Consider the following 72,089-nt stretch of genomic DNA (forward strand, 5'->3'; position numbering starts at 1 on the left):
GCAACTCTGCACGTGTAAGTTTGCCACTGTCATTTTGTAAGAAAAACTTACATTTTCTTTCCCTTCCTTATCTGATCACCTCTGTTGAAGCCATTAAAGGACAGATATGTTGCACATTATAAAAAAATAAAAATGCTGGAATGTGTTAAACCTCTGCAAAGGGTACACAGGTAAATCGCATGCATGGAAAGAGAAAGATATGGAGCGCAAGGAAGAAAGCATAAAAAGGGGAATACAAGGAGGAGTGGGCATAAGCCTCTGACGAAGCGGGAGGAGTCCCGTGAAACGCGTAAGGCCACGCACACGTTGCAGCTACGTTGTAAACCCTCTAGGCTAGGAGAATCTGTTGCCGGCTACACAGGTTCACTACCGCAGGAGGGAAGCTTTTTGTTCTGAAGGACTACAAACGATATATCCTGACTTCCCACTAATAACTCTGAGTCTGGACGGATATAGCCAGGTTAACCAGGAGGGAGAAACTGGATATTGGGAATACGTATAGTAACATCTATACAACACGCTGCCACATACCTCATATTGTTTGAGGGTTTGTTTGTGAGTCTGTTTTTTGCTATTAATAAATTGTTATTTTAAGATTGATATACTGCACAATGATCTTTTTTCTGCTTTCTTCCTTGCGCTCCATATCTTTCTCTTTCTAGTTTCTATCTCATCGCTATCACACCAGTGATCTAAAAGGAGCTGCATAAGGGGGAAAAAAGAGAACTGCTTCTGCTTCCACTTTTGGACATTTCCACACAAGCATTTAAAGAGACATACACTGCAATAAAGTAGGAAGCTTTATTTTCATTACTATCAATTTTTTACTGTATGTTTTAATTCCTTTGGTATTTATATGCAATCTTTTGGGAAATATTCCTAGTTTTTGCTTATTTAGCAGCTTTTTAAGTTTATATGTGTTTGGCGCTTTTCAAAGTGTTTGTTTGTCTAAATCGCATGCATGGGCATCCAATAATCCCGGAGTGCAATGAAGATACAAAATGGTGCCTCCGGACTGGCCTGGAAACCCCAAACCAATAATTTTGCCAGCTTTTAATGATTCATAGGTAACAACTATTGATATGTAACAATGAACAAACATTGTGTTTAATGTATTATTTTCATTATCATTTAATTTAATAGTTTTAGTTTTTACTTTGCTAATATAATATAAAGAGTCAACACAAAAATAGTTATTGGTTAAAAAGTTAGATAACTCCTTTACTAACCATTCCCCAGCTGTGCACAACCAACATTGTTATATTAATATACTTTCTAACCTTTAAACCTCTAAGTTTCTGTTTCTAAGCCACTAAATACAGCCTCTTATCACATACTTTTTTATTAGCTTTTCACAACAGGAGAGTGCTAGTTCTTGTGGGCCATATAGATAACATTGTGCTCACTCCTGTGGAGTTGTGCATGGCTAAAATGCAAGTCAATAGACTATAAATAAAAAGTCATGTGATCAGGGGGCTGTCAGAAGTTGCTTAGATACAAGGTAATCACAGAGGTAAAATGTATATTAATATAACTGTGTTGGGTATATTTCTACTGTACACTACTACTCTAAACTGAGCTATCTAAGCATAAAACAATGTAATCACTCTTGTAACCCTTAGACAAACTATAGAATGTGCTGAGTTTTAACTGACAGCTTCATAATGGTTGCCAGGTAACCACATAAGCCAAAAGCTTTCTAACTGCCCCTTGTTCATGGTAATCTAGTTGAGTTAGAGTGAGGCATTAGACCATCATGAATAGAAGCCAAAATATTACCCTAATGAGCCTTGAGCCATATTACCTCCCAGGGTGAGTGCAAGATATTTAAGTCATATTTTTGGGTGAGGGTGAACTAAAAGAATCACATAGTAGCAGTCAACATAGCATCAGGATAGCTCATTATAAGCTTATGATGCTGAACAATATAGTGCAGAATTTGGCAAACCCACTACACTTGGTAGCTACAGCAACTAAAATTCTTATTCTTGTTTCAAGCTTGTTGAATGCTGCTAAATACACTCCTATATAAAATATATCAAGTCATTACCTTCATATACTGATTTCATTTAAACATTATAATAATTGTATTCTTTTTTAAATACATTTTCAGAAATACATTTTAATATGTATTCCAGATTTTGTCAAATGGCCTGAATAATAGATCCTGAATAAAATTACTTTTTAGGTATTTCTGCATATGGGGCATGTCACTGACCAGCAATATATCTTGATGTATTCTCCCTATCATTCATTAGGCAAACTGCCCTTAAAGAGACATAAAACCCTTTTTTTTTTCTTTCACGATTCAGATACTGTATACCATTTTAAACAACTTTCCGATTTATTTATTTTACCTAATTTGCTTTGTTCTCTTGATATCCTTTGCTGAAAATCATATCTAGGTAGGCTCAGGAGCTTTTGCAAAGTAAATGGTAGCACAATTGTGTTTTTGCAAATTTATAGGGGGAAAATTTGTGTTTTAAAGGTCAGCTGTGTTTGGATGAGATCTGATCCAGAAAGATACACTAACTGTAACTTTAGACTCAGGAGCTAGCAGCTTATTGGTGGCTGCACATATATGCCTCTTATCATTGGCTTACCAATGTGTTCTGCTAGCTCCCAGTAAGTAGTACTTTGCTGCTCCTTCAATAAAGGTTACCAAAAGAATGAAGCATAATAGATGATAGACGTAAGTTGGAAAGTTGTTTTAAAAATGAATGCTCTATCTGAAATATGAAATTTTTTTTTTTGAGGCTGATGTCCCTTTAAAAATCAAGTTGTATACAAACATTTACTCCTTATTTGTTTCTAAGTCAATTTAAACAAGAGACATAAAATAACTTGTTATTTAATGACTTTGTTGAAGGCTTGCAATAAACTAACACTGACCAAGTGGTAACAATTTCTTAATATATTAACACTGATTAATGGAATTGTATTTCAATAGCCAAATTCCTCCAACCACTTACCTTATTTGGAGGAGCCAGTCTGGTCTTTTTAATGGAGAAGATATGATTTGCCATCATTATTTTATTATTGTAATTTGCATTGTTTTGCAGTGGATTATCTTATTCCCTCTGCTAAGGCCAATTAGGGACAAATATATAGCAGGGTTATGCTTCTAAAGTGATGTGGTTGCTAGGAGACACATGCACTAGCGCCAGTCAGTTTCTTGCCCATGCTCAGTAGAGGACCATTGCTTCAAAAATCAATTGAAGGTAGAATTCAAGTTCTATAACGGTAGCTGCTTTATCACATTAGAGCCAGTGGCTACAATGAGAAGTGCTCATTTTGCAACAAAACAAAAAGTTGATAGCATTTTTTTCTTTTTCTTTTTAATTAACTTTATTCATCGTTATAAATGTGCAATACAGAAAAAGAAGTCACAACTCTATTCAATGAACAATAGAATCCAATTCCGTATGTAAGAGAGATCAAAGTATAGAAACATTTAATACCAGACAAAGAAAGGAAGAAAAAATGAAAAATTAACATCCTTACTAAAAGATTGGGTAACATCATCCACTGTTGCCCACATACTACTATAGCCATTGCGCAAGAAAAACCTAATGGTATGAGGCTATTGAGAAAAATATCTAAAAATAATCCTAAAACCTCATTTTCTTTTCGTGTCTGACCGTACATTAACAAAGTTTTCTGACATGACTAGGGCTGCAACTAACTATTATTTTCATAATCGATTAATCGACCGATTATTTTTTCGATTAATCGGATAAAAAATTAATACATTTTTTCCTAGATTTAAAATAAAATCCACATACTGAGTGTTATAAATATGAACCTCCGACTAAAACTTTACAGTAACACAACTGTTGGTCCAATTTTTTAAGCAGCAGAACAAATTTTTATAATTAAGCTGTCAGGGTTTTTTCCCTGTTGTGTTTGCCATGTGCTGCTTGCAGCCATTTTACTCACCTCTCTTCCTGACTATGTTGCATTGTGGGGGATGCTGCTCATTTCCTGCACTTCCTTTTATGGCCAGACTGGTGTGCATCATCCGTGTGAGACAGGATGCAGTCTCAGAATTGTGATATCATCACTTATTATTTAAAGGGCCTCTGTTCAGTATGCTTTGCCTTTGCGTTGTCTCAGACCTGTTTGTGAGAGTTCCTGTGTATTACCTGGCTGCCTGACGTCCTTCCTGGTTCCTGATCCCTGGCTTGTTCCTGATTCTGGCTCGTCTGACTATTCGCTTTGGCTCCTGACTCAGCTCGTCTGACTACCAGCTCTGGTTTTGACTCCTGGCTTGTTATTTGACTTGTGGACTTTTTAATTATTTTTTGCTATTAATAAAGGGGTGATTATTTTTGCACTTCTCGTCTCAGTCTGATTCCTGGCACCCTGACATAAGCAAAACAAACCACAAACTGTTTATTTGAAAGGAGGTAGAACTAGTAATAGGCAGACTATCACTGTTTATAACATTCTGTTATTCACTCTTTCAGAAACTTTTCATTGAAATGCAAAAATGTTAACATGACCACATGCTCTTAGCTGAGGCTGGCTCGCTATTTTGCGTGCCACATAGAAGAGGCGCTCAGATGGTGTTGAGGTGCCTGAGATGCATAAGTAGTGTTTTGTCAATTTAACCAAGGTGGGCTATTTATCTTTGTTAGCTCTCCACCATGGCAAGGGGCCTCTTAAAGTAAGCTTGGACTTCATTCTGACATAAAAATATATTGAATATCTATATGCAATGTAAACAACCAGCTAAAAGGTTAGGGGGAAAAATATCTAGTCCACTCTTAAAATAACAGATATATACTTACAGAGGTTGAATTTGGTACATATTCCAATTAGTTAAAAATATTTTTTTTAAAAACTAAATATTGAGTATATATAATCAGCAATAGCAAGCGATCCGCTAAAAATTGTGCAAACAGCTAATAGTGACATCAAGTCATATCAATCTAGGGCTAGGTGTAAATAACAAGCTTGGCACTATATCATGCAAAGCATAGTCCCAAATCACCTGATTTAATATAAACAATACAAATTATGACTCCTATTTTATTTTTGGGTTGCACATAAGACAGGAGTAGTTGTAAACTTATAGTGTCCTGAAAAAGTGAAAAGTAAAATGTCTGTAGACGTCCTTTAGACTAAGGGCATAACCATAAAACACAATACCATGTGCAGGAGCTCATTGGAGTAAAGCAGCTGTTGCTGTGCACAGAACAACCAATTGCAAACCAACTAATCGATTATGAGATTCGTTGACAACTATTTTCATAATCGATTATTATCGATTATGCCGATTAGTTGTTGCAGCTCTAGACATGACCATCATTTCTGAATAAATTGCCATTTTCTCGTTTTTGGTAAAGTAGTGTTCCTCAAATTCTACAAATTCAGAAACCATCTTTATCTACATTAATAAATGAGGGGCATCTCTACACTTCCATCCAGGGTGCTGAACCTAAAATTGGCTTTAAATTCCTGCCTTTTAAATAAAGATAGCAAGAGAACAAATAAAAATTGATAGTAAGAGTCAATTAGAAAGTTGCTTAAATTCTCATGCTCTGTCTGAATCATTAAAGAAAAAAATTTGGGTTCAATTAAGGGCTTTCTTTTTGGCCACCTCGTTATAAGGGTTCTTTGAATGAAACATCCTTTGGAAGAAGAGACAACTTGTGGACTCTAGAATCTGGGATATATTACTCAGAGACTATTCATATTAGATTTTTATTTTCATTTATTTTATTTCTAATTTAAATTTAAATTGTTCATTTATAACCTTGTGTATCACATTATTTGTGTGAATCAATACACATTTGTATTCTATAGGATATATATATATATATTTTTATATATACTATTTTTCACATTATTATCATATATACCTTACATTATTTATTTTTATTTCATTCACTTCTTAATTTAGCGCCCTCTTCAATACTTTCCTCTTCTTTGAAGAGTGAATCTAGTTTTCACCTTGTTATAAGGACCCGTAGGTTACAAGCTGGTCTGCGAGGATCAATAGTGTGTTTGTAAAGACAGCTTTGGGAACTGGTGGAGGTGAATTAATATTTGTTCAGAAGGTGGTATAGGCAGAGGGAATGATATCTGCTGGGGAGGTGACACTGCCCAATGAGACTAGCCTAGCTGGGTGAGATGAAGCTGCTAGCTTGAACCCGGTCTTACTAAGCAATAATCTCTATGGGGGGGCAGACCCATTATTTTGGTGCTGTCCTGGGGAATGAACGGAGAAGAAAGTATGGCCAATAGCGGAACAGGTCTGGATCCCAATTTGAGGACCAATCACCCTTGTTACCCTTACAAAAGCCATGAAGATTTTATACCACACTTGATATCTTTTCTTTAATTATTAGATTTGGGGTTTTAAAAACCCTTTTAATTTTTTTCAATAACCAGCATAATCTACTAATATCGGAAATTTGCAATGTATTATGTTCTAAAGAAACCCAATGTTTATATTCTTTATGTATACATAATGCATTGAAGGAAAATGCATATTGGTAAAGGTGGAAATTAGGTATTAGTAACACCCCTTGTAGCTATGTGATTTGCATAATAGTTTTGTTAATTCTAGGGTGTTTTTGTGCCAAGTGAGATCACTAAAAGCCTGCTGTAATGTAAAGAGATATTTCTCATGGAGGGGGTAAGGTTTGGAGAAGATACAACAATCAGGGGAATACGTTCATTTTAAGTTAATTCTTCCAAGACAGGATAACGTTTAGGATCTCCAGCTCCATAAATCTCTAATTATAACCGCCTTCAATGGTGCATAGTTAAATGCATACATTGGGGTAGATTTACCAAGTGCCGGGCAGACATGATTCGCTGTATATGTGCAGCCACCAATCAGCAGCTATCTCCCAGTAGTGCATTGCTGCTCCTAAGCCTAACTTGGTATATTTTTCAACAAAGGATATCAAGTGAAGGGAAGGAAGTGGGTGGGACTGCTGCACTGCAGGGAACAAAAATGTTGAAAGCAGCAGGGAAGGAGAAGGAGGGAGGGAGAGGGGATCTAAGTGGATGGGGATTTAGGACTAGTATTTAACCCTTTGAGTGCTAAGCACTTTCCCACCTGGGTGCTAAGCTGATTTAAAGGGACAGTCTACACCAAAGTTTTTCTTATTTAAAAAGATAGATAATCCCTTTATTACCCATTCCCCGTTTTTGCATAACCAACACAGCTATATTAATATACTTTTTACCTCTGTGATTACCTTGTATCTAAGCCTTTGCAGACAGCCTCCTTTTATCTAAGTGCTTTTGACAGACATGCAGTGTAGTCAATCAGTGAAGACTCCTAAATAACTTCACGGGAGTGAGCACAATGTTATCTATATGACACATGTGAACTAGCACAGTCTAACTGTGAAAAACTTTCAAAATGCTTTGAGCTAGGAGGAGGTTTTCAACTGTTTAGAAATCAGTTTGAGCCTAGCTAGGTTTAGCTTTTCAAAAATACCACCAAGGGAACAAAGCAAATTTGATGATAAAAGTAAATTGGAAAGTTGTTTAAAATTGCATTTCCTATCTGAATCATGAAAGTTTAGTTTTGACTTTACTGTCCCTTTAAGGGATTTTTTATTTTTTTTAAATATAATTTTTTTTACTTTTTTTTTTTCCAGATCCCCAAGACTTACACCGTTGGAAAGGTTAGGCGATTACCTTTCCAACAGTGGGTCTTGGGAGTCTGTTGCTGCTTAGATGCTTGACATACAGGCTTCTAAGCAGCATGCCCCCTTTCCCTATATTTGTTATTGTCCTTTTTAAATAAGGTTGCACAGTGACGTCATCACGTCATTGGGCGTGACGTCACAGCGCAAAATGTGAAGCCCCGGCGATGCCTGTCACTATACAGGCCCGATCGCCGGGGTAGGAGCTGGTTAATAAAGTGTTTAACTATGTATTTACTGTAAATATTTCACATTGCAATGTTCTGCACATAAGGGAATATGTTCTCTGTATGTTTAAATAGATATTGCTATATATATATATATATATATATATATATATATATACAGTATATAAATATATATCTGTATCTATCTATACCTATATATAATCATTTATGGAGTAGCGGATCTGCCCTGGTGCAAACATTTTTTGGGCCCCCCCAAAGGTAACTCAGCAGTAAGCAATAGTATTTATAGCTAGCTAGATAGATAGATGTACCTTATAAAAGGCTCCCCTGAATTAGGATTGTACACATTTTGTATAGACTAGCTGCTATAGGCTCCCAAGCACTTGGTCCCTGGTGCCCTTGCTGAATTAACGGTAGTCCCGCCCCTGCATCTATGTATATTGGTATAGATATATATTGTACCAAAATACCAACAGATATATATAGAAATATTTATTTATAAATAATTAGTGCATATCCTTCTATATGAAAAACATTGCAATGTGAAATATTAATATTTTCATGTTGAGTTAGAATATGCAATCATGTTTGTGCGTGAGTAGGGTGTTAGGTTTTTTCCCCACCTTTTTGCTCCATTGACTTCTATGGGGGAATAAGTTATTGCCCGTGCTGTATTGTAAGTACTGCTTTTTACACTCATTCTGTGTTAGCGCGCAAGCGAAAACAGTTTACTTCAACTTGCAATACGAGCGCAACCCGACATGCTTACTTCCAGCACAGTTAACGCTCGAGCTAAGTGCTCCACTTGTAATCTGACCCTTTGTTAGCAAATAAGTCACTATATCATAAAGGACTATTAAAAAAAGTAGAATATCATAATCACCAAATGTGTAATAAAAAGACAATGCAAGTAGCACTTACTAAGTTTAAAGCTTTTTTTTTTTTCCAGGCAAATTTAAAAGTTTCTAATAATTATCTTTCCCTCTGTATCATGTGACAACCAACAGCCAATCACAAACTCATATTTATGTATACTGTGTCCTCTGGTACCTCATAATGTGTGTATATAAAAAGACTGCATAATGTAATAATAGAAGTAAATTGGAACGTTGTTGTTTGACTTTAATGTCCCTTTAAATAAGTGTAATATTTCCTATGATCTGGGTAATTCATTTACAGCTATACAGGCTTCTGCCCCCAGCTCAGTAGCCACGTGGGAAAGACCTATGGCAGAGCCACAAACGATGTGCTCACTGACCTATATGCAGCCAGAACCTCTTCCTACAGATTGTCCCCTATAACCAAGGCCACTGTGCAAAAATCCTATGTAGACCCCAAAGCCACAAGTGCAAGAATGTCCAGGACTCCACAGCAGAAGGAGTTGCAGCGATTCACCATATATAAACCAGAATATGACGGTAGGACCCTGAATTTCTGTATTACAGTACACCGTAAAAGTGTTTTCCAATTAATGTATTTTCATTGACTTGTTATACCAGCTGCAGAGTATAAAATGTTTGAGAATTTGCATTTTCAGGTTTATTTGTGTATATGAAGTAGCTGATTTTGAGCTTTTAAACCACAGCCTATTACAATGGGTTGAGCTTCAGGTAATATCAGATCTCATTATGTTATCACTTTGTGTACACACACTTGCTTCCTTATCTTATATTTGTTTGTAAAGCAAAGTTCAATACTTAGAAAGAACAATGGAAAATTAACATGTTATTACTTAAACTATCCTGCAACCCACTAAGAGTGTAATTTCTTCTGCTGGCTGTGTTTACATAGTATGTCAATAGCATATACTCCAGTATCAACATTTTTAGTATAGGTTGTGATATCACAGGCTAAATCAGCTATTTCATATGCTGAAATAAGGGTAAAGGAGCTACTTGTAAACAATTTAATATACTACAGCAGGTAAAGTGGATCACTGGGAACAATTTAAAGGGGAGAACTTTATTGGGTGAACTGTCCCTTTAATTTTTGTTTACAGTTTAATCAGTTGATATCTCATTCAAACCAACAATTATGCATCTGGTAATTTTACATAGAATATGACTGTTGCTAATAGCTTAGATGTTGCCCTTTAGAATTAGCATGATAGGACAAGAAGCTTTCACCTGGGAGGCAATAATATAATTCCACAGTTCAGTGACCCAGTTGATGCTTTAAACTCATTTTATATAGTGTAATGGACCACAATGCTTAAAAAGGCAGTAAAAACCTTGAGAGTTTCATATAAAATGTTTAGTTACGTAGTAAAACGACTTTCAATAAACGTTCATTAATTATTTTGCCCCCTTTTCATGCAATTTAGTTATCAGCTGCAAACCAATGCAGTTTTCTCAACAAAACAAACACATCTATCCATATTAACTCCAGAAAAAAAGCCCACATTGACTCATCCAAATGAAGCTAGTAATGTCTGGAGTTTGGCTATTTAAATGTCTGCAAAATTGTTCCTTTAGGTTTATTTTTGTATCTAAAATAGTTATTTCTGCTAATTGAAACCACAGCCCATTAAAACAGTCTGATGTTGCAGGGCGATCAGACCTTATTATCTTGTTGCTCTATATTTACACATAAATCTCCTTATCTTAGCTCTCACTGTATATACAGTATAGTCAATACTTAGGGCCTGATATTCAAAAATGTTCCACCCTATAGAGAAATAATGTAAAATCTTTGTAGACTTTTTTAAAGCATTATATTGCAATGTACGGTTCTCTCCTGCATAGGTAGATAATCAGTTCTCAAGCTAAAAATTAATTTTCTAAAATTGTTTGAGAGAACAATGGAAAATGAACATTTTAGTACCTCTCTGTGGGGGAATTATTTCTTTTAAACATTCTAGTTTATGTAGCTTTTCTGTAACCAGTACTTAAGTACTCACATATTGACAATAATAACAATATGAATTGAAGGTATTTTGCTTCTAATAAACAGTCACTAAATGGAAAGTTCCAAAACGTTAAAAAGCCAAATTCCAACTATTCTCAGATGTGCTGTCTGTTTGCGAATCTCTGGAGCAGCTTATGTTCAGACGGTGCCGGTGTACCCAAGTCTCAGCGGACCCAGGCAGTACTTGACAAGGAGCAGAACTTTAGTGACTTAGACAGTGCGTCAGTAACAGTTAGACCCAGACCGCTCCTGAACTCTGCCTTCGTGAAGGAAGTTACAGGTTCCCAGCAGCATAACCTCATCATACACAAAAACACAGGTCAGGGGCGACATTTAAAGTGAATGTAAAGTTTGTGGAATGAGTGCCCAGTTTTTAAAAATCCTATTAAAAACAGGGGCACTTTCATTCATCAAACTTTACATTTCACTGGTTTTGTTAAAATACCTTTTTTGGTGACAGCCGCTCCAGTGCTTCTTCAGCCCGTCGCAAGCCTCTTCATATATCAGCAATGACATTTCCGGCATTCTCCAATCACGGCTTCCCCCCCCCTGGGGGAATCATTGCCTAAAGCAACGCCGTGATTGGAGAAATGCCGGGATCGTCATTTCTGACGTAGGAAGCGGCTTGCGATGAGTGGGGGAAGCCCTGGAGAGGCTTTCACGAAGAAAAGGTAAATATTTTTTATTTTTTTTATTGAGGGAAAGTTTCGGCATACAGACAAAACAGTACAGTATCATACAATGACTTTCTAAACGTAACAATAACAGGTACATTGCACATCATACATAATGAGTAACTTGATCAAAGAATAATAATGTCCATTGTATAATGCAAAGAAAAAAAATGTATGTATGCCTATGATAAACTAAGCCTTCACAACCAAGTTAAGAGGCCACTTTTGGACCTCGAATCCTAAAGGAAAGAAAGATTGACATTAACAGAAGACTATCTGCTACAGGAGAGACCACTCATGGATCTCATAATATTCACCTCAGAGTTTACTTTTTGCTGTGTTATAACTGGTAACTGTAGAAAGGACACAATGAGCTTAGTGCCAATGCTTATTGTACAAAAAAAGAAGAACACAAGAGAAAGGTTGATTAACAAGAATATGCCCACTGCAGACTTGAGATATAACTGTGAGACTGGAGATTCCTGTTGTTCCATTAATAAAAGGAGTAGGATTAAAATTACAAGTATATGGACCTCATAGACTGGTTGGGATTTTGAAATTACTTAAAAGCTGACTATAGATCTCTATGCCATGTTAGCTACTGCATATCATATCTCCATTAAATTACACTGCTGTCCCTGTTATCTATGAGAGAAATATAGGAACCATGTTGTGCCCCCCACAATGCAATTGGTAATAGATTAGAGCATAAGTCCCATTAACGGAAGCCAAATCCACATGATCAAAGATCTCCACTGCTGTGCAAGTAAAGCAAAAAGGTTAAAATGAAAAGTGGGGATCAATGAGGTTAAGTGGTATTAAGGAATTGTTGAGGAGCCATATTTAGATCACTTAACTATATTAACATATAAGAAAGGGTGTCCACTGCTCCTCCTATGATACACCTTAGCTACACTGATTAAGTTATGTTGGGTAGCCTCTTGATAAAGCTGGAAAACAAGCAATTAGATATAATTCTACCAACATGCAATATGCTAAACCCCCTACACTAACGGTTAAAGTCATAATTATAAGGGTTAAGGAAATCTGATGCTACCTTCTGGGAGTAAACAATACGTATACATAACAAAGATAGCAAACATGTGAAACCCATGGAGCTCAAAAGAGATGTCATAGTTGCAGAACCAGCCTGCAAAAGGTAAATATTTTAACAAAACCAGTGAAATGTAAAGTTTGATGAATGAAAGTGCCCCTGTTTTTAATAATATTATTAAAAACCGGGCACTGGTTCATCAAAATTTACATTCACTTTAAGTTCGGACAAGTGCATCTCTTCCCTACTTATTGAACAATTGTGCATAATCATTGGTTGCATGCAGGTAGGCAGGCTTAGTAAGGTCAGCAGCCAGGCTAGTAGGTTGATATGCTGGCTAATCAGTAATGTTACTACTGGGGGGAGGCGTCATTGCCATCTTGGACCCTGTGTAAACACCATCACAATCTTTCAATAATCTACAAGGAGAAACACAAAGCGTATCCTTGATTCACAGCAGAGTACATTTTGTTCAGTTATTGCAAATAAAGATATCCACTTACTAGATATTTAAAAATCCTGCTTATCAAACACACTGCAGTCAGCTCCCAACTTGTATTGTCCCTTTTCCCAGATACGATCCATCAGCCGTAACGGTGACATTCTAATACCGGGATCTGCAGTCTTTAAATGGGGATCAGTTGCAACTCAACACGTATATTTCCTTCTACGCATTTCATCCATAGTGTACCCGGACTTTCTCAAGAATATAGGAAAGCAGCACTGTCACATATACTGTTCTGTTGTCACCAAAGATAAGTGTAGTGTTCTGATAGCTCTGACCACGCATGGCATAGTTCTTTAAACTGTGAGGATAGTCTAACATTTTTGGGCACCCATGCATGTTCAGATTTACGTATAAAGGAAATGCAAATCTAGTTATCTGAACAACATTAGGGTCATATTGAAATTACCAGGATAGGCAGTGGTTTGCAAAGAAATCGGAGGGTATTTAATTTAAAATAAGTTTAAAAAAGTCAAAACCTTACCACTCATTTTGATATTTAATCTGCTTTTTACATTTGTAATGAAGAACCATAATCTTAAAGAGACAGTAAAGTAAAAGATCATTTTTCATGATTCAGATAGAGTATGCAATTTTAAACAACTTTCCAATTTACTTCAGTAAACTGTTTTGCCTTATATTCTTGGTATCCTTTGCTGGAAAGCATACCTAGGTTTGCTCAGCAGCAGCAATGCACTGTTGAGAGTAAAATGAAACAGAATGGAGGGGCGCCTCATGTGTAGTATCATCTATTATGCAGCAACAAGTAACATAACTTAAGCCAAGTGGGTACTCACAGATTTGGAGAGCACACTTATGTGCATTATTGGGTGATCACTGGACACCCTGTCATCCACTTATATCAGCAATCATTGTGCTGTTGTTTTTAAACTTTTAAGCTTCTTTTAATAAATTTGGATACATTTTATATCCTTTGAGTGGATTTTTTTTACCCACTATCTGCCTTTATCTACCTATGAGAGACCAGCTCAGTACCTGAGAGAACACACTGGGACTACCATACAACAGTATCACCACCATCAAGATACCTATAGTTTGGGTGAGTTGCCACACCTACTCCAATCTGCAGCCTGCTTCTACAAGCACATTGGTGTGCTTTGGGAATATGTGAGTACCCTCCATATTAAGGAATTTGTTTGGGTTGCACCATTAATAGTCTGCACATGTGGTGCCCGTATTTCTTGTCTCCCTTGTAGCACCATTATCTCACGCTAAGAGTGCCTTCAAGTGGGTGAGCTGTTACACCTATATAATTCTGCAGCCTGCCCCTACCAGCACATAAGTGTGCTCTCCAAATCTGCGAGCCGAGTACCCATTTGGCTTAAGTTATGTTACTTGTTGCTGCATAATAGATGATACTACACATGAGGCGCCCCTCCATTCTGTTTCATTTTATCTAGTGCTACCTGGACCATCCGGTGAGGAGGAGGCAGCCGCCCCAGCAATCACTACCTTTTGAAGAATTTATAAAGGACTTACCCACCTTTTCCAATTGCAAGTGAACTTTTACAATAGTATTTAAGAATTTCTGCTTTTGCTTATATTGGGTTTATATATATTTTAAGATATTTTATATATTCTTGTTGCATTACATATTTTTGCTATAGATTTTTGATTTCACTGCACTTTGAGCGCCCCCTTTAGTGATTAGGTCATTACAGCATAGTCATTTACTGTTGAGAGTAAGCTGCTGATTGGTGGCTGCACATATATGTGTCATTGGCTCCCCAGATATGCTCAACTAGCTCCCAGTCGTGCAATGCTGCTCCTTCAACAAAGGATTGCAAGAAAATGTAGCAAATTTGATCATAGAAATAAATTGAAACATTTTTAAAATTGTATTATCTATCTGAAAGAAGAAGAAAAAAATGGTTTTGTGTCCTTTCAAGTTTTCCCACTAACTCCAATTTGACTTTACAGATCAGTTGACCACCAAGCTCTCTACTCGCCAGCAAGTCACCACCTGTGACCGGACGGCCCAAACCTCACTGGAGAATGTCAGCTATATATCGTCATCAAAAGTACAGGAAAATCAGATTAAAAAGGTCAACTACGAAAATGACACCATGGAGGTATAAGGATCTGACTTATATTTTGCTCTTCGTTCTTTAATAAAAGCATTAAAGGGATATCAAACCCAAAAATGTTCTTTTTGAAATGTAGATAGAACATGCAATTTTAAACAACTTTTTAATTTACTTCTATTATCAATTATATTATTTTTTTGTTATCCTGGTATCCCGTAAACCCAGGAGCCAGCATATTTCTAGAGCACTATATGGCAGAAGTTTTGCAAGAATGTTATTAATTTGCAAGAACACAATATGGCAGCTCTACTGCCTGCCATTTAGTGCTCCAGACACCTAACTAGGTATCAAAGAATATCACGGTTACGATGCAAATTTAATAATAGAATTAGAAAAAATAAATTAAAATGAGAAACACATTTTCTGTGCATTCTACTGTTATTACCTAATACTTTAAAGGGACACTGAACCCAAAAAGTTTGTTTTGTAATTCAGAAAGAGCATGCAATTTTAAGCAACTTTCTAATTTACTCCTATTATCAATTTTTCTTTGTTCTCTTGCTATCTTTATTTGAAAAAGAAGGCATCTATGCTTTTTTGGGTTCAGTACTCTGGACAGCAATTTTTTATTGGTGGATGAATTTATCCACCAATCAGCAAGGACAACCCAGGTTGTTCACCAAAAATGGGCCGGGATCTAAACTTACATTCTTGCATTTTAAATAAAGATACCAAGAGAATGAAGAAAATTTGATAATAGGAGTAAATGATTTCATGCTCAATCTGAATCACAAAAGATTTTTTTTGGGTACAGTGTCCCTTTAATCTTTATATTACAGTTTTTTTGTATAGTAGCCAAAAACTAGAGTATTGTATCATACAGAAATTAACCACACACAACACCCCCCTTCCCCTCCCCCCAAGTCATACTACAAATAAGTACACACACTTGCAATTTAACGTATGGAGTCACACAGAGATAAGTACAAATATCTTATTAATACATTATTAAGGGTCATCAGCAAATACTATTTTGAAACGTAGTGAAATATACAGTATTTGTACAAATATGTTATTGGAGGTTTTTTATCATGTGGAGAAGTATAAATGAGGGACTTGCTAAAACTGGATTCTGGAGGTTGTAGTTCTGCAGAAGCAGTGAAGTAGGAGAAGGACTACAAATCCCAGAATCCTTAAAGGAGCTTGCAAATTAATTGTCACAAAATATGAAGCGGCCTGCATTATCTGGCCAGCAATAAGTGGAAATTTAAGAAAATAAGAATGGTAGTTGATGTGCAGGCTCACTCTAGACCACTGACTTTCAAACCTGTTCTCAGGCCTCCCTAACAGGCCAGATTTTCAGGATTACCTTGGGCGAGAGCAGGTAAAATAGTCATTATTTCACCCGTGCTCTAGTTCAGATATATCCTCAAAATGTAGCCTGTTAGATCTTAACCCATTCACCACCTCAGATGTGTCAGATTAAAAACACTGTGGTTTGATTAGACTAGAGTGATTGACAAGCACTTATCTTGTGCAATTGGTTGAGAAACAGCAGGGGAATGGCATTGCACAAGCATCTGCTTGTGCTGTGATAAATGTGGGCAGCAAGTTGAAATCCCAGGAGGATGGGTTCCCTCTCTGCAAACGTTGTCTGTCCATTGAATGATAAATCTGAACTGTAGGATATAGCTAAGTCTCAAGATGTTGAAAAGAGTTGTTGAAGATGCTGAAATTTCCTATAACATTTTTGAATGATGGGTCAAACTTTAAAGGTCTGAATGTCTGACAATATTAGGGGACTTGTTATACATTAAAATATAGAAAGAAATGAATGGATAACTAGTAGACAAAAAGGAAGAAGGGATTATGTAGGGTTATGAACTATTAGACATATATACATTATAGAGAGTCTGATAGACAAGTCAACCAGGTGTCAGTAGGCAGGCAAGCTGACAGAGCGTGAAGAAAAAGCAAACTGAGGGGCTTATATCAGTGTTCCTAAGCCATCAGCTAATGGGGTCAGGATTAGTTAAGAACAATAGTGAAATTTACATGCTAATTTGCTGACAGAGATGTCAATCAACTAAAAGGGACATGGTTAGATAGTGGGTTATCCCACTGCAAAAAAAGTCGGGTACTGAATGGATGAACAAATGAAAACTTTCACTCCATGAAAAGGGCAAAACTAATGCAAAGAATATGCCATAATGTGTTATTATTTTTTTTACATTTAACTGAATCTAGAAGTGCATGTCTACTGCAAATCAATAGCTGGTTTAGGTAATTTGCAGCATTTTGAAAACGTAGGTTACGGGTTTTGCTTTTTGGCCTCTCTCTAGGGAGCGTGGCACAAATCATGTTTTTTTTTTAAAAGCAAGAGATGCTTAAAGGGACATGATACCCAAATGTTGAAGCACTTGAAAGTGATGCAGCATAGTTGTAAAAAGCGGACTATAAAATATAACCTGAACCTCAAAATGTCCTAAGTATTCACACCCCATTGTAAAGAAACTTTAAGCAGCCAATCAGGGTACTTGTTCCAGGACCTGCAAGGGAGCTGGCATCTGGCATGTGCAGGCACAGTCATGTTATTCTCCTATTCGATTTAAGGAAGTTTACTATGAAATCTAATGAGATCACAGCACGGCAATGCATGACCTCAGCACTGCTGATGCTGATTGGTTATTGTTTTTTGTACTTGCAGCTGGACAGTAGCTGAAGTATAACTGTTACCAGAGCACTTACTCTTGTGAGCTGAAGAAATGTTGAGGTAAAATGTCTTCCTTTTTTATATAAAGATGTTGATATTTTCTTGTCAGCTTTTTACAGTTATACTGCATCACTATCAAGGGATTTAGCATATGAGTATTATGTCCCTTTAATGTCCCTTTAAGACTACCAATTATTGCAGCTTAGTAACTGCAGTTTCTTTTTTTCAGAACCTAAGTCCACACACCTTTGTGAAGCCTGCATCTAAGCCCGATAGCCACTTACCAAAGTCTTTTAAGCCAGATAAGAAAGAAATACTGTCTAAGCCCAAACAACGAAGAGTCATACCAGGTGAGTCGTTGCACTCAGTAAACTATTCCTAACAACACTTTTAGCATAAAATAGTATATTAAAACATTTAACGTCCCTCTTGAGAAATTCACAAACAAAATGTCATGAATTTATGTACAAATCAGAAGTAATTTACATAACCATTACATATCACAAGAGGTAGCAGATATGTGGAATAATCATTCATTAGATTCCTTTGGGACAAAAGATATTAGTGGATTCAACTATATATGTTTAAAGGGACACTGTACCCAAAAATTTTCTTTCGTAATTCAGATTGAGCATGACATTTTAAGCAACTTTCTAATTTACTCCTTTTATCAAATTTTCTTCATTCTCTTGGTATCTTTATTTGAAATGCAAAAATGTAAGGCCCATTTTTGGTTTACAACCTGGGTTGTCCTTGCTGGTTGGTGGATAAATTCATTCACCAATAAAAAAAGTGCTGTCCAGAGTACTGAACCTAAAACAAGCTTAGATGCCTTCTTTTTCAAATAAAGATAGCAAGAGAACAAAGAAAAATTGATAATAGGAGTAAATTAGAAAGTTGCTTAAAATTGCATGTTCTTTCTGAATTACAAAAGAATTTTTTTGGGTACAGTGTGACTTTAAGGATGAGCATTGATTGGATCATTGTTGGACACCACCTATCATCTGTACCCAGTCACCATTTTATGGACTAAAGCTGGCAACCCTACCTGTGGTCAACTAGCGCCTACAAGTAAGCCATTTACAAGACGCATTGATAGAAAGAAATTGGAAAGTTGTTTAAAATCATATTTTCTATTTCAATCATAAAATAAACAATGTGGGTTTTATGACTCTTATTTTAAAGGGACATTAACCCCACATTTTTTCTTTCATGATTCAGATAGAGAATACCATTTTAAACAACTTTCTAATTTACTTCTATTATCTAATTTGCTTAATTCTCTTGATATTCTTTCCTGAAAAGCATATCTAGATAGGCTCAGTAGCTTCTGATTGGTGGCTGCACATAGATGCCTCATGTGATTGGCTCACCCATGTGCATTGCTATTTGTTTAACAAAGGATATCTAAAGAATTAAGCAAATTAGATAATTTTGTTTAAAATTGTATTCTCTGACTGACTCATGAGATAATTTTTGGGGTTTAATGTCCCTTTAAGTTATTTATTTATTTTTAATTGTGCACTCTATTTTGTTGTGAAAGTTTAATTTTGACCATGTCCAGTTAAAGGGATAGTAAAGTCCAAATTGAGGATTCAGATAGGGCATACAACTTTAAACAACTTTCTAGTTTACTTTTATCATCAAATATGCTTTGTTCTCTTGTTATTCTTAGTTGAAAGCTAAACCTAGGTAGGCTCATATGCTAATTTCTAAGCCCTTGAAGGCCGCCTCTTATCTGAATGCATTTGACAGGTTATTTTACAGCTAGAGGGCGTTAGTTCATGTGTTTCATATAGATAACATTTTGCTCACGCACGTAAAGTTATTTAAGAGTCAGCACTAATTGCCTGAAATGCAAGTCTGTCAAAAGATCTACAATAAGGAGGAAGTCTGCAGACGCTTAGATATAAGGTAATTAGAGGTAAAAAGTACACTTCTATAACAGTGTTGGTTATGCAAAACTGGGGAATGGTAAATGAAGGTATTATTTATCTTTTTAAACAATAATATTTTTGGTGTTTACTATTCCTTTAACAGGCTCACTGTTACATAAATTCCACAAGAGGGCAGTAGTGCATAATGATTAGAAGGGAATTAAGCCGTGTACAGAAAGCCTAATGATGCCAACCCTAGTCTTTAAGATTTAACTGGCTGGATTTGGCCCTTCCCTACTTAAGAACAGGTGGGTCAGTCACTGAGTAGCCCTAGCTGACCTCAGGCTGAATAGATTACAGCCCTATAGACCTGACTGGACACAACAGCTGCACAGCAACAATTTCCAACACAAACTTTACAAAGTCCTGGGACAGCTTTCAAGGAACATCCGGCTCAGTGTTATTTATACAGAGACTGGTACCACTTACAGCCTAGTGATATAATGCTTTGAGAAGTTTAGATAAATCAGCCGCACATTAAAAAGTCCATATTTCCAATAAAAATGAGGTGTGGTTTAGGCTTTGTAACTCAAACATCACATCACTCCCTACAACTCTCCCTCCATCTAACCATCACACCAAATTCCCCAGTAGCATTAAAGGGACATCAAACCCAAGATTGTTCTTCCGTGATTCAGATAGAACATACCATTTTAATCAACTTTCCAATTTACTTCTATTATCTAATATGCTTTATTCTCTTGGTATCCTTTGTTGAAAAGCATATCTAAATAGGCTCAGGAGCAAGCTGCTGATTGGTGGCTGAACTTGTATGCCCATTTCCATTGGCTTACAAATGTGTTCAGCTGCTAGCTCCCAGGTGTGCATTGCTGCTTTTTTCAATAAAAGATACAAAGAGAATGAAGCAAATTTGGTAATAGACGTCAATTGGAAAGTGTTTTTTAAAAATGTATAATCTATCTGAATCATGAAAGAAAAATTTTGGGTATCATTTCCCTTTTTGAACTCACACGGGTACTGATAGGTGGGTATGCATCACACACATAAGTTTGCCAGACAAACAAGCTAGTGCATAAGAGAATATGTACCAAACAGTGGATACAATCAGGGTATTTATAGGTTTGTTTCACTGTTATATAAAAAAAAGTCTAATAAAGAAAATTGTGGGGTTTCCTGTCCCTTTAAGCTAGACTGTGTAAAAAAAAGATGATTTGTATGAAGAAACTGTATAAAATTGGAGCATAAAGTTGTTGTTGTTAACTACTGTATAATCTGTCACTTTCCTACATGAAGTCTGTAGATTCCTTAGTCTCCTTTATTTTTATCCAAACAAAAGTTGGCAACTGTAGTGTCTTCTGTGTGTGCCAAAGTCCTATTGTGCGTGCAAATCCCAGGCAACATGTTTATTAGCTGATTGCTGGGAATAAAATGGGAATTAAAGGGACATGAAACCCAAAATGTTTCTTTCATGATACAGATAGGGTTGCCATCTACCCTCTATAAAAATACTGGACAATCTGTAGATGATTGGCACAATGTGGGGGTCACACAATGCCCCCTTTATCAAAGCTCTACCTTAGACCTCACTCTTGATACTACCATGTGTATGTTTCACAACTAGTCAGTCATTTTACCCCTTGGCTGCCAGTAACCTACAAATCAATAATTGTACCTCTTTGGTCGCCAGTAACACATGTAAAAGTAGAGAATTGAAGCCCTTAACTGCCAATCAAAATTGGCCTCAAAACTATATTTGTAAAGTAGACAAGTGGTCAGTCAATCGTCACCCGTCACTCAGTGATCATTCTTCATTTTACTTAAGTCATCGGTCACTGAATAAACATTAGTCATTCAGTGCTCACCAGTCACTCAGTGATCACTCAATGGTCACAGGTCAATTAATGGTCATTGGTCATTAATGGTCAGTCAGTAGTCTACATTCCCTTCATAATCAAAGATTACTCAAGGGTCAAGATCCGTACCCCATAGTAACTCAGGACAATCAATAGTCTCTAGTCATTTGTAAATATATGTGTCATACTTTGAGATCACCAATTTTTGTAAAATCCCCAGTGTAACTAGAGATAAGACTCTCTATATGTTTAATAAAAGCTTTGGCCATGGTAGTAGTCACATAGTCATTAATTCAAAGAGATTATGATAGTAAACACACAGCCATAAACCAACTACCTCTTTTACTATTTAGGACACAGTAAGGAAGCACCAATCACAGTTATCCGTCTTTGGCCACTCTGTAACTGATTTATTTTTGTTGAAAGCCCAGGCTTGTGCTTTCTGGTGCAAGCAAGCGTTGTCAGTCTTCAGATCCCCACACTTTACAGCTTGGAGACCCCTTTACTTCTTGATACCTCAGCACATAGATTGTGCAGACTCAAGAAGTTCTTATCCCACTCTTTGGCTGAGGCATCAAATTGGGAACTAGAATCTTCCTCCTGAAGGCGTTGCCACCATCCTCCAGGGCTCCAATTTCTTCCAGGTCCTTGAAGGCAACAAGGTGTTCCTCCACTGGGATGCAAAAAGGAACCTCCATGACTCCAAACCAGGAGAGAAGTGTGTATAGTACAAATCATGTGGTGTACTCTTTGTAACTGCCGCTTACCCTACACACCACCTAAGTACAAGCTAGAGCAAAATCTTTTTGTAATTTTAATATAAATGCATATCTGCTCATTCTTTATTTTTACTGAAGTACTTTGCATACATTTGAAAATGCAAATAAAAAGTCCCATAGATGCTTTACTTGTATTAAAGATATTTTTAACAGAGTCTTTTGGGTCTATTTTACCAAGTATGAGGATTTGGAAGCAAAGTATCGTCAATATATTTTATAGGTCATTTACGGTATCAAGAAAGACAAAAAAAAAGAAAGAAATTGAGGATCTGCAAGATAAATAAAGAGAGAAAAATATATAGAACCAGCTTTTCTTGATCCCACACCATTAACCTTTTAATGCCGTTATATTCCGTCATAATTAGACTGGGCTTTAAAGCCGTCTTGACGAAATAGAACGTCATAGCCAACGGCTGTCCTGAAGCCTTCTGTGCTTCCAGGATTTGATTGCGGTCTGGAGGGCGTTCCTAGGGTTGTAGGGACGCCCCCCAGGTTCGATCAATAATTGAAATCTCGCGATCGCGTGGTTTCAATTTGTCTACATCGGAACAGTTGTTCCGATGTAGACACTTTAACCCTGTCGCGAAAGGGTTTATATATTAGTCATGTTTAGAGTCAAATATGTCTGGAATAATTTTTGATCAAAATGTACTATATTAACATCATGCTATACAGTGACTTTAGTCATAGCATTAGTCATATAACCATAAAGTTACAGATACTAAAACCACACACTCACATGTGCTACTTGGGATATATTAAATAAACACCAATCCCATTAACATATTCTTAAATACTTTGTGGCCATGGTTTATATGATAACTGAATGGTAACATATAAAAACTCTTTTGTTAAAGATACAGTAGTAAATCAATATAAATATATATATCTGCTCACTCTTCATTTTACTTAAGTGACTTATGTACTAAAGCGATTTGCATACATGTGCATAAATTTGAATATGCAAATAAAAGTTCCACTGATGCTTTGCATGTAATAACATTCTATTTAACAGTGTATTTTATGTCTATTTGGCCAAATGTGAGTATTTGGAAACTGAGTATCCTAAATATATTTTATAGGCCATATGAGGTATCAAGATGGACCAAAAATAAATAAATGAATTGCAAGATAATTAAGGGGAAAGAAATGCCAGGTGCTCACTTTGCTACAACTTAAATTCTCAAATTTCTGTTCCAGTGTGACTAAGTGTGGTGAGCAAATTTTTTTCCACGCACGCACGCATAAATGTTATTAAATTTTGTTAAGTGCAGACTGCAACTTCTACGTCCATTTGGCTTAACCCTTTCGTGCTGGGTTAAATTTGTCTACATTGAAACAACGTTCCGATGTAAACAAATTGAAATCTCGCAATCGTGCATGTGATCATGAGATTTTAATGATGGGATCAGGTCAGGATCAGGGTGACAAGCCTACAAGGCTAGGCACGCCCACTATGACCTGATCCCATGCATTAAGCGCCGTTGGCTTCAGGAAAGCCAAACGGCTAGGACATTAAATGTGGTCCTAACGCCGCTAAAGCCTAACACAGTTAGGATGGCATGGAACGTCCTAACATCTTTCAAAAGTTAAAGGGACACTCAAATCAAAATAAACTTTTATGATTCAGATAGAGCATGCAGTTTTAACACTAAAACAGTGATAGCTTTTACTAGAAGCATTTTTGCCACTATATGTATATTGCAAATAAAATATGTAATTCATTAATTCATCTGTAATTAATTCATATGTAATTTATTAATTCATGGTCCTTTAAGACACTTTCCAAATTTACTTCCATGATCAAATTTTGCACAGTCTTATATATACACACTTTATGGGGAACAAGATTCTACTGAGCATCTGCACAAGCTCACACGGTATACGTATACTAGTCTGTGATTGGCAGATGTCTGTCACATGATACAAGGGGCCGGAATATTGGAGAGAAAAAAAATTGCTAGAAAAAAATCTACTGCTTATTTGAAATTCAGAGTAAGTACTATCATTATGCACATGTTAAAGGGATATGAAATCCAAATGTTTTATTTTATGATTCAGATAGAGCATGCAATTTTAAGCATCTTTCTAATTTACTCCTATTATCAATTTTTCTTCGTTCTCTTGGTGTCATTTGTTGAATGAGAAGCAATGCACTACTGGTTTCTGACTGAACACACAGGTGAGCCTCTGATAATCGGTATATATATATATATATATATGCAGCCACCAATCAGCAGCTAGAACCTAGTTTCTTTGCTGCTCCTGAGCTATCCTAGATAAAGCTTGCAGCAAAGGATAACAAGAGAAGGAAGCAAATTAAATAATAAAAGTAAATTGGAAAGTTGTTTAAAATTGTATGTTTTATCTGAATCATGAAAGAAAATGTTTGGGTTTCATGTCGCTTTAATTATACAATTCTACTGCATTTAGTGGTCCTTTAAGGGGTTAATTAGCACTCTCCCTTAGTTAAAAGGGCATTCAATTTCAGGAATATCACTTGCTACACTGTAAAGCCACAACTAAGGTTGCTGCCTTTTTAAAAAAAAAAAAAATATATATATATATATATATATAATATAAATAAATATAAAAAAATGTATTACCTGCCAAGCTCATAAGCATAAATAAGGAACTAAAGTTTCTAGGACTGATTTTAAATGATTATATGTTTAGATTACAACACACTTAGAAAAAAATGTGCCCATGATATCTTAATCGTTGTTATTTTCATCTTTTACTTTAACCTTAAAAACTACTATCTATATATATATCTATCTATCTATCTATCTATATAGTGAGGATAGTGCAACCATGATGTTACCCAGTCAGTAAATCCTATGTTCTTTCCTCAGGGTATACTGGATTTATACCTCACCTCTCCTGGACCCTGGGTACAAGTTACATTCCAGGAGTTGAAAAATGCATGGATGAGTTTGAAAACTGTCAGGTATATCCTATTCTATATATAATATAAAAATAAATAAATATACATATAGACTAAATACACACAGAGAGAAGCACACTCACAGGAACGAACAACTGGCTCAATACCATTGTTAGCCTGTTCTATGGCGATTTACCACCTGGGTGCAGCTTCTTTTAGCCCAGTAATACTTTTCACAGAGAAGAACTTTCCTGAAGTATATCAGTCTGATCCCGCCTATTACGGTCAGTCCAGCACCGAAATACCAGGCAATTCCTCTCTGAACAAGGAACACAGCAACTCCAGACGATCGTTTCGGCCTTCATTGGGCCTCGTCAGTGAGGTGTAGCAGTATTCCTCTAAGCACACTGAGCAAGGAGTCCACATCTGGTTTCCCCATTTTCCTATAGGGAGATTAAATACACACAGAGAAGCACACTCACAGGAACAAACAACTGGCTCAATACTATTGTTAGCCTGATCTATGGCGATTTACCACCTGGGTGCAGCTTCTTTTAGCCCAGTAATGCTTTTCACAGAGTAAAACTTCCCTGTAGTATATCAGTCTGATCCCGCCTATTACGGTCAGTCCAGCGCCGAAATACCAGGCAATTCCTCTCTGAACAAGGAACACAGCAGCCACAGACGATCGTTTCAGCCTTTATTGGGCCTCATCAGTGAGGTGTAGCCATATACCACTGAGCAAGGAGTCCACGTCTGGTTTCCCCTATTACCCATAGGGAGATTAAATACGCACAGAGAGAAGCACACTCACAGGAACGAACAACTGGCTCAATACCATTGTTTGCCTGTTCTATGGCGATATATGGTAACTATAATTATAGTGTATATAAGAAAACTATTCACTGTCATAAATGCCTAAAAGTCAAATATCAAGGATCTGATAACTGAAATGCTTTTTTTACATTTATTTTCTAATATTGTATTAATAAACTATTGCGGAATTGCACAGCACCATACATGATACAGCTAACACTGTGCTGTTGCTCTCTTAAAGGGACAGTCAACTCCAACATGTTTATTGTTTAAAAATATAGATAATCCTTTATTACCTATTCCCCAGTTGTGCATAACCAACACAGTTATATTAATATACTTTGTACCTCTGGGATTACCTTGTATCTAAGCCTCTTCTGACAGCCCCCTGATCCCATGACTTTTTATTTATTATCTATTGACTTGCATTTTAGCCAATTAGTGCAGTGTCATTTACAACCCACGGGCGTGAGCACGATGTTATCTATATGGCACACATGAATTAGCAGTATCCTGATGTGAAAAGCTAATAATAAGTGGAAACAGGCAGAAATTTAGTTGTTTAAATAAAGTATATTAATATAACAATGTTGGTCGTGCAAAACTGGGGGAATGGGTGGTAAAGTCATTATCTATCTTTTTTAAACCATAAAATAATTGGTGTTGACGGTCCCTTTAAGACTGAAGTGTATTTATGTATGTATGTGTGTATATATTGCGATCAACCTATGTGTTTAATCCATGCAAAGAGGTTAACCCCATGGGGTAGATTTAATAAGCAGCCAATGCTGCTATCTACGCCCGTAGTTTCTGGTTTGCCGGAAACAGAAGTTAAGAAGCAGCTATCGGGATGATTGACACCCTCTACTAGCGGCCAATTGGTCGCGAATGTGCAGGGGGCGGCATTGCACAAGCATTTCACAATAAATGTTTGTGCAATGTTAAATGCTGTCGGTATTTAAATATGTCGGGCGGACATGATCTGCTACAACGAATTATGTCTGCCCGGGATTTAATAAATTGACCCCTGTATCTTTGACAGTAAAGTCAAAATTAAGCTTTAATGATTCAAACTTCTATTATCTAATTTGCTTTGTTTTATTTGCATCCTTTGTTGAAAAGTGTACCTAGCTAGGCTCAGGAATAGCAAAGCACTTCTGGGAGCTAGCTGTTGATTGTTGGCTGCACATATATGCCTCTTGTGATTGGCTCACCCAATGTGTTCCGCTAGCACCCAGTAGTGCATTGCTGCTCATTCAACAAAGGATACCAAAAGAATAAAGCAAATTTGACAATAGAAGTGAACAGGAAAGTTGTTTAAACTGTACGCTCTATCTTGTTCATGAAAGAAAATGTGTGGGTGTCATGTCCCTTTAAAACCCTAATAGATTTCATCCTTCAAGCAGCACACAGCCAGTTAGCCAATCAGCAGTATCCTACATTAACAGTTGTCAATCACTGGCTGTGTCCTGCTGCCGCGTGCATCCATATACCTATGTTGTTTCTGATTGGTTTACCAGCTGTGACCTGCCTATGCGTTCTACATACACACTCATGTCTGCTGTTTTACCTGGGGCATGGGAAATGCAGAATTACAGAAGAAATGTATAGGAATAGCAGGGCATATAATATATATACATAACAATATGTTTACTACACATAATTAACTTTTTATGGGGTTTTAGCTTGTGTTTGTTTTTTTAATCCCCTGTAATACAATGCATTTAATCTCACACTGTCTACCTCCTAAGAAAGAAATGGTTTTTTTTTATGTCCTAAGTAGCAGTTTCAAGTTGTTACTAGTGTCTGGGGCATTATATAGCCATTAGATATGAGCATTCAGAGGTTTTGAATACTTGATAATACTTGATAATACTTGATAATGCGTTAGAAGGCGGCAGCTCGTGCCATTCGGCTAATTTATTTTTGTAAAACTGAAACACACTAAGATCTATACAAATCCAGATTCTAGTGTGTTTTGCAGTTTCACAAGAATAAATTCTGATCCTAAAATAACTGAACAGCATGAGCAGTGTCGTGTAGAAATCTGCGACCCGTCGGAATGTGCGACTGTGACGTCACCACATTCCTAAGCGCACATGTGACTGGTTGTGAAATCCGACGGAACAGCTGACTGTGGCCGTTGTTCTTTGAAGGGACCGAACTTTGTAAAAGAGCGAACCATGTCATTTCCTGTGACGTTTCATCAGCTGTTGCTCTCATTTTGACCCTAATACGCATGTGTGCCAGTTTCTTCACATTCCTGGCCGCATACGTCACGGTAAAACTATTTAGACTTATGAAATTGTGAAACCATTGTATAGCGCATGTGTGGCCTTTTCTATCACAAATGGGGGTGTTTTATAGAACAATGTTTATTCAACACTGTATGTGTGTGAAACAGAAATAAATGTATAGTTATTTAAAAATATTTATTTATATATAACCTCAAACATGACAAACAGCCACTCGGATATCACCACTGCATATCATATTTCACAGTAAACATAAAGTCAAGTGCTTTAAATGTTTGTATGTTTTTGAAGTTATATATAAATAAATATTTCTAAATAACTATACATTTATTTATGTTTCACAGCATAATGCACATACAGTGTTGAATAAACATTGTTCAATAAAACACCCCCATTTGTGATAGAAAAGCCCACGCATGCGCTATACAATGGTTTCAGAATTTCCCAAGTCTAAATAGTTTTACCGTGACGTATGCTGCCAGGAATGTGAAGAAGCTGGCACGCATGCGTATTAGGGTCAAAATGAGAGCAACAGCTGATGAAACGTCACAGGAAGTGACATGGTTCGCTCTTTTACAAAGTTCGGTCCCTTCACAGAACACTGTGTTCTTCTGTATTATGAGGTATCCGACATCTCCTAATACTCATATCTAATAGTAATATAGGTTATAGCATTATTTTGTTTTCTCTTGCAGCTGGGCGCAAGGACGTATTTTGTTTTAACGGAGTTGCAAAATGAGTCATCCACTTTGGAGAAAGTAGTTTTCAAAGTTGATGACGTAATCCCAGGCTGCATTCAAAACTTGTTGTCAATAAAAGAATTTGACATGGCATTTCTAAAAGCCTTTTGGCATTAGCTTGCCACCCTCTCTTAGTCTATATACATCTTCCATTGCCAGATTATATATTTACATCAACACACACCCCACAAACACACTCTATAAACACACTCTATAAACACACCACACAAACACACTCTATAAACACACCACATCACGCCACACAAACACACCACATCACACACTCTACATACACACCACATCACGCCACACAAACACACTCTATAAACACACCACATCACGCCCCACAAACACACTCTATAAACACAATCTATAAACACACTCTATAAACACACTCTATAAACACACCACACAAACACACTCTATAAACACACCACACAAACACACTCTATAAACACACCACACAAACACACTCTATAAACACACCACACAAACACACTCTATAAACACACCACACAAACACACTCTATAAACACACTCTATAAACACACCACATCACACCACACAAACACACTCTATAAACACACTCTATAAACACACCACACAAACACACTCTATAAACACACTCTATAAACACACCACACAAACACACTCTATAAACACACTCTATAAACACACTCTATAAACACACTCTATAAACACACCACACAAACACACTCTATAAACACACCACACAAACACACTCTATAAACACACCACACAAACACACTCTATAAACACACCACACAAACACACTCTATAAACACACTCTATAAACACACTCTATAAACACACCACACAAACACACTCTATAAACACACCACATCACACCACACAAACACACTCTATAAACACACTCTATAAACACACCACACAAACACACTCTATAAACACACTCTATAAACACACTCTATAAACACACCACATCACACCACACAAACACACTCTATAAACACACTCTATAAACACACCACACAAACACACTCTATAAACACACCACACAAACACACTCTATAAACACACCACACAAACACACTCTATAAACACACTCTATAAACACACTCTATAAACACACCACACAAACACACTCTATAAACACACCACACAAACACACTCTATAAACACACCACACAAACACACACTATAAACACACCACACAAACACACTCTATAAACACACCACACAAACACACTCTATAAACACACCACACAAACACACTCTATAAACACACTCTATAAACACACTCTATAAACACACCACACAAACACACTCTATAAACACACCACACAAACACACTCTATAAACACACTCTATAAACACACCACACAAACACACTCTATAAACACACCACACAAACACACTCTATAAACACACCCCACAAACACACTCTATAAACACACCACACAAACACACTCTATAAACACACTCTATAAACACACCACACAAACACACCCCACAAACACACTCTATAAACACATCACACAAACACACTCTATAAACACACCACATCACGCCACACAAACACACACAAACACCACACTCTACATACACAACATGCTACACAAACACACACAAACACACACACCACATCACACACTCTACATACACACCATGCTACACAAACACACACACACACCACATGCCACACAAACACCACACTCTACATACACAACACACCACACAAACACCACATAACGCCACACATCACGCACACACACCACAAAAAAAAACCTCACAAACACCACATAACGCCACACATCACGCACACACACCACAAAAAACCCCACACAAACATCACACACACTTACACACACCACACAAACATCATTCACACAAACACTTACACAAACACACATAAACATGCCACACACACTTACACACACCACACAAACATCATTCACACAAACACTTACACAAACACACATAAACATGCCACACACACTTACACACACCACACAAACACACACCACATCACACACTCTACATACACACAATGTTACACAAACACCACACACTCTACACACGTCATGCCAAACAAACACACCACATCACACACTACACACACACATCATGCCACACAAACACACCACATAACACACTCTACATAGACAACACATCACACAAACACACACACACCACATAACACACTCTACATAGACAACACATCACACAAACACACACACACCACATAACGCCACACATAACACACACACACCACATCACAAAAAAACCCACACTTACCCACACAAACATCACACACACACCACACAAACATGCCACACACACACCACACAAACACACACCACATCACACACTCTACACACACACATCACGCCACACAAACACACACACAACACACTCTACATACACAACAAATCACACCACACAAACACACACCACATAACGCCACACATACACTTGCACACACTTACACACACAAACATCACACACACACTTACAAACATACTTAAACACACCACACAAACACACACCACACACTTACATAAACACACACACACCCTTACACACCCCACACAAACATCATTCACACACACAAACATCACACACACACACACCACATAAACATCATTCACACACACTACACAAACATCACACACACACTGACACAAACCACACAAATATCACACACACGAGTGTAAGTATCACTATAACTTACCAGCCAGCCCCACAGAACATGGTGAGTGGTGAGCCAATTCTAAATTACAGATTGCTAGTATCCTCCAATCACCATCCTGCTCATAAACTGAGATACTTGTGAGGATTAAACACACACAGTTATAACCAGGGTTGACTCAAGACATTGCCTGGATCTAACTGTCAATGACATAATAAAAAAGTTGCATAGCATGGATTAAAACTTACTGTCTATAGATCTGACCTGAGTTATTCTTTAAATCCCTGCATTTGATCTAATGCTCACACTCCCTAATACGTTTTTTCCCCTACGTCCCTTTAATAGCATTTTCCATGCATTACTAGTGTCTAGAGCAATGGTTTGTTGGTCTGAATCACAGGATATATTGTTACTTTACTTCTCCAGCTGTGTGTGAGGAAGAATATTTACTGAGTTGTTCGATGACTCATCCCCTTTGGAGAAAGTGGCTTAAAAACTAATGATGTCATCTCAGGCTGACATAAACCATTAGATTTGTGAAGCCAAGAAAATATTGTTTTGGTCAAAAATGTTGTTCCGAATATTCAGGGAAATTCATTTAAAACTAAACGAAGACTGAATTTTTGTTAAACATTTACATTCTCTTTCGTTAAACAATGTTGAAAAGTTTACCTATAGCTACAATACTTACCTTAAAGGGCCACTAAACCCCAAATCTTTCTTTCATGATTCAGATAGAGAATAACAAATTTAAACCACATTACAATTTACTTCTATTATTTATTTTGCTTCATTTTTTAGATATCCTAAGTTGAAGAAAAAGCAATGCAAATGGGTGAGCCAATCACATGAGGCTTCTATGTGCAGAAACCAATCAGCAGCTACTGAGCATATCTAGATATGCTTTTCAGCAAAGAATATCAAGAGAATAAAACAAATTAGATAATAGAAGTAAATTAGAAAGATGTTTAAAAATGCATTCTCTTTCTAAATCATGAAAGAAAAAATGTGGGTGTCATGTCCCTTTAAAGCAGGGGTAATCAAGCTTGGGCCCCCAAATGTTTTGGAACTACATTTCCCATGATGCTCAGACAGCCTTAAGACTGTCTCAGCATCATGGGAAATGTAGTTCCAAAACATCTGGGGGCCCAAGGTTGATGACCCCTGCCTTAAAGGGATACTACGCCCAAATGTTTTTTTCTTTCATTATTCAGATAGAGCAGCAATTTTAAGCAACTTTCTAATTTACTCTTATTATCAATTTTTCTTCATTATCTTGTTATCTTGATTTAAAAAAGAAGGAATCTAAGCTAAGACACTGGCCCATTTTTGGTTCAGCACCCTGGATAGCGCTTGCTGATTGCTGGTTACATTTAGTCACCAATCAGCAAGCACAACACAGGTGCTGAACCAAAAATGGACCTGGCTCCTAAGCTTACATTTTTGCTTTTCAAATAAAGCTAGCAAGAGAATGAATAAAATGTATAATAGAAGTAAATTAGAAAGTTGCTTAAAATTGCATGTTCTATCAGAATCATGAAAGAAAAAATGTAGGTTTAGTATCGCTTTAACGCGCTCGGGAGAACTTGGATGGCACTCTAATAAGTATTAACCACTTAAAATATATAAATAAATAAAGGAAACTATTTCATTTTATTTGTAATGGGTTTTTTTTTCCGTTGGTGCATTCATTCGTATTTTTATGTCATTAAAGCGAAACGAAAATCCGATTTTCATGACGAATGTGCATTCATCCGAAAACAAATGCACATCTCTAGTTTTCATTGAGGTGGTAAAGTTTGGAAACTGGTGTTAAAAAACATTTATAGCAATAAAGAATTGGAGAATTTTTTGTCACCACCAGTTGCCATACTTTACCCCCTCAATTGAAACTAGGCCATAGTCAGAGCACGTGCAATCCTGTCTTATAACATGTAATTTATTCCCTTACATGCTCCGCACGCTGGCATTTAGAAACCACTGTCACTGACAAAACCTGACAAACTGGACCTTGGATGCAAGAACAAGTGCAGCACTTTCATATGTTTATTACAACCTACATTCAAACTATATATCAATAGACAAATATGACTAGATAGCTACAACCTATATGTCGTTTTTTTGTTGTTTTTATACCTGCTGTAGAACCTAAAACCTTTTTTTTGGCATTAGATAATGATGTTTAAAGGGCCATGATACCCAAACGTTGAAACACTTGAAAGTGATGCAGCATACCTGTAAAAAGCTGACTAGAAAATATCACTTGAACATCTCTATGTAAAAGAGAAAGATATTTTACTTTAAAAGTTCCTCAGTAGCCACATCCCTTTGTAATAGACATCTGAGCAGCAAATCAGTATGTCTGTCCCGGGACAGGCAAAGGAGCGAGCTTCGTGAACACTCATGTTATTTCCCTATTCAGTTTAAGGAAGTTTACCATGAAATCTCATGAGATCACAGTAAAAGAGTTCATGACCTCAGCACTGCTGATGTTGATTGGCTGCTGTTCATTTCTTCATTATTATTTTTTTACCTGCATCTGGGCAGCAGCTGAGTATAACTTTTTACACAGCACTTACTCTGCTGAGCTGAGGAGATTTGAGGTAAAATATCTTTATTTTTTACATAGAGATGCTCAGGTTATATTTTCCTGTCAGCTTATTAGAGTATTATGTCCCTTTAAAGGGACACTGTACCCAAATTTTTTTCTTTTGCAATTCAGAAAGAGCATGAAATTTTAAGCAAATTTCTAATTTACTCCTATTATCAATTTTTCTTCGTTCTCTTGCTATCATTATTTAAAAAAGAAGGCATCTAAGCTTTTTTTTGGTTTCAGTACTCTGGACAGCACTTTTTTATTGGTGGATGAATTTATCCACCAATCAGCAAGGACAACCCAGGTTGTTCACCAAAAATGGGCCGGCATCTAAACTTACATTTTTGCATTTCAAATAAAGATACCAAGAGAATGAAGAAAATTTGATAATAGGAGTAAATTAGAAAGTTGCTTAAAATTTCATGCTCAATCTGAATCACGAAAGATTTTTTTTGGGTACAGTGTTCCTTTAAGCAATGGGGAGTTAGTACAATAAGACAATTCTCTAATGCTTTCTCTCACTGTTGGTTTTGCAAAAGTTGTTTAAATCCCACAAATGTATTAAAGGGATATGAAACCCAAGTTTTTTTCTTTCTTGATTTAGAGAGCATGCTATTGTAAACAACTTTAAATTGTATTTCTATTATATAATTTGTTTCATTCTTATGATATCCTTTGTTGAAAAGCATACCTAGGTAGGCTCAGGAGCTGCTGATTGGTGGTTGCACATATCTGCTTTATCTTATTGGCTCACACATGTGCTGTTTCTTCAAGAAAGAAAATACCAAGAGAATAAAGCAAATTAGATAATAGACGTAAATTGGAACATTGTTTAAAATTGTATGCTCTACCTCAATCATGAAATAAAAAAAAAATTAGGTTTCAAGTCCCTTTAAAATTGTTAAAAGGACATTAAAGGGGCAGTCAAGTCAAAATTAAACTTTCATGATTCAGATAGGGCATGCAGTTTTAATCAACTTTCCAATTTACATAATCAAATATGCTTTGTTCTCTTGGTATTCTTCATTGAAGGCTAAACCTAGGTAGGCTCATATGCTAATTTCTAAGCCCTTAGAAATGTTGACCGGTTTTCCCAGTTAGACACTGCTAGTTCATGTGTGTCATATAGATAACTGTATGCTCTTATCTGAATCATGGGGGGGAAATAAGTTTCATGTCCCTTTAAGAGATGCATATACTGTACATTTAATGGTAATAAACACACAAATAATAATTTATTTTCTAAAAATGTCCAGTGGCACAGTGCCAGGTTTTGATAAGGGGGCAGGGTACCCTTTAATCTGTTGTTCCACCTTCCAGAAGTTTTTTGTTTTTTTAATTGACACAGACTCACTCACATGAAGTCCACAAATTCAAACATTTTTGTTCTGCTTATTCCTGAGGCCACCAAAACTATAACATATTCTTAATTCTGTTTTTTTCCTGGGGGCCGCCAGTTGTCCATCCCTAGTCTAGTGGTCTAGATTAGGGTTCTTCAAACTTTTTTCCCAAGACCACTCCCTTTTCCTTTGCACATTCACCACACACTCTCCTACAACACACACACACAACACACACACTCTTCTACAACACACACACTCACCACACATTCTCATACAAAACAAACACACACTTTTCTACAACACACACACTCACCACACATTCTCATACAACACAAACACACACTCTTCTACAACACACACCACACATTCTCATACAACACAAACACACACTCTTCTACAACACACTCACTCACCACACATTCTCATACAACACAAACACACACTCTTCTACAACACACTCACTCACCACACATTCTCATACAACACAAACACACACACTCTCCTACAACACACACACTCTTCTATAAAACACACAGTCACCACACACTCTCATACAACACACACACTCTTCTACAACACACACACTCACCACACATTCTCATACAAAACAAACACACACTCTTCTACAACACACACACTCACCACACATTCTCATACAACACAAACACACACTTTTCTACAACACACACACTCACCACACATTCTCATACAACACAAACACACACTCTTCTACAACACACACACTCACCACACATTCTCATACAACACAAACACACACTCTTCTACAACACACACACTCACCACACATTCTCATACAACACAAACACACACTCTTCTACAACACACACACTCACCACACATTCTCATTCAACACAAACACACACACTTCTTCTACAACACACACTCATATACAACACACACAGAAGTCGCAATTCAGTAAACATGGTGTTGCGACACAGTAATGGGTTCCGGCCTGTGGTCTAGATAGCAGCAGGCATTGTTTGTATCTCTGTGAATATATTAGCATTTTAAAGTAGAAAATAAAGCCGTACATATATTCTAAAGGAGAATAAAAAAATCTGGAGCAACACAGGATATTTATGTATTTGTTTTATGCATCTATCAATTTCAAATTCAAGCCTAAAGAAAGATATACCAGTTAATAAGCTCACTGCCTGCCAACCCTCATTATGAATCATTTCCCGGGCGTGACTTTTAATCACATATGGGTGACTCCTGCTCAGTAAATAAGAACTTATATACATATATATATATACAGGTGGCCTTCGTTTTACAACGGTTCAATTTACACCGTTTCAGAATAACAACCTTTTTTTCCAGTCATGTGACTGCTATTGAAAAGCATTGAGAAGCAGTGCATTTATTAAAATAGCCAGTAGGTGGAGCTGTCCGCTTGTGTTGCAGCAAAGCCAAGCAAGCTGAAATTAATCAGTTTAACCAGACCTGAGCTATCAAGCAGATTTCAATGGAACAAGATCTTCCTGTCTATAACTCAGTCCAGATTGGAATGCATAGAAATAACTGTTTGCAGAAAAATGCAAGAGAAGTCTGTGTTGTGTGATTATTTTATTAGGTTTATAATGCTGTTTAGCAAATGGTTTTGTTCTTTTAACTTAGTTTAATGATATATTCTGTGTTGTGTGATTATTTTATTAGGTTTATAATGCTGTCTAGCATTTAAAGTCTTCATTTCAAAGCTTTAAAAATAATATATTAGGTGTTACTTATGACAATTTTGAGAGGGGCCTGGAACCTATCTCCCTCACTTCCCATTGACTTACATTATAAACTGGGTTTTAATTTACAACGGTTTTGATTTACAACCATTCCTTCTGGAACCTAACCTCCGCGTATACATATATATATATATATATATATATATATATATATATACATACAGTATATATTACAGTAAAGTTGCAGTTTATCATGAATAGACAAAAATATTTATTAATTAATTTTTGTTTAGTTTATTTTACAGAATTCAGGGAGCAGATTTAGAGAATTAATGGAATTCAAAACTTTGTTTTGAAGCTAAAATAGTAAAATATAGATGAGCTAAATAGTGTCATATTTAAATAAAGTTTATGACACATGAATAAAGAGGCTAAACGTGTGAATTCATGTATTTTAGAGTTCAGCTCCATGGACTTAACACAAATCCACTGTAACAAAGTTCAACATTCTCCATCAAAGCATCTAGCTACAGTACATACATTTTTCACAGCCCCTTAAAGGGGCAGTATACACCAATTTTAATATAACTGCATGTAATAGACACTACTATAAAGAAGAATATGAACAGATACTGATATAAAAATCCAATATAAAACCTTTTAAAAACTTACTAAAAAGCTCCCAGTTTAGAACTGTTGATGAGAAAAGTCTGGGACACCCACTGAAAGGGACTGGGTAAACAAAAAGAGCAAACACTCCCCCCTCCCCACATATAAAAAGACAGATAACATAAACAGGAGTCTGTAAACACGTGTATACATCGAACACTGTGGGGCTTGGTTAGGAGTCTGAAAATCAGCACAATGTTCTTAAAAAAATAAGCAAAATAAGAAACATTTTAATAAAAACACTACCAAATGGGCTATTTAAATGGATCATCTACAAAACATTTATGCAAAGAAAAATCTAGTGTACAATGTCCCTTTAAGAGATAGTCAGCTCTGAATCTGTCTTCGTAAACATGTGCTAAAGCCAGATTATTTAGTAAATTATATCTAATCCTGATCCTGTCTGGGCAGGAAATGCTGTATTATACACTGACCTGCAGTTTTCTTGTAGTTGATTTAACTGTATCTATAATAAGTGTGAATAAAGCTAGGCTAGATCCATGTAGTTTATCCAAAGAATACTGTCCAGCAGAAGGGAGATAGGACTTCAGTACATCGTCAAAATAAGTTTGAGACACTTCTCTTTCAACCCATTAATAGTTAATTCTCTAAAAATATTGCGGGTGTTTTTACATATTTTTATGTTACTTTGCAACCATATTCTTCATAAAAGCAGCTTTTAAAGAATCCATGGGAAAAGTGGCATAAAAAAACAACAACCTTACATGGGTCAGGCAACAGTAGTATAATTTACATTCCCCAAAACTATAATGATGTATGTAGAATTGAGAACATTTCTGATACACCACTGTCACTTGCTTTATAGATATTTTTTATTTTTTTTTGCCAACAAAGGTTAAATATGTGTTGTTTTATTGGCCAACGTATTAGATTTACCAATTAAAGGGACATTAAACACTTTGAAATGGTAATATAAAATAATAAATTATATATATATATATATATATATATATATATAAACTCTGCAATATACTGTACTTTCAATATTTATTTTGTCCCATTTTCCTGTAATTCCATTCTGAAATTGTGAGCTTTTTGGTTCCTGTTAGAAATGGAAGTGCAGAACACGGTTATAGAACACACAACTATTAGCTGCACACTCTAGTGACCTATTTATAACTGTCCCTAATTGGTCACAGCAGAGAAGGTAACCTAAGTTACAACATGGCAGCTCCCATTGTTTAATAGACTCTAAAATATTACACTTATTTTGTCATTATTCAAACAACTAATCAAACTTTTTAAAAAAAATACATCTACATATTATTCTCAGACTAATCTTTTCTATGAATGCATCATTCTATCTAGCATTTATTTTGTGTATTATGTCCCGTCCCTTTAAAAGGCCATTACAGTTAAAAAAATGACATGCCCCTTACGGTTAGAGTATGTAATTTTAGGGTTATCAACCCCAGACTACCGTGTGTTTAAGCCCCTCAAATGGATTAAACCAGTGTGCCGTGAGAGATTCTCAGGTGTGCCGCGGCAGACTGACAACAGTGTGACATAATTTTTTAATTTTGCTTGTTTTTTACTCTGGGACATTTTTTTATTTTAAGTGGGATGATGACTGAGGATAACTGCAGCTGCAGCCCCCCTCCCCGACCTGTGTTCACACTTGGAAGGAACCCCCACAACACGTGCCTAGTGCTGGCTCTACACGTAGCACCACGCGACACTTCAATCCCCCATGCATGCTGGCGCAGCTTTGCTCCTCCTCCAGAACAGCATATCATGCTACACATATAATCTTGTGCTCCACAGATAACACTTTTCCCAGTTTGCGGAGGGGTGGACTTTCCCCAGTGCGGGGGTGTCCCTCTTTCAAATTTTTGAATATTGGGAGGTATGTGACAGGCTCATCAGGCAGACAGGCAGGCATAATTTACAACCATGACATATTGACATTCATTCACAATCATTATGATTGTTTGTGAATGAATGTCAATATGTCACGTATAGTTTGTAGGAGGCATGGCATGACAGTATGTGTGTGTGTGTATATGTATATATATATATATATATATATACACACATGCTGTATTAGGTTACAATGAGTGATTTTGTCAAATTTTGGGATGGTGGTGTGCCGCAGGATTTTCAAATGTAAAAAAGTGTGCCACGGCAAAAAAAAGGTTGAAAATCACTGGATTAAACACACAGTTGAAATACCGATCAGAGCTCGCAGAGCACTGTTGGTGTTGAGCATAAAACACTACTAATACAATAAGCAGCGCTAGTTGCACAACTCACACGCAAATGTATAGTATATTCGTTATACCAATGGGACTACTTAATTAGATAGACCCTTATTCTTTAATTTAGCCACCAAGTCTGGCAAGAAATGGGTGCTGTGTACAAATTAAATTAACACAAAGAAAAGAATACACTTATAGCACTCCAAGGTCATATTGTATAATAGTAAATACATGTGAGAGGTATCATATCTCTAACTGAACGTTAGAAAGTTGAAATGGGAGAGACAAAAACAAAATTAAAATATAACTTTTATTGGGGTCAAGTAAAATTAGGATAATTTTATTAAAAACACACTTAGGTACCAAATGTAGTGAATAGATATGATTGCAGGGTAATCAACGTAATATATAAAGTTGCATTCAATGTACTAATAAGTATTTGATACTGTGATGTAAATAACACCTGAATCTAACAGTTAATTTCCAAAAGTGAGTGAAATTATTATGTAATTATTGCACTCTATAATGAGTGAAATTATTGGGTTAAAATTAGGTTGAAATTGGTGATACATGCAAATTACCAACAGGTAGTAAGTTCGGGAGTACTGTCTCTTTAATTACAAGTGTTAATATCACCTGTTGCTTAGCCAGTGTATCTATCAACTGTGATTATAAGCAGAAAATATGCACTATATTGTAGTAACACCACTCACATGTGTCAAATAGATATACTGTAGATGTTTGATGTAACTGGTAGTATCCAATAGTAGATGTCTAGTTCCCACTTTGCTGGCTAATGTTAGGATACCCTTATCGTAATATATGGTCCAAAAATGCTTGGTATTAGGTTGTAGTTACCGAGGTTACCGCAACTAGTGGGCTAAAATAACTTGAAATAAAGTTACTATTAATATTCATCCCACCCGTTTGCAATATGTGGCATACTTAGGCTATATTAATTAAACCAAGTGTTGTAACACACTGTAGATGTAAGAGAATCTATAGTATATTGCTCTTAATGTATGAGAGACGTAGATCAACAGTGTCAGTACTATAATTGAAATATCGTAGACAGCATGTAATTTTAAACAACTTTCCAATTTACTTCCATTAAATAAAATGTGCACAGTCTTTTATATTTACAATTTTTGAGTCACCAGATCCTACTGAGCATGTGCAAGAATTCACAGGCTATACGTATATGCATTTGTGATTGGCTGATTGCTATCACATGGTACAAGGGGAGTGGAAATATACATAACTTTGAAATTTGTTATAAAAAAATCTACTACTTATTTGAAGTTCAGACTAAGTGCTATTGCATTGTCTTGTTATCTTGCATTTGTTGATTATGCAAATCTAATGTGTTGACTGGTCCTTTAAGACTAAATAGCTATTGTCATGAATTTAACCGCACACAAGCGGCATCTGTCTGTCCCACCTGAGTAATCAGTTAAGCATTTTGTTGCCGATATAAACAGTCAGAGGTTACAATGGTCTATATTGAGGTGCGGGAACACCACTATAAATAAACGGTGACTCCGTAGTTTGGCTGGTACCACAATCACACTGAGCCGTTGGTAATATATTATCATTCACTCTAATTCAGGTATTAGCAACTTACAGAAACTATAATATCCGCTATTAGTAATTACCCATTATTACCAGATACACTACAGTAAAATTAGGTAGCCTAAGGCTTGCTAAAAACACAGGAGCTCCTAGGACTCCTCACTATTGCCCTAGCGTCCCTGACCTGTTTCGCCAAAAAGTGGCTTTTTCAAAGGGTAGTTTGAATAAAACCCCTTACAGAGACCATGAAACTGATAAAACTGAATTATACATTACCATCACATAAAGAGATGAAACAGCCTAAATTTGTTTTTCTATTTCCCTTAGAGCCAGAAAAGAAACAAACTTGGCACTGCCTACTGGCCTAGTAATAAAATTTATACTGCATCTGGTTTAATACCGAACTACACAGGCTATGTACCCGGTAAGTAGATTGTAGACACTTGTATTATTTTTATATATATGTTGCGGGTAAAGTCAGATATTGGGTAATCCTAGGATTACCCGGGTAAAACGGACATTACACAATCGGCTGCGGGTAAAGCACGATGTATGATCATAAATCCACTCAGAGTGCGGAGTCACCAAATCAAACATATATAACATGCACTGTAATTCCCCCATCTTCGCTATCTTTTTTGCCTCCACTTAGAGGTTCAAGGAGGTCGAAGCGCCCCTTGTAAACCTCATTCCCCAAGGTTCGCCAGAGGATCGGCGGGCATCGTCCTTGAACCCCCCAGGCAGAGGCAAAATAGTAATTAATTGAAAAGAAATGTGAGAAAAATAAATAAAGATGAGTTGTTTCTAACTGCAGACCTTGTCTGAATATTTTAATTATTAGATCAATACAGTTGTGCAAAGGCATAGGCATCATAATGATATAGTAACAAAGTAACCCATGTTAGTAGGTAAGAAGAAATGCCTATAAGCACAAAGTAAGGATAAGTTATAAAAAAATTATACACTTGAACACATAAAATGTAACTTTTATTAATGCTGATCTTAAAAACAAACATCCTGTAAGACTGGTTGCCCTGCAAAGTATTAAAAATATTACAATACTGGCCATGCAAGTCAATCTCAGTGATATTGAACTAGTTTAATTATGGTCAGTTTCAACTATGAGGTAAATAATACAAATTAATATATTGTATTATATATAGGTAGGCACTTTAATTCATCAAAATTTACATTTCACTCGTGTTGTGAAAATACTTACCTTTTAATCTTTACAGCCGCTCCAGCTTCCCCCCGGTTGTCGCAAGCCTCTTCCTACGTCAGAAATAACAGATCGTCATCCTCCAATCACGGCTTCCCCCCGGGGGAATCAGTTTCTGATTCAACACCATGATTGGAGGAAGCCGGATTCCACATTTTAGACCCAGGAAGAGGCTTTGCGATGGGCGGAGGAAGCGATGCAGCGACTGTCAAAATTAAAAGGTAAATATTTTCACAACACAAGTGAAATGTAAATTTTGATGAATTCAAGTGCCCCTGTTTTTAATCCGGGCACTTTATCATCAAAATTTACATTCACTTTAAGTAAAGTCGAGTCACAGAGCGGCTGTGAAATACAAGCAGCCCTTATGGACTAGTAGCGTTGCATAAATTATTCCTAGTTATCTTTAGAATGAATTCTAGTTTTAATAGAGTTAACCAAGTTAAACTGAGAGGTCTAACTACTGCCCTTGATTTCCGCCAGGAATACGGGAGTGTAGGTTATCAAATTAAAGTTAAATATTGTGGTTCGTAATTTTAACCAGTAGAGAGCAATAAAAAAATTAAAGGAAGTCCCCTGATGTGGTCGCGTTTCACTTACAGTTCCTCAAAGGGAGGCAAAATAATGTAGATGGGGGAATTACATGCTTTCCCCACAGCCTCTTGGGTAAATTACCCGGATTTTTTTATTTTTTTCAGAGCCGGATTTATTCCTGTGTACGTGCAACACGAAAGGATCTGGATTTGCACAGATCTTTGGCCTAGATTTAGAGTTGGGCGGTAGCCGTCAAAACCAGCGTTTGAGGCTCCTAACGCTGGTTTTTACCGCCCGCTGGTATTTGGAGTCAGTCAGGAAAGGGTCTAACGCTCACTTTGCAGCCGTGACTTTTCCATACCGCAGATCCCCCTACGCCATTTGCGTATCCTATCTTTTCAATGGGATCTTTCTAACGCCGGTATTTAGAGTCGTGGCTGAAGTGAGCGTTAGAAATCTAACGGACAAAAATCTAACTGGACAAAACTCCAGCCGCCGAAAAAAAACAGGAGTTAAAAGCTTTCTGGGCTAACGCCGGTTTATAAAGCTCTTAACTACTGTGCTCTAAAGTACACTAACACCCATAAACTACCTATGTACCCCTAAACCGAGGTCCCCCCCACATCGCCGCCACTCTATTAAAATTTTTTAACCCCTAATCTGCCGCTCCGTACACCGCCACCAGCTACGTTATCCCTATGTACCCCTAATCTGCTGCCCCTAACATCGCCAACCCCTATATTATATTTATTAACCCCTAATCTGCCGCCCCGCTATCGCTGACACCTGCATATTTTTTTAACCCCTAATCTGCCGCTCCGTACACCGCCGCAACCTACATTATCCCTATGTACCCCTAATCTGCTGCCCCTAACACAGCCGACCCCTATATTATATTTATTAACCCCTAATCTGCCGCCCCCAACGTCGCCTCCACCTACCTACAATAATTAACCCCTAATCTGCCGACCGGACCACACCGCTACTATAATAAATGTATTAACCCCTAAAGCTAAGTCTAACTCTAACCCTAACACCCCCCTAACTTAAATATAATTTAAATCTAACGAAATTAATTAACTATTATTAAATAAATTATTCCTATTTAAAGCTAAATACTTACCTGTAAAATAAACCCTAATATAGCTACAATATAAATTATAATTATATTGTAGCTATTTTAGGATTAATATTTATTTTACAGGCAACTTTGTAATTATATTAACCAGGTACAATAGCTATTAAATAGTTAATAACTATTTAATAGTTACCTAGTTAAAATAATTACAAAATTACCTGTAAAATAAATCCTAACCTAAGTTACAATTAAACCTAACACTACACTATCAATAAATTAATTAAATACAATACCTACAAATAAATACAATTAAATAAACTAACTAAAGTACAAAAAATAAAAAAGAACTAAGTTACAAAAAATAAAAAAATATTTACAAACATTAGAAAAATATTACAACAATTTTGAACTAATTACACCTACTCTAAGCCCCCTAATAAAATAACAAAGCCCCCCAAAATAAAAAAATGCCCTACCCTATTCTAAATGAAAAAAGTTCAAAGCTCTTTTACCTTACCAGCCCTGAAAAGGGCCCTTTGCGGGGCATGCCCCAAAGAATTCAGCTCCTTTGCCTGTAAAAAAAACACATACAATACCCCCCCCCAACATTACAACCCACCACCCACATACCCCTAATCTAACCCAAACCCCCCTTAAATAAACCTAACACTAAGCCCCTGAAGATCTCCCTACCTTGTCGTCACCACACCGGGGTCCCGATCGGTCCAGAGGAGCCTCTGAAGTCTTCATCCAAGCCCAAGCGGGGGGCTGAGGATGTCCATGATCGGGCTGAAGTCTTCATCCAAGCGGGAGCTGAAGAGGTCCATGATCCGGCTGAAGTCTTCTATCAAGCGGCATCTTCAATCTTCTTTCTTCCGGATCCATGTTCATCCCGCCGACGCAGAACATCCATCTTCACCGACGACTTCACGACGAATGACGGTTCCTTTAAGGGACGTCATCCAAGATGGAGTCCCTCGAATTCCGATTGGCTGATAGGATTCTATCAGCCAATCGGAATTAAGGTAGGAATTTTCTGATTGGCTGATGGAATCAGCCAATCAGAATATAGTTCAATCCGATTGGCTGATCCAATCAGCCAATCAGATTGAGCTCGCATTCTATTGGCTGATCGGAACAGCCAATAGAATGCGAGCTCAATCTGATTGGCTGATTGGATCAGCCAATCGGATTGAACTATATTCTGATTGGCTGATTCCATCAGCCAATCAGAAAATTCCTACCTTAATTCCGATTGGCTGATAGAATCCTATCAGCCAATCGGAATTCGAGGGACGCCATCTTGGATGACGTCCCTTAAAGGAACCGTCATTCGTCGTCTAGTCGTCGGAAGAAGAGGATGGATCCGCGCTGGAGGTCTTCAAGATGGAGCCGGTCGTCATCGGATGGAAGAAGATAGAAGATGCCGCTTGGAGAAGATGTTTGCCGGTCCGGATGTCCTCTTCTTGCCGGATAGGAGGAAGACTTTGGACCCTCTTCTGGACTTCTTCAGTGGATGTCTAGCCCACGCTTGGGTTGGATGAAGATCTTGGAGCCAGGACGGATCGGTGAACCTGGCATGGTGAAGACAAGGTAGGAAGATCATCAGGGGGGTAGTGTTAGGTTTATTTAAGGGGGGTTTGGGTTAGATTAGGGGTATGTGGGTGGTGGGTTGTAATGTTGGGGGGGGGGTATAGTATGTTTTTTTTTACAGGCAAAAGAGCTGAAATTCTTGGGGCATGCCCCGCAAAGGGCCCTGTTCAGGGCTGGTAAGGTAAAAGAGCTTGTAATATTTGTATTTTAGAATAGGGTAGGGAATTTTTTATTTTGGGGGGCTTTGTTATTTTATTAGGGGGCTTAGAGTAGGTGTAATTAGTTTAAAATTGTTGTAATATTTTTCTTATGTTTGTAAATATTTTTTTATTTTCTGTAACTTAGTTCTTTTTTATTTTTTGTACTTTAGCTAGTTTATTTAATTGTATTTATTTGTAGCAATTGTGTTTATTTAATTTATTGATAGTGTAGTGTTAGGTTAATTGTAGGTAATTGTAGGTAGTTTATTTAATTAATTTACTTCAGCCGGATCATGGACCTCTTCAGCTCCCGCTTGGATGAAGACTTCAGTCGGATCATGGACATCTTCAGCCCCCCCGCTTGGGCTTGGATCAAGACATCGGAGGAGCTCTTCTGGATCGATCGGTGAACCTGGTGTGGTGAAGATCTTCAGGGGCTTAGTGTTTGGTTTATTTAAGGGGGGTTTGAGTTAGATTAGGGGTATGTGGGTGGTGGGTTCTAATGTTGGGGGGGGGGGGTATTGTATGTTTTTTTTTTTACAGGCAAAAGAGCTGAATTCTTTGGGGCATGCCCCGCAAAGGGCCCTTTTCAGGGCTGGTAAGGTAAAAGAGCTTTTCTATTTTAATTTTAGAATAGGGTAGGGCATTTTTTTATTTTGGGGGTCTTTCTTATTTTATTAGGGGGCTTAGAGTAGGTGTAATTAGTTTAACATTGTTGTAATATTTTTCTAATGTTTGTAAATATTTTTTTATTTTTTGTAACTTAGTTCTTTTTTATTTTTTGTACTTTAGTTAGTTTATTTCATTGTATTTATTTGTAGGTATTGTATTTAATTTATTTATTGATAGTGTAGTGTTAGGTTTAATTGTAGATAATTGTAGGTATTTTATTTAATTTATTTATTGATAGTGTAGTGTTAGGTTTAATTGTAACTTAGGTTAGGATTTATTTTACAGGTAATTTTGTAATTATTTTAACTAGGTAACTATTAAATAGTTATTAACTTTTTAATAGCTATTGTACCTGGTTAAAATAATTACAAAGTTGCCTGTAAAATAAATATAAATCCTAAAATAGCTACAATATAATTATAATTTATATTGTAGCTATATTAGGATTTATTTTACAGGTAAGTATTTAGCTTTAAATTGAATTAATTTATTTAATAAGAGTTAATTTATTTCGTTAGATTAAAATTATATTTCATTTAGGGGGGTGTTAGTGTTAGATTTAGCTTTAGGGGTTAATACATTTATTATAGTAGCGGTGAGATCTGGTCGGCAGATTAGGGGTTAATTATTGTAGGTAGGCGGAGGCGACGTTGGGGCGGCAGATTAGGGGTTAATAAATATAATATAGGGGTCGGCGGTGTTAGGGGCAGCAGATTAGGGGTAAATAGGTATAATGTAGGTTGCGGCGGTGTACGGAGCGGCAGATTAGGGGTTAATAATAATATGCAGGAGTCAGCGATAGCGGGGGCGGCAGATTAGGGGTTAATAAGTGTAAGGTTAGGGGTGTTTAGACTCGGGGTACATGTTAGGGTGTTAGGTGCAGACTTAGAAAGTGTTTCCCCATAGGAAACAATGTAGCTGCGTTAGGAGCTGAACGCTGCTTTTTTGCAGGTGTTAGGTTTTTTTTTCAGCTCAAACAGCCCCATTGTTTCCTATGGGGGAATCGTGCATGAGCACGTTTTTGAAGCTGGCCGCGTCGGTAAGCAACGCTGGTATTGAGAGTTGCAGTGGCAGTAAATATGCTCTACGCTCCCTTTTTGGAGCCTAACGCAGCCCTTCTGTGAACTCTAAATACCAGCGGTATTTAAAAGGTGCGGGAGAAAAAAAGCCAGCGTAGCTAACGAACCCCTTTGGCCACAGAACTCTAAATCTAGCCGTTAGTGTTTCACTTTTACAAAAATAAATCTGGCTCTGAAAAGAGCCAAAGGCTGCAAGATGCCACCACCCTCTGCATATATCCATGCTCTGGTGCAGATTCAGGGCACATATGTGACAGGTGAAATACTTTGTAACAAAAAAAATTAATAGGCAAAAGGAGTTAAACTGTGAATAGAAAATCAGTTGCAGAATTGGCATCATAAATAATATATACAGTATAGTTTGTGTTTACTTCTACTATAAAAATTTGCTTTGTTCTCTTGGCATACCTAGGTAGGCTCAGGAGCACCAATGCAATGGGAGCTAGCTGGTGATTGGTGGCTAAGCAAATTTGTCCAGCTAGCTCCCATTGCTGCTCTCCTAATCCTACCTAGGTTTACTCTTAAAGAATACCAAAAAGAACAAAGCAAATTTGAGAACAAAAGTAAAACTGTAAAGTTACGATTGCACGCTCTTATCTAATGTCTGTTTTCTATGTAAGCTATTTTTATTTCATCTTCAAGGAAGATTTGCGAGAGGATTGATCGCATTATAATGGCACCTGCTACGCAACATGGCGACAACTGGAGGAATACAGTTTTTAAGGCAACAGTATGGTGTCTAAACTTGGAGAAGTCTGAGATTGAGGGGGAGAGCACGGAGACACACCAAGAATTGATACAAGATGCCCCCCTTAACTTAGATTCGGAGGAGTGTGTGGCGATGGACTCTATGCCCATCACCATGGAGCAATCCCCAATCTCTGCGGCCGAACAATCGGCTTTTGTGTGCCATACTGAGACCACTCAGGTGAAAATAGCTGAGAACAGAGAGGCGGTTCTGCGATCGCCCACGCATCTCTTGGATGTTCGATTCCCTGAGGCAGAAGGAGACCCGATCCTAGTGTCGGTTCATGTTGGTCTAGTACCAGAAGATTTCCTGGGTCTTGAGGCCCTCTATCCGCCGGCGGGTGGGAGAACTGGGGTCGGGTAAGAATCCAAGACATTAGGATTGTGGCCCAACGGCAGTTGCCGGGTTCTCCAGACTTCGTAGAATGTTTTTTAAAGCTGGAAATCCTTCTACCTCTATGCAAGGCCTGGCGACATTGAAGTAATAGCTGTATAGGACATGCTGATCTGCAGCAGAGCTGTAATGTGCCCCACTATTAAACAATATAACTACACAATCTAATGATGGCCTGACAGCCTGATATACTCGCTTTGTGACTTATGGAAGGGGTTTGTTAGCTTGCCTGTTTTTATTTCAGTCATTATTGGCTCCTTGTTACAGATACAAGACTTACTTCTATGCTGTTTGCCACTCTGGTGCCGCACAATTGTTTTACTACGGCACAACCATCTACTGTCTGGGTACTTTATCTTTCACTGTAGGGCCTGGGAGGCTGTGTAGGGCAGGGGTGACTTTTATTATATATTATTAGGCTGTTTTAGAACTTATACTTGTGCATTTTATTAGATATGTTCTTTAAGAGCTGATGTTATCTGATGAACAGACGGAGTATATGTTTAAATATGCATTACATATTCAATATTACCTCCTGCACGTTATAGATGAAGGTTAGGGGGTGAATTAACCAATTATGTTTGTTTCCAGATGTATAACACTCCCTGGTATACCTCAAAGCAGCTCCTCTGCTGTCAGCAGCCGAGACGGCATATATAAGTGGGCTTATTTATTATTATTATAGCACTTGTCAAGGAGAGCGGAGTTAGAGGTATATGTTGTGCTCTTTGACCCTTCTTGCACACTGCAACACTGGGGCCCCAGACTGTAGAGAAGTTTGACAGATCATCTAGATTACGATGTTCAATCCTTATTATTATTATATTGAGTTGGCTCCTGCCTCTGTAGGGCATATTAGCACTCCTTGTGACTAAGGCCTTTCCGGCCACTCAAATATCCTACATACGTTATATAAACGCAGCCACATTTTTAGCTTCCTCTCGTTTTTTTGGCTGCCGTATATATCTCAAATAAGGCATAAGTGTTAATCCTTAGGAATAGGACAAAACTAGTTTTATCTGTTGCTGTTATGGCAGATACTTATAGGTCGACGAAGGTCCTAAGTTGCTGTCATTATATATCACCTCCTATGCTCTGTAAATAGTTACCTAAGGCCCAGGTAGTTGCTCTACTGCAAATTTGTTTCTGCTGGTTGCCCAGGGTCAGTAAATTTTAAGTGTAGCACTACTGAGGATTTAACGAGCCTATCAGTTTTTAGAAACAATTTTAGATCCTATCTGAGTAGGTATTAGTAATTTACTTAAATTGTTTGCAATTCGAGGCTTCACACAGGCCTATAGTAACCTTAAGGGTAACCTTAAGGGTATATTGAGAAACTAAATTCAACACCCTCTCACTGTAGTCCTCACCATTTATCCCTTTAATGGGGTATGTGCACTTTTTATATATTAGAGGGATGTTTTCTATAGTATCTGAAGTTCAATGATGTGGACTCACAAGGACCTACATGTTCTTGTTCAAAATCTTTCTACAAAAACCAGGTCTCAGAATTCACATTTATTAGGTTATTTTTGACTTGTCCAAGTTAACATGTTTATACATAAAATGAGGTATCACACATGGCTATGTGCATATTCTCCCGATGAGGATCTACTGTGGTTCAAGGTTTCTAAGACATGCCTATGTATTATATGTATGAGTCTGGTTGTATGTCTATAGGCGTGTTGCCATGATTAATATCTGATTTTGTTTTTGTATGCTCTGTATACCTCAATAAAAAAAAATAAGCAGTAGATATTTTCTGACGTCTTTATTTTCTCCCATTTTCCGGACCCCTGTATCATGTGACAGACACCAGCCAATCACAGACAAGTATACGTATACCCACACATGCTCAGTAGGATCTTGTTCCCCAGAAAGTGTGAATATAAAAAGACTGTACAAAATTTGATAATGGAAGTAAATTGGGAAGTGTCTTAAAACTGCTGCTCTATCTGAGTCATAAAAGTTTATTTTGACTTGAATGTCCCTTTGAGAACAAAATTATATTTTCATGATTCAGATAGAGCAGGCAATTTTAAAGGTACATGCTCCAATTCTTAGACCCTGCAACTCTCACCACTCAGGAGCCGTAGAGGGAACAGCCAGTAATCCAGCAGCAGTCGCATCAACCAGCTGTGCAAATGCAGTTGCTGATTGAAGCAGTATTTTTTTGTTTAAAGGGCCATGATACCCAAATGTTTAAACACTTGCAAGTGATGCAGCATAGCTAAAAAGCTGACTAGAAAATATCACCTAAACATCTCTATGTAAAAAAGAAAGATATTTAACCTCAAAAGTTCCTCAGTAGCCACATCCCATTGTAAAGGACTTATAAGCAGCAAATCAGTATGTCTGTCCCGGGACAGCGGAAGGAGCGAGCTTTCGTGCACACTCATTTTATTTCCCTATTCAGTTTAAGGAAGTTTACTATGAAATCTCATGAGTTAAAGGGACACTGAACCTAAATTTTTTCTTTTGTGATTCAGAGAGAGCATGCAATTTTAAGAAACTTTCTAATTTACTCCTATTATCAATTTTTCTTCGTTCTCTTGCTATCATTATTTGAAAAAGAAGGGATCTAAGCTTTTTTGGTTCATGACTCTGGACAGCACTTTTTAATTGGTGGATTGATTTATCCATCAATCAGCAAGGACAACCAACTCGGAGAATCCCGCTTGGATAAAATCAAGCGTTCAATCTCCAGCCAGTCAGCTGCAGAGAATTTAGATTTGGATGTAGGAACGGACCTTGAATGAGAAGGTCCTGTTTCAGTGGCAGTTTCCACATTAGCAGAGATGACATTTCCACTAGATCTGCATACCAAGTCCTACGTGGCCACGCAGGCGCTATCAAGATTACCGAAGCCCTCTCCTGTTTGATTCTGGCAATCAGACGAGGTAGGAGAGGAAAAGGGGGAAAAACATAAGCCAGGTCGAACGACCAAGGTACTGCTAGAGCATCTATCAGTACTGCTTGGGGATCCCTTGATCTGGACCCGTAACAAGGAAGTTTGGCATTCTGACAAGATGCCATCAGATCCAATTCTAGTGTGCCCCATTGACGTATCAATGCCGCAAACACCTCCGGATGGAGCTCCCACTCCCCCGGATGAAAAGTCTGACGACTTAGAAAATCTGCTTCCCAGTTCTCTACTCCTGGGATATAGATTGCTGATAGATGGCAAGAGTGAGTCTCTGCCCATTGAATTATCTTGGAAACCTCTATCATCGCTAGAGAACTCTTTGTTCCTCCTTAATGATTGATTTATGCTACAGTCGTGATATTGTCTGACTGAAATCATATGAATTTGGCCAAAAGCCAACTGAGGCCACGCTTGAAGCGCGTTGAATATCGCTCTCAGTTTCAGAATATTGATTGGTAATAGGGACTCCTCCTGAGTCCAAACACCCTGAGCCTTCAGGGAATTCCAGACTGCACCCCAACCCGAGAGGCTGGCATCCGTCGTCACTATGACCCATGCTGGCCTGCGGAAGCACATTCCCTGGGACAGATGATCCTGTGATAACCAAAGAAGAGAGTCTCTGGTCTCTAGATCCAGATTTATCTGAGGAGATAAGTCCGCATAATCCCCATTCCACTGTCTGAGCAGGCACAGTTGCAGTGGTCTGAGATGTAAGCGAGCAAACGGAATGATGTCCATTGCCGCTACCATTAACCCAATTACCTCCATACACTGTGCCACTGATGGCAGAGGAGTGGACTGAAGCGCTCGGCAAGTAGAGGATTTTTGACTTTCTGTCCTCCGTCAGAAATATTTTCATGTCTACCGAGTCTATCAGAGTTCCTAGGAATGGAACTCTTGTTAGTGGAATAATTGAACTCTTTTGTATATTCACCCGTGAGTTCTTAGAAAAGCCAACACGATGTCCGTGTGAGATTTGGCTAGCTGGTAAGATGACGCCTGAATCAAAATATCATCCAGATAGGGCGTCACTGCTATGCCCCGCGGTCTTAGAACCGCCAGAAGGGACCCTAGCACCTTTGTGAAGATTCTGGGATTTGTGGCCAACCCAAAGGGGAGGGCCACAAACTGGTAGTGTTTGTTCAGGAAGGCAAACCTGAGAAATTGGTGATCTCTGTGAATAGGAATGTGAAGATACACACTTTAAATCCACGGTAGTCATATATTGACCTTCCTGGATCATTGGTAAAATAGTTCAAATGGTCTGTTTGTTTAGACATTTGAGATCTAAAATCGGTCTGAAAGTTCCCTCTTTTTTTGGGAACCACAAACAGATTTGAGTAAAACCCCTGCCCCTGTTCTAGTTTTGGAACTGGGCAGATTACACCCATGGTATATAGGTCTTTTACACAGCGTAAGAATGCCTCTCTTTTTGTCTAGTCTACAGACAAACAAGAAAGATGAAATCTCCCGCTTGGAAGAAAATCTTTGAATTCTAGTCTATACCCCCCCTGGGTCACGATTTCTAACGCCCAGGGATCCTGTACATCCCTTGCCCGATCGAAGAGAGAAAGTCTGCCCCCTACTAGATCCGGTCCCGGATCGGGGGCTGACCCTTCATGCTGTCTTAATAGCAGCAGAGGGCTTCTTGGCCTGTTTACCTTTATTCCAAGTCTGGTTACTCCAGACTGACTTGGATTGTGCAAAATTCCCCTTCTGCTTTGTGGCGGAGGGGGAAGGAGAGGGTCCACCTTTAAAATTTTGAAAGGAATGAAAATTATTTTGTTTGGCCCTTATCTTGACCTGCGGAAGGGCATGACCTTTACCTCCAGCGTACAAATTTGTGAGATCACTGGCACTCCCATGAAGCCTGGGAGTGCTACACACTAGGCCACTTATCCTCAGCCTTTAGTGGTTGAGAATTACCAAAAACAGCATTTGATCGGCAATCCCCATGCATGAAGAGTCATGCATCTACAGTAGGTGTACAGTTCTCAACCACAGACCTAAAGTACCCCCAACAGGCCAGGTTCTCATTGCTGAGCCAGTGCACAGGTGAAGTAATCAGCTGATCAGTAACCATGGTTACTAGCCTGCTCTCACCCATCAGCTGATTATTTAACCTGCGCTCTAGTTGAGCTATAATCAAAACCTGACATTTTCAGTCTACTTGAGAAACTTTGGCCTATTTAAAGTTAAGATAACCTGGTGAATGAAAGCCCATTTTTTTTTTTTATATATAAACAGGGGCACATTGCCCGTTTTTAAATAGGATAAAAAAAAAAAAAAAAAAAAAAAACTCATTCATGAAAGTTTACCTTCACTTTAAAGCAGTTAAAGGGAAACTGAACCCAAATTTCTCTTGATTCAGATAGAGCAGCAATTTTAAGCAACTCTAATTTACTTCTATTAATTTTTCTTCATTCACTTGCTATCTTTATTTAAAAAAGAAGGCATCTAAGCTTCAGAACTCTGGCCAGCACTTTTATTGGTGGATGAATTTATCCACCAATCAGCAAGAATAACCCAGGTTATTCGACAAAAATGGGCCGGCATCTAAACTTACATTAAAAAACCAAAAACTTACCTTCATGCATAAAGCATATACCTTGAATGTTTGCGTTAAGGACAAGTTAAAGCTTCTGTTCAAGATAGAACTAAAATGCTTTAGTTTTAGGGGCAGATGTACAAACATCAGTGGTTAGCTGTATAGAATAAAATAAAAAAATCCTGTCAGCTCTTAGCTGATCACTTAAAAACCTATTTGAGACCTATGGGTGAGACTTAAGACCTATTCCAAGATCTAATCCAGCCTACACTTACACTGTTAAGTACAAAAGCATTGCTTCAAGTGTAGAAAGGGAAAATATCTGGACTAATACATATTATATAATAATAACTTAAAGGGACAGCCTTAGCTGCAAATATCCTCTTGCACTGTTTCTATTCAAGCAGATTTCTATTTTTAAAAATAATCTTTTCTGGTCACTTTGACATGTCTGCCAAGCTGTGCCCACTGATGACATGATCTGGGCTGCATTAACGGCATCTCTAGTTGCAAAAGACTCACTAATTGAATTCAGACAGTCAATGCTATTAAGCAGAGTGCCTAGATGCAGCCCAGATTGTGATATTGGGTGGAGTTAGTATATGTAGAAATAATTTAAGTATGTCATTTTTTTGCTGTCTCTTTAATGCTAGGGCAGAGAACCTGCTGCAGGTGCTACCTTAGAAAACAGACTAATTCTATTACAAGGGATGTGAAAAACAAAGATTTTTTTTTTTTTTTAACCATAGAGCATGTAATTTTAAACTTCATTAGTGTGTTAAAACCTTGTTGAGAAGTAGTGAGCAGTTGTACCTACCTTAATAGTGATACAGGATGTTAATTTTCCAAACAGCAGTATAGTTTACCTTATGGGCAACAAGTAACACTTAACTTGTGAAGACTATTTATAAACAATTATCATTTTAATAAAAACATTTTTTTCTCTTTATCCGTCAGGTTTAAGAGACAGCTTAGGAGAAACATTTGGAAACAGCACAAGACATCTTTACCATCAGTATCTGTGATAAACTACATAAACACCAAGGCAAGCTACTATGAAAACTGCTTTAATTGTGGTGTAAGATCTGTACAGCATGTAACGTAACAGAAGAGAACGAGCAAACACAAATAAAAGACAAACATTAGAAAACAGGAGTTGCATGAACAGTTCTTGAAAGCTTATAAATTAAAAGGCTGTAAAACCACAGCTTTATGCTGCTTCTTCCTCAGCCTCCTCCTCAAACTCTCCCTCTTCTTCTGCAGTAGCATCCTGGTACTGTTGGTATTCCGATACCAAATCATTCATGTTGCTCTCTGCCTCAGTGAATTCCATCTCATCCATACCCTCCCCAGTGTACCAGTGCAAGAAGGCCTTTCTGCGGAACATGGCAGTGAACTGCTCAGAGATGCGTTTGAACAGTTCCTGAATGGCTGTGCTGTTACCAATGAAGGTAGCAGACATTTTAAGACCACGGGGTGGGATGTCACAGACAGCGGTTTTGACGTTGTTGGGGATCCATTCTACAAAGTAGCTGCTGTTCTTGTTCTGAACATTAAGCATCTGCTCATCCACCTCTTTCATGGACATACGGCCTCTGAACACAGCAGCAACAGTAAGATAGCGACCATGACGAGGGTCACAGGCAGCCATCATATTCTTTGCATCAAACATTTGCTGTGTCAGCTCTGGCACAGTTAAGGCACGATACTGTTGGCTGCCACGGCTGGTGAGTGGGGCAAAACCAGGCATGAAAAAGTGCAGACGGGGGAAGGGAACCATGTTAACAGCTAGTTTACGCAAGTCAGCATTCAGCTGACCAGGGAAGCGTAGGCAGGTGGTTACACCACTCATGGTGGCAGAAACCAGATGGTTGAGGTCACCATAAGTGGGAGTGGTAAGCTTCAGTGTTCTGAAGCAGATGTCATAGAGGGCTTCATTATCTATGCAATATGTTTCATCAGTGTTCTCTACAAGTTGGTGCACAGACAGGGTTGCATTGTAAGGCTCTACTACAGTGTCAGATACTTTTGGGGAGGGCACAACGCTGAAAGTGTTCATGATTCTGTCTGGGTATTCCTCTCTGATCTTGCTGATGAGAAGTGTACCCATGCCGGAGCCAGTACCACCACCCAAGGAGTGGGTGAGCTGGAAGCCCTGGAGACAGTCACAGCTTTCTGCTTCCTTCCTTACAACATCCAACACAGAGTCAACCAGCTCTGCTCCTTCTGTGTAGTGACCTTTAGCCCAGTTGTTTCCAGCTCCACTCTGACCTGGAGATAGAATAAGACAGTTGAAGTTGTTTAACAAAAAAAAAAAAAAAAAAAAAAAAAGTTTCTTTATTATACAATGCTAGATTAAAATATGATCGAGAGATCATACTTCATATCAGTCCCTTACAACATCTAGAAGACAAAGCTTTTTGCTGAATCCAAATGTTCAGTAGGTTCTGGGGTTGTGGATACACATGTACTTACCAAACACAAAGTTGTCTGGTCTGAAGATCTGCCCAAATGGTCCGGAGCGAACAGAATCCATGGTTCCAGGCTCAAGATCCACAAGAACAGCACGGGGAACATATTTGCCTCCTAAGACAAAAGTTATAGTTGTAACTTAAGGACCACAGTAAGATTACATAACTAATCAATGTATTAGTGTCTCCCATTTTACAGCCCCATGTATCATTTGACAATCACAGACTAGAATACTTATACCCTGTGAGCTTGTGCACATGCTCAGTAGGAGCTAGTTATGCAGAGTGTAATATACATAAAAAAACTAAATCATAAAAGTTAGTGTCCCTAAAAACATACATAGAACAAAGCAAATCTACAAGAATACTGGGTTACCTGTTGCTTCATTGTAGTAGACGTTTATCCTTTCTAGCTGCAGATCACTGTCACCATGGTATGTACCAGTTGGGTCAATGCCATGCTCATCGCTGATAACTTCCCAGAACTAAAAAACAAAAAAGTTTTATTCTTCTGTTACATATCACAGTGTGAATCATTCTACAACATTGCATTAATTGCCAATTAAACTAGTCAACAAAATAAGGTTGTCAAGTCAGCAGTAAAGGCTAGTATTAATTGTAAAGTCACTCAAAGAAATTAGAGTACTTAGGTTTAGTAAAATAAAGACAAACCAGTTCAAAAGCTGCATTTGTGCATCACAATTGCATACTGTAGAGATTTAAGGAAATCCCAGCTCAAAACACATTTAAATCAAATTACAGATATTACAAAGCTTGGGGAAAAGCAGATCTGATGCCAGTTAAACAAGTTAGTTTAGGAAGGAGTATCTAGAAAAGCCTGATTTTTGTAATCACACGACAAGCTTGCATCAAAGCTTAAAGGGACACTGAACCCAAAATTTTTCTTCTGTCATTCAGAAAGAGCATGCAATTTTAAGCAACTTTCTAATTTACTCCTATTATCAATTTTTCTTCTCTCTTGCTATTATTTGAAAAAGAAAGCATCTAAGTTTTTTTGGTTTCAATACTCTGGACAGCACTTTATTGGTGGATGAATTTATCCACCAATCAGCAAGAACAACCCAGGTTGTTCACCAAAAATGGGCCAGCATCTAAACTTGCTTTTCAAATAAAGATACCAAGAGAATGAAGAACATTTAATAGGAGTAAATTAGAAAGTTGCTTAAAATGTCATGCTCAATCTGAATCACAAGAAAAATGTTGGGTACAGTGTCCCTTTAAACTAGATGCAAATATGCTTAATACAATAGATCAAGCAATAAAACTGCACAGACAGCCAAAAGCCTGACCATATAGATTCAGACAATAGAAATGGGTGTTCCATTAACTGAATATAGAAAGCAACAGTGAGTTTTGTATGGAGTAATAATATTTCTACCATACATCTAAAAGACTATGAACATAGTCTAATAGTTATAATATACTGTATTCAAATCTGCAGCAACATATTGCTCCTAACCACCCCTCAGTGGTGTTATAGCGATGTTGTTTGTTTCACTAATTGGTAGTGCAATGGCTACACAACATTAACAGTTTAGTTCTGTAGAACAGTTAATCACCAATGTTTAAAGCATTAACCGTTAACAGTTCATGTTAGTGTTCTACATGAGCGTTACACACAAAACAAATTGCTAACGATATACAGACATGAAATTAGGGCTGTAGGAGTTAATGATAAGTGTTAACTGTCCACCGTAAAAGCCACATGATTCACTTAAAACGTTGTTTGCCTTCTTGTAGTTTAATAAATAGCACTTTAGTAAAACAAACAGCTCAGTATCAGTCAGCCTCTCATTTAATTAGCAATCCATCTAAGCATTTTCCTATCACACCTGCCCGCCAAGCCAGGTGCATTTCCGGCAACCGCCAACACGAATCAGATTTAAATTAAATTTAGTGATTGACAGTTACGCTCCCCTGAGTGAAGCCACGCCCCTTTCTGGTCTCACAACAGTGCAGCACGAGACCACCAAGAGGCGTGGCTGGCACGAAAGGGGGGGCGCGAAAAACCGTTAAGCTTTTAACCCCCCTATAATAGCAAAAAAAACGGGTTCCTTTCAATGAGAAAGTTAAATAGAAAGCAATATATGTGCATAAAGAATAAGAAAAACTAAGCCAATAAGACAAAATATTTGAGAGAAATGTAGAAAAACAAACAAAAATAAGCATAAAAACCATGAAATTGCCTGTTATGCCGAGGTAAAATAAAATGACTGTAATGGATAAAAAACGCGAATCTCACCTTAGCTCCAATTTGATTGCCGCACTGTCCAGCCTGAAGATGCACGATTTCCCTCATGTTGCCGGGTTGTTATAGAAGGCAAACAGCTTACCACAAGATCCCCAAAGGATTCGAAGAGCAACTGACTCCAACCGTCAGAAACAGCTCCTTTTATAGGCGGGTCTGGAAAGTTGACGAGAGTGAGAACTTACAGCCTATTGGTGGAGACAGGGGAGGCGGGTTTATAGTCGCATGCAGTCTATAGGGTTGATTGGATAATGAGCTATCAATCAAAAACGGCATCATTTCGTGGTCTAATTCTAATTCGTTGAGAGGTAGCTGTCAAAATCACCTTACTGTCGCCGCAGAACGCTGCTGATTGGTGGGATTCAAATGATTGACTGGCCTCCTGTTTGGTTGATTGTGTTAAGAGTAGGTGGGATCAACTTTAGCGTCTTAGTAACCACTGCAATGCGCTCGCGGGGCCAAGTTTAGTGAGTAGACGGCCTTCTCCCAAATCACAAACGTAACTACGCCTTTAGTTTCGCGGAGTTCCCTGATAATGAGTGGTCCCTTACGCTTATTACGGTTGTGAGGGGAGCCTTAGTTACAAGGCACCTGTGGCTTCCCGCGTAGTAGGCCTCTCCTGTTTCTGTTTATCCTGGTTACTTGTCCTGTTCAGACAAGCCATACTCTATTACCACAACCAGTGAATTAAATAACAACACATTCCTAAACATAAACCGTGGCCATGGTTTCCCCATCTGCCTGGTGTGTATATTTTCTATAAACATTATGTAGGTAGGTACTTGGATAAGATATTACCATTGAAACATTAAATCTAAAGCAATATTCACACAATGTGAATGTATTTAATAAATTTACACATATAAGCTTGCTTATAAATACTTTATCCACTCATCTTTACATACAGTATATCATTTTATTACATATACTGTGGAGAATCCTAGGTATTAAAAAAAAGGAAAGAAAAACAAGGCCCTGGATATGTCCCATGTATAATATCTAGATTGTAAATTCCCACAGGAATAGGGGGCTCAGTTCCCCCTGTATGTCTCTGTATTTTTGTCTTGTATTGTTTCTCTGTTGTACTTTTACAATTGTACCCATGGGAAGCGACAAGTAATCTGCTGGCGCTTTATAAATAAAGAAAATTAGTAATCTATCTATTTATCTCTATCTATATCAATCTATCTATCAAAACTTGATAAATCCTGTTGAGAGATGTGGTTCATTAGATTATACCCTGGCTACCATTCTATGTATTAGAAATATAATAATAGTAATAATGTAAACATGACACACTGCTACAATTTTATAAGTCTGATGTTTCTATATACCATATATACAATATTGTTTTATTCCTTGTATATCTATACTGTATATAGAAACATCAGACTCCTAAAAATGTAGCACTGTGTCATGTTTACATTCTTATTATTATTATTTTTCTAATACATAGAATGGTAGCCAGGGTATAATCTAATGAACCACATCTCTCAACAGGATTTGTCAAGTTTTGATAGATAGAGATAGATAGATTTATAGAGATAGATAGATATATAGAGATAGATAGATATATAGAGATAGATTAGATAGATTGATAGAGATAGATAGATATATAGAGATAAATATATAGTTGATAGATAGTTATAAGATAGATATATACAGATAGATTAGATAGATATATAGTTGAGATATATATATATATATATATATATATATATATATAATACATATTTTGTACCAGCACCCCTAGTCTAATAGATTTCACAGTTATATACACAGAAAATAAAGATCGTGTATCCTATATAAGGATACACTTTTCTGTGTAGTGCACGGTAAGGGTATATAGTTAATATATATAGAAAAAGAGAGAAAAAGTACCCTTATTAGTCCAGCAACAAACTATGTAATGAACAGTTTAGTACTAGTCTCTGGATTAAGTATGGGTCAAAAATACAATATATAAATAAGAAACATACTCTCTAAAGTGCGTGAATAAATTTGTTTATATATGCATCACAGCAATACAATGTATTATTAGCATTACCCCCAAATATTAGAGCTATTAGTTCACAACTCGGGTTGTAGATAAGAGTACATAGGTTAGTCCGTTAGTAATCCGGTATATTTGAAATTGTAAATCATTATGCCACTTAATAGAATATTTGTAATCCAACAATGAGAATGAACGTTAAATGCAGGTGCGGCACCAAAGTTCACAACACTCTCAATACAGGATTGCAACTTGTATCAATTTCAGCAAGATATCATAAATTGGCAAGTTCACAATATCATTTATATCTTGCTTGTAACAGCTTTGTTCAGCATACTATTACACGATAAACAAGTACCTGTTCACTTGGTGTTATGGTGCACAAAACTACCTGCTCGTTACATCCAGTAATTCGATCATCAGGACCGGAATTGGACTTTCAAATTTATCACCTTTACTCCTTCTCCGCAGTTGTCGGCTCTTTAAGTGCATCCGCACACCTTTTCCTTTAGCGGAGATGTTACTTCTCTTGGGGGGTTAGCTGTTAGGCGGTGCTCAGCTGTTGCACCGCTCCAACATACAAACAAGCTACGCGCGTTTCACCCGTGGTTCATTCGGGCTTCTTCCGGCTGTGCATGATTGGAGAATACACTCCATGGGATTTAAACAGAATTCTCCGCCTTCAAAACCTTCTTTTCAATATGTACAAGCCATTTCGGTGAAATATTAAACATTTAGTACTATTTACATTACTTTGCTATTTTCTAAATACATAGTATAATCACACACTTCTTAATAAAAAACACTAATGTTATTGTTCACATATCACAGAGTCAAAAAAAAAATAATAAACATTTAAAACTTTATATGCACACTGAGAAACATTGATTTGATTTTTTTTAGTCAGAGATCATTATTTCTGTTAACCTTTGTCTATTTGCTTTTTCTGATATAGGTTCATAATCTTTTTAAATACATTAAAGCATAAAAATAAACACATGAACAAAACATCATCTCGAGTTTGCACTGATAGGCAAATGTGATATTTTGCATATATAAATGTAATTGTAGGTTGTATTGAAGCATAGGTCATGTACTTTAAAAGGACAGTAAAGTCAAAATTAAACTTTCATGATTCAAATAGAGCACGAGACGTAAAACAAGTTTCTAATTTATTTCTATTATCCAAATTTTGGTTTGTTCTCTTGGTATCCTTAGTTGAAGAGTAAAGCTAGGTAGGCTGATAGAAGTTTAGGAGCAATCACATGTCTTTGCAGTCTATGGCAGCATTGTTTGCAACTATTTATAACAAGTCAATAAATAATGTTGCAAACTCTGCTGCCAGATGGCCAAAGACACATGCACGCTCCTGAGCTCACATACGTTAGCTCTTTAACAAGGAATACCAAGAGAACTATACAAAAATAATAGAAGTAATTTGGAAAGTTGCTTAACGTTTCATGCTGTATCTAATCTGTTTTCTTTTAATTCTGACTTTACTGTCCCTTTAAATTTGTTTTAGTAGTAGAATGAATTTGCTAATTAAAGGGACATTACGGTAAAAATGTAAATGCACACAGATGAATTACATCTTTGAATAGAAACATATTTGCAATATACATGTAGTGGCAAAAATGCTTCTAGTAAACGTTATCACTGTTTTAGTGTTAACATTTTTCTCTGCACGTGCATGTGAAGCATAGCTAGATATTCTCAGTGCACCAGCATTTTATATACTACAGCTGATCAGTGTGCCAGTGGGGCTTATGTCAGCAATTAACAAATTCAATTATTACCAGATGGTACAAGCACCTAAGGCTCTCTGACAAGTGCTGTGTTTAAAATGCTGGTGCACGGCGCATACTTAAATACACTTTTGAAACCGCTATAGCTTTTATTAGAAGCATTTTTGCTAATGCATGTATATTCCAAAAATGCTTCTATTCAAAACTGAAATGCATCGACATGGATTCCAATTTTGGCTGGAATATCCCTTTAAAATGAACAATTCCTGTTTCCTTTCTTCTACGAGGATAATCTCCTAGCTAATCTGCTGAAAACTGGAATTGAATAATTTGTTGCAACAAGTGAATTTAGTTCCGGCCACCACATGGTCTTTGCATTTTTGTTTGTGTTTCCATGGTTACTTAAACATTATCTCGACAGAGTGCAGAAAACATTCAGAATTTGTTTTGGTATCTTTTGTTGAAAATCAGGGACATAAGCTCAGGAGCGTGCATGTGTCTGGATCATTATATGGCAGCATTTTTGCAAGAATGTTATCCATTTGCAAGAGCACTAGATGGCAACACTATGTCCTGCCATTTAGTGCTGCAGCCACCTACCTAGGTATCTCTTCAACAAAGGATAACATAGGAACAGAGCAAATTTGATATTGGAAACATTATTTTTTAATTATTTGCTCTGTCTGAATTACATAAAAATGTTTCAGTTTTCTATCCTTTTAATTCACAAATCTAAAAATCTCTATCGCTCACATACTAATGTGAATGAATCAAATTTGCTTTAAATAGATGTTTTTTTCATGCACAATTGAACATAAAATACTTATAAAACGTGTGATTGCCTTTCGTTTGCAATCAAGGTCACTAGACTCTGTAGTACACATTTTCTTTATATTTTTCTGATCATTATTAGGGCCTGTAATATAACAATTACACTAAGCGCTATCACTTGCTACACATTTACCAGGTGTGTTAGCATCTTAAAGGGATATTCCAGCCAAAATTGGAAATCACATGAGTGCATTTCGGTATTAAACAGAAGCATTTTTGTAATATACATGCATTAGCAAAAATGCTTCTAATAAAAGCTATAGCTGTTTCAAAAGTGTATTTAAGTATGCACCATGCACCAGCATTTTAAACACAACACTTGTTCTGAGAGCCTAAGGTGCTTGTACCATCTGGTAATGACTCCATTTGTTAATTGCTGACATGATACAAGCCCCAGTGATGATCTGAGCAGCTGCAATATTTAAAATGTGGGTGCAGTGAGAATATCTAGCTATGCTTCACATGCACGTGCAGAGAAAAATGTCAATACTAAAACAGTGCTAACTTTTACTAGAAGTATTTTTGCTAATACATGTATATTGCTAATAAGTTTCTATTCAAAGATGTAATTAATCTATGTATATTTATATTTTGATTGGAATGTCCCTTTAATGCTCCAGGAAGTTGTTACCATAGCAATAAAACCTAGGCTGTCTGTGTATGTTTGTAACAAACATTTGCACTAAGCTGCAAAAAACAATTGACTGTGAATACAACACAGGAAACTGCTATAAGGTTCTCTGTAGAATGTTGCATGCTTATATGCTAACAACATATTGTGGAAAATTCGGCTACATTGCAAAATAATAATCGTTTGAAAGTCTATATGTATGAGTTAGAACCCATTTTGGGTTGACTGTCCCTTTAAAGGGACATGAAACACAATTTTTTTCTTTCATTAATTCGATAAAGCATGTGATTTTAAACAACTTTCAGTTTACTTCTTTGATCAAATTAGCTTTATTCTCTTGGCATCCCTTGTTGAAGGAGCAGCAATGCACTATTGGCCTGGGAGCTAACGGAAAACATCTGGGGGAACCAATGACAAGAGCCATTTATGTGCAGTTACCAATCAGCAGCTGGCTCCCAGTAATGTATTGCTTTTGCTGAGCCTACCTAGGTATGCTTTTCAACCAAGAAAAATAAGCAAATTAGATCATATAAGTAAAATGGAAAGTTGCTTAAAATCACATGCTCTGTCTGAATCACAAAAAAAAAAAAAAAAGTGTGTTTCATCTCCCTTTTTTTTTGATAAGCATCCTTCTTTAAAATGGTAGCACACCCACCCAGCGCTTCAGCTGATCTGTAAGCAGTTGATTATTCATGCTTTATCAGATTAAAAGGACATAACATTTTCTTTCATGATTCTGATACATTGTATAATGTTAAGGAACTTTCCAATTTATTATCAAATTTGCTTCATTCTCTTGGTATCCTTTGTTGGGAACTAGTTGAGCAGATCAGGTGAGCAATGACAAGAGGAATAAATGTTCAGTCACCAATCAGTAGATAGCATTTCTGCTCTTGACCCTACCTAGGAATGCTTTTCAACAAATTAGATAATAAGGGCCGATTTATGAAAGTGCTGACGGACATGATCCAATCGGCCGCTAGCAGAGGGTGTCAATCAACCCGATCAGGCTGATTGCTGTTCTTAAGACCGCTGATTCTTAACTCCTGTTTCCAGCGGGCCTGAAGGCTTGCGCGGGAATAGCTGCATCAAGGCCCCTAAAAGTCAACTGGAAAGTTGTCTCAAATTGCATGCTTTTTCTGAATAATGAAAGTTCAATTTTGATTTTGTTGTCCCTTTAAAAGAATTTTATTCACTAGAATGAACTAGACTAACTTTTCTGGGGCAGAATCGTATTAGAAAGTGAATTTGCAACTTACAGAGGTTGATCGTATGCCATGGCTGTTTAGGGTTAATACAATGGTCCGCATCTGCCGGACGGACAGTATTCATTTACGGAAACCTGTCCGCCCGGGATCACAGAATGCGGGCAGCATATTGCAGCAATGCTCTGCCAATATTTAACATTGCACAAACGTTTGCTTGTGCAATGCCACTCGCTGCTTGCGCTGGCCCAATGGCTCGTGAGTAGGGGTTATCAATCACATAATAACGAAGTGCTAAAAAAAGCTAAAGCCCTTATTATTAAAGCACCATTAAAGGGATACCAAACCCACATTTTTTTATTTCATTATCAATTTCTCTCTCTTGATATCTTTATTTAAAAAGCAGGAATGTAAAGCTTAGGAGCTGGCCCATTTTTGGTTCAGAACCTGGGTTACGCTTGTTTATTGGTAGCTAAATGTAGCCACCAATAAGCAAGCACTATCCAGGGTGCTAAACCTAAAATGGGCCGTCTCCTTAGCTTTACATTCCTGCTTTTTAAATAAAGATAGCAGGAGAACGAAGAAAAATAGATAATACAAGTAAATTAGAAAGTTGTTTAAAATTGCTGTATTTGAAATATTAAAGAAAAAAATTGGGTTTAGTATCCCTTTAAATACAGTAGAATTGCATAATTAACAAATGCAAAATAAAAATAAGCAGTAGTTTGTTTCTGACAAATTTATTTCCCCCCTGTTTGCTGGCCCCCTGTATCACAGACTAGTGCACATATATATATATACCCTGTGAACTTTTGCACATGCTCAGTAGTAGCTGATGCCTCAGAAAGTGTGCATATATATAAAAAAAACTACTCACAGTATCTACCACTAGATTTCCAAGATCTTGAGTTCGGCCCCAGTGAGGATTGAATGATCTTTGTAACAGCTACTGTGAGAGGTTACTTTACTAGTTCTCATTTATGTTACAAGTATACATTTTTTAATTAGCAGGTTTTTAGTCGCGCATGTTTGGATCCATAACGGTTGCACTATATACTGTCTTTGACATGGATAAATGTGATACACAGATGTTAAAGGGATAGAAATTCCAAAGATAAAATGTGCATAGATGCATTTCATTTAGATTTATAATCATTTTTGCAATAAACTTCCATTAGAAAAAATGCTTCTAGTAAGAGTTATTACTGGTTTTCTGCAGCATACGCACGTATCCTGTAAGGGCCCGTGCACTAGTATTCAAACAAAACGCTTTCTCAGAGAGTCAGCAGTAGCTTGTATGACGCAAATAAAGTTTTTAGAAGCAAAACACTTCACTGCCAGCTCTCTGGGAAGGTGTAGAGTTTGAATACGTGCATATGCTGCAGAAAATGGTAATAATGTAATGACCTTTCTATCCCTTTAATTTAAACTTATAATACTGGAATAGCCACACCTTAAACTCTGAAACAAAGGGCCAGATGTGAAAAGGTTTTTTTTGTCACTGCAGATCATGGGCCCAATCTGATATGCAGCGTCGCCCGCAAAAGCCGGCGACGCCGAATTTTGCGCGGGTTTGGTATCCTATATACGGCGTAACCTAGAAGTTACGCTCGTATATTTCTGACTTCGCCCGTAGTTTTTTGGGCCATAGACAGGTATACCAAACCCGCGCAGTTTGGTATCCAATATACAGCGTAAGGACTTACGTGGCGAAAATGGAGAAATCTTACTCCATTTTCACCTCGCCACAAAATGCAGCCGTAGTAAGCCTTACGCTGTCTATTGGAGCCCCGTAACTCCCTAAACTAGCTACAAAATAAAACCTAACACCTAACGCATGCGCAATGTCTATCTATCTACCTGTCAACCGCGAACTGCTAAATATAACCTAACACCTAATGCATGCGCAATGTCTATCTACCTGTCAACCGCGATCCCCCGCCGCAATCCCTAATAAAGTATTTAACTCCTAAACCGCCGTTCCCGGACTTATATACCCCCTAATGTGAGCCCCTTACACCGCCGCCATCTACATTACATACCCCCTAATGTGAGCCCCTTACACCGCCGCCATCTACATTACATACCCCCTAATGTGAGCTCCTACCCCGCCGCCAGCTATATTAAAATTATTAACCCCTAATCTAATCCCCCTACCCCGCCGCCAGCTATATTAAATTATTAACCCCTAATCTAATCCCCCTACACTGCCGCCAGCTATATTAAAATTATTAACCCCTAATCTAATCCCCCTATACCGCCGCCAGCTATATTAAATACATTAACCCCTAATCTAATCCCCCTAAAGTAATCACCTCTATTACCAGCCCTTAAAAGGGCCTTTTGCGTGACATTGCCCCAAAGTAACAGCTCTATTGCCAGCCCTTAAAAGGGCTTTTTGCGGGGTATTTCCCCAAAGTAATCAGCTCTTTTACCAACCCTTAAAAGGGCTTTTTGCGGGGCATTGTCACAAAGTAATCAGCTCTTTTGCATCTAATCTAAATCCCCCTACACCGCCGCCACCTATAATAAATGTATTACCCCCTAATCTAATCCCCCTACACCGCCGCCACCTATATTAAATAGATTAGCCCCTAATCTAATCCCCCTACACCGCCGCCACCTATATTAAATAGATTAACCCCTAATCTAATCCCCCTACACCGCCGCCAGCTATATTAACTATATTAACCCTAATTATATAGGTAATATCGTTATTATATATATATATATATATATATATATATATATATATTAACCCTAATTATATAGGGTTAATATAGTTAATATCGTTATTATATTATATATATATATTAAGTATAATAACCCTATCTAACGCTAACACCCCTAACTAAATTCTTATTAAAATAAATCTAATTAATATTATTAATTAAAATATTCCTATTTAAATCTAAATACTTACCTATAAAATAAACCCTAAGATAGCTACAATGTAATTAATAATTACATTGTAGCTATTTTAGGGTTTATATTTATTTTACAGGTAACTTGGTATTTATTTTAACTAGGTACAATAGCTATTAAATAGTTAATAACTATTTAATAGCTACCTAGTTAAAATAATGACCAATTTACCTGTAAAATAAATCCTAACCTAAGTTACAAATACACCTACACTATCAATAAATTAAATAAACTACAGATATCTAAACTAAAATACAATTAAATAAACTAAACTAAATTACAAAAACAAACACTAAATTACAAAAAATAAAAAAAGATTACAAGAATTTTAAGCTAATTACACCTATTCTAAGCCCCCTAATAAAATAACAAAGACCCCCAAAATAAAAAAAATTCCCTACCCTAAACTAAATTACAAAAGTTAACAGCTCTATTACCAGCCCTTAAAAGGGCTTTTTGTGGGGCATGCCCCAAAGAAATCAGCTCTTTTGCCTGTAAAAGAAAACACAATACCACCCCCCAACATTACAACCCACCACCCACATACCCCTACTCTAAACCCACTCAACCCCCCTTAAAAAAAACTAACACTAAGCCCCAGAAGATCTCCCTACCTTGAGTCGTCTTCACCCAACCGGGCCGAACTCTTCATCCAATCCGGGCGATGTCTTCATCCAAGCAGCAAAGAAGAAGTCTTCCATCTGGCGATGTCTTCATCCAAGCGGCAAAGAAGAAGTCTTCCATCCGGCGATGTCTTCATCCAAGCGGCAAAGAAGAGGTCCTCCATCGGAACAGCCAATAGAATGCGAGCTCAATCTGATTGGCTGATTGGATCAGCCAATCGGATTGTACTTGAATCTGATTGGCTGATTGAATCAGCCAATCAGATTTTCTTACCTTAATTCCGATTGGCTGATAGAATCCTATCAGCCAATCGGAATTCGAGGGACGCCATCTTGGATGACGTCATTTAAAGGAAACTTCATTCGTCGTTCAGTCATCGGGCCAGATGGATGTTCCGCGTCGGAGGGCTGAAGAAAGAAGATTGAAGATGCCGCTTGGAAGAAAACTTCGCCCCGATGGAGGACCTCTTCTTTGCCGCTTGGATGAAGACATCGCCGGATGGAAGACTTCTTCTTTGCCGCTTGGATGAAGACATCGCCGGATGGAAGACTTCTTCTTTGCCGCTTGGATGAAGACATCGCCCGGATTGGATGAAGAGTTCGGCCCGGCTGGGTGAAGACGACTCAAGGTAGGGAGATCTTCTGGGGCTTAGTGTTAGGTTTTTTTAAGGGGGTTTGGGTGGGTTTAGAGTAGGGGTATGTGGGTGGTGGGTTGTAATGTTGGGGGGTGGTATTGTGTTTTCTTTTACAGGCAAAAGAGCTGATTTCTTTGGGGCTTGCCCCGCAAAAAGCTCTTTTAAGGGCTGGTAATAGAGCTGTTAACTTATGTAATTTAGTTTAGGGTAGGGACATTTTTTTATTTTGGGGGGCTTTGTTATTTTATTAGGGGGCTTAGAATAGGTGTAATTAGCTTAAAATTGATAGTGTAGGTGTATTTGTAACTTGGGTTAGGATTTATTTTACAGGTCAATTGGTCATTATTTTAACTAGGTAGCTATTAAATAGTTATTAACTATTTAATAGCTATTGTACCTAGTTAAAATAAATACCAAGTTACCTGTAAAATAAATATAAACCCTAAAATAGCTACAATGTAATTATTAATTACATTGTAGCTATCTTAGGGTTTATTTTATAGGTAAGTATTTAGATTTAAATAGGAATATTTTAATTAATAAAATTAATATTAATTAGATTTATTTTAATAAGAATTTAGTTAGAGGTGTTAGAGTTAGATAGGGTTATTATACTTAATATATATATAATATAATAACGATATTAACTATATTAACCCTAATATAATTAGGGTTAATATAGTTAATATATATAATATAATAACTATATTAACTATATTAACCCTAATATATTTAGGGTTAATATAGTTAATATATATAATATAATAACTATATTAACCCTAATATAATTAGGGTTAATATAGTTAATATAGGTGGCGGCGGTGTAGGGGGGTCAGATTAGGGGTTAATCTATTTAATATAGGTGGCGGCGGTGTAGGGGGATTAGATTAGGGGGTAATACATTTATTATAGGTGGCGGCGGTATAGGGGGATTTAGATTATAGGCAAAAGAGCTAATATCTTTGTGACAATGCCCCGCCAAAAGCCCTTTTAAGGGCTGGTAAAAGAGCTGGTTACTTTGGGGCAAAGCCCAGCAAAAAGCCCTTTTAAGGGCTGGCAATAGAGCTGTTTACTTTGGGGTAATGCCACGCAAAAAGCCCTTTTCAGGGCTATTTGTAGGGTTAGACTTAGGTTTAGTGGTAGGGATAGTTTAGTATTTTAGGGGTTAATTAATTTAATATAGGTGGCGGCGGTGTAGGGGGATTAGATTAGGGGTTAATTAATTTAGCTGGCGGCGGTGTAGGGGGATTAAATTAGGGGTTAATAATTTAATATAGCTGGTGGCGGGGTAGGAGCTCCCATTAGGGGGTAGTTAATATAGCTGGCGGCGGGGTAGGAGCTCACATTAGGGGGTAGTTAATGTAGCTGGCGGCGGGGTAGGAGCTCACATTAGGGGGTAGTTAATGTAGCTGGCGGCGGCGTAGGAGCTCACATTAGGGGGTAGTTAATGTAGGTGGCGGCGGGGTCCGGGAGCGGCGGTTTAGGGGTTAATAACTTTATTAGGTGCGGCGGGGTCCGGGAGCGGCGGTTTAGGGGTTAATACATTTTTTATTATTAGGAGAGTGAGGGGGGATAGCGGATAGAGGGGTATACGTGTCGGGCTATGTTTGGGAGGCGTGTTAGACAGTACGGGTGATTTTATAACTTAGTCAGGTTTTGTAGGCGCCGGCAGTTTCTAAAGTGCCGTAAGTCACTGGCGACTCCAGAAATTTGTACTTACGCAGATTTCTGGACATCACTGGTTTATCCGACTTACGGCACTTTAGCATCTGACGGCGCCGTATATTGGATAGCTCGAGTTGCGAGCTGAAACTACAGGTGGCGGGGGTTCCCTCGCTTGCGCCGCAAACTACGATCTATATCGGATCGCGCCCCATAGATCTTGTTTAGCTCTCAAATCCCACTTATTCTGAAATTCAGCAGGAAAACATGCTACTCCTTTTTATTAATACGTTTTGCGTATGGCTGCAGAAATACAAATGGTTGTTTATGGCACTGCTAAGGGCTTTAT

The 72,089-nt window shown here is 37.5% G+C and overlaps 2 protein-coding genes and 1 long non-coding RNA gene across 4 annotated transcripts; 2 read left to right on the forward strand and 1 right to left on the reverse strand.

Moving 5' to 3' along the window:
* Positions 1-1,756: 1,756 nt before the first annotated feature.
* On the forward strand, positions 1,757-23,429 carry LOC128642654 (protein FAM166A-like). Its single transcript, XM_053695436.1, has 5 exons — positions 1,757-1,812; positions 9,041-9,279; positions 14,943-15,094; positions 17,992-18,112; positions 23,375-23,429. The coding sequence occupies exons 1-5, from the start codon at positions 1,757-1,759 to the stop codon at positions 23,413-23,415; spliced, it is 609 nt and encodes a 202-aa protein (XP_053551411.1). The 3' UTR covers positions 23,416-23,429.
* Positions 23,430-25,144: 1,715 nt separating this feature from the next.
* On the forward strand, positions 25,145-55,942 carry LOC128642952 (uncharacterized). Of its 2 annotated transcripts, none has more exons than XR_008399735.1 (3): positions 25,145-25,242; positions 42,088-42,184; positions 55,708-55,942. It is a non-coding gene; the product is annotated as an uncharacterized LOC128642952 (long non-coding RNA). The 2 variants fall into 2 exon arrangements; XR_008399734.1 differs by lacking the exon at positions 55,708-55,942 and adding an exon at positions 48,778-48,900.
* On the reverse strand, positions 55,802-59,638 carry LOC128642951 (tubulin beta-4B chain). Its single transcript, XM_053695850.1, has 4 exons — positions 59,485-59,638; positions 57,598-57,706; positions 57,226-57,336; positions 55,802-57,021 (listed from the first exon to the last, which is right to left on the reverse strand). The coding sequence occupies exons 1-4, from the start codon at positions 59,539-59,541 to the stop codon at positions 55,961-55,963; spliced, it is 1,338 nt and encodes a 445-aa protein (XP_053551825.1). The 5' UTR covers positions 59,542-59,638; the 3' UTR covers positions 55,802-55,960.
* Positions 59,639-72,089: the final 12,451 nt, after the last annotated feature.

The sequence above is a fragment of the Bombina bombina genome, chromosome 12 (genome assembly GCF_027579735.1).
Source record: "Bombina bombina isolate aBomBom1 chromosome 12, aBomBom1.pri, whole genome shotgun sequence".
In the NCBI taxonomy this organism is placed as follows: Eukaryota; Metazoa; Chordata; class Amphibia; order Anura; family Bombinatoridae; genus Bombina; species Bombina bombina.

Coding starts and splice junctions, on each gene's coding strand:
- LOC128642654 (XM_053695436.1), top strand. CDS start 1,757: ATGAATAGAAGCCAAAATATTACCCTAATGAGCCTTGAGCCATATTAC. Junction 1,813..9,040: donor GAGCCATATTACCTCCCAGG/GTGAGTGCAAGA, acceptor ATTCATTTACAG/CTATACAGGCTTCTGCCCCC. Junction 9,280..14,942: donor ATATAAACCAGAATATGACG/GTAGGACCCTGA, acceptor TTGACTTTACAG/ATCAGTTGACCACCAAGCTC.
- LOC128642951 (XM_053695850.1), bottom strand. CDS start 59,541: ATGAGGGAAATCGTGCATCTTCAGGCTGGACAGTGCGGCAATCAAATT. Junction 57,707..59,484: donor GCAATCAAATTGGAGCTAAG/GTGAGATTCGCG, acceptor TTTGTTTTTTAG/TTCTGGGAAGTTATCAGCGA. Junction 57,022..57,225: donor ACCAGACAACTTTGTGTTTG/GTAAGTACATGT, acceptor TTCTATCTCCAG/GTCAGAGTGGAGCTGGAAAC.